Source organism: Lynx canadensis, chromosome A3, assembly GCF_007474595.2.
Source record: "Lynx canadensis isolate LIC74 chromosome A3, mLynCan4.pri.v2, whole genome shotgun sequence".
In the NCBI taxonomy this organism is placed as follows: domain Eukaryota; kingdom Metazoa; phylum Chordata; class Mammalia; order Carnivora; family Felidae; genus Lynx; species Lynx canadensis.
In genome coordinates, this window is record NC_044305.1 from 99685532 (window position 1) to 99756660 (window position 71129).

General features: G+C 48.0%; 1 protein-coding gene, 1 non-coding gene and 1 pseudogene across 2 annotated transcripts; 2 read left to right on the forward strand and 1 right to left on the reverse strand.

Moving 5' to 3' along the window:
- The first annotated feature begins 17631 nt into the window (after positions 1 to 17631).
- LOC115511264 lies at positions 17632 to 19852 on the forward strand. Its single transcript, XR_004343478.1, has 5 exons — positions 17632 to 17692; positions 18610 to 18632; positions 19078 to 19138; positions 19508 to 19586; positions 19765 to 19852. It is a non-coding gene; the product is annotated as an uncharacterized LOC115511264 (transcript).
- A 153-nt stretch (positions 19853 to 20005) lies between these two features.
- Positions 20006 to 22003, forward strand: SH2D6 (SH2 domain containing 6). Its single transcript, XM_032592780.1, has 5 exons — positions 20006 to 20020; positions 20165 to 20401; positions 20678 to 20761; positions 20931 to 21089; positions 21712 to 22003. Exons 1-5 carry the CDS (start codon positions 20006 to 20008, stop codon positions 21826 to 21828), a joined length of 612 nt encoding a protein of 203 aa, XP_032448671.1. The 3' UTR covers positions 21829 to 22003.
- A 17804-nt stretch (positions 22004 to 39807) lies between these two features.
- Positions 39808 to 40182, reverse strand: LOC115511265 (annotated as a pseudogene).
- Between the last annotated feature and the right edge of the window lie 30947 nt (positions 40183 to 71129).

The window sequence follows — 71129 nt, forward strand, 5'->3', positions numbered from 1 at the left end:
GCAGAAAATTCTGCCAGGGGATTGCAGTGTCCAGATCCTTGGTCTCAATCAAGCTCTAACTACTGTTATCTGTCCCTGCTGCTGTCTGACCCATGAGTGCCTGCTATGTACTCAGTGCTTTATTGTTATTATTATTAGTTTTTAGAAAGAGAGAGGGAATCCCTAGCAGGCTCCATGCTCAGCGCAGAGCCGGCTGCAGGGCTCAATCCAATGACCCCGGGATCGTGACCTGAGCCGAAATCAAGAGTTCCACACTCAACCTACTGAGCCACCCAGGCCCCCTGTACTCAGTGCTACTACCACTACTATAGGAGGTGGTTCTGTCCTCAGGCCTACTACCGTCATAATTATGCATAATTATGCTTAATGGACAGAGAAGTGTCCGGGAGGCTCAGAGGAGGTGACTTGTCCAGGGTCACACTGCCAGTTCAGTAGCAGAAGCAGGATTCTAGCCCAGGCTGGTCTAGCTTCAAAGCTGATGTTAGACCTACAATACCTCACCCTTCTCTTTTTCTTTTTTCTTTTTTTTTTTAATTTTAGTTTTAATTTTTGAGAGAGAGAGAGAGAGAGACAGAGTGTGAGCGGGGGAGGGGCAGAGAGAGGGAGTCACAGAATCTGAAGCAGGCTGCAGGCTCTGAGCTGTCAGCACAGAGTTGGATCATCTCCTGGTCCTGAGTTCAAGCCCCACATTGGGAGTAGAGTTTACTTTTAAAAAATAAATAGGGGCATCTGGGTGGCTCAGTCGGTTAAGTGTCAGACTCTTGATTTAGGTTCAGGTCATGATCTCGAGGTTCCTGGGTTCGAGCCCCACATCGGACTCTGTGCTGAAATTGCAGAGCCTGCTTGGGATTCTCTCTCTCCCTCTCTCTCTCTCTCTGCCCCTCCCCAGCTTGCTCTCTATCGATAAATAAATAAATAAACATTAAAAAACTTTTAAAAATTAATTAATTAAATTTATTAAAAAAAAAATCCAACCAGCTTGAATTTCACTGAAGCCCACTGATGGGGTTAGAGAAGCAGTTGAAAGCTTGGTTCTACCCCTTTCCATCTAGGCCATGCTGGGCAACCACACTTCACTGAGCAGTGCTTAGAAACCTCCACTTGTCCACCGTCCTCGGACAACTGCTCACCCTGCAGACTCAGCTGAAATATCTGTCCCCTGAAATGTGCAGCGATCCCTGCCTCCCTCCTCTGTGGTCCCCAGTACTCTGAGCGTCAAGGCCTCTGGACTATCTGGGTCCACAGCTTCCACGGGAAAACTTTTCAACCATACCCCACTAGCAAAGGTGGAATTGTATCCACGGGTGATCGAGTTGCCCCTGGCCTGCTTCCCAACAACTGTGCCCTGCCAAAGCCCAACTAGGCATAGTCTTCCCAGAGCATTCCCATTTTCTACATTTTTTTAGGTAAAATTGACAGTGAAATGCACAAATCATAATCATATAGCTCAATGAGTTTTGGCATATGCAAACACCCAAGTAAACCAACATCCTACCAAAATATAAAGCACTTCCACCCCCGCAGAGAGTTCCCTTGCCACCACTTTTTATCATCTACTCCATGTGTGCCTCTCCCAACACACCGTTGGCTCTTCCAGCCCAGGAGCTATGTCAGGTTATCCTTGTGAACTAAAGTGTCCAAGGGCAAGCCATCTTAAGATGGGCCACTTTGGCACAAAGATTATATTGAGTTAAAAAGCAAGAGGAACCTGGACGGGTCACTCGGTTAAGCATCTGGCTCTTGATTCTGGCTCAGGTTAGGATCTCATGGTTTGGGAGTTTAAGCCTTGCATTGGGCTCTACACTGACAATGCAATACCTGCTTGGGGCTCTCTCTCTCTCTCTCTCTCTCTGCCCCTCCCCTCCTCTAAATAATCATTTTTAAAAAAGCAATCAAAACCTAGCAGATTCAGGAAAACCTCTTTACTCCCTTTCCCTGCCAGATGCCTAAAAAGAATTTAGATAGAGGGCCTGCTCCAGAAAAACAGCTATCACTATGAATAACTACATTATACTATGAACCAGATATAGTAGATAGGAAGGAACCTAACAAGGCCCGTTTGAGCAAAGTCCTGTATATCCCATTGTTTCTGAGTGGCCTAGAAAACATTTACCAAACGTTTACTCTTTTTCATCATCCTGTGAGTTGCATTCTTTCCCTTTGAAGCCCCAGAGCCCTATCACCTTCTCCTTAATTCAGAATGACATATATATATATATATATATATATATATATATATATATATATATCATTTTGCTTGTCTCTGGAATTTCCATGTCTGTGTGGGTTCCCCATATGTACACTACGAAATTTGATTTTCTCTTGTTAATCTGTCTCATGCCAATTTGATTTTTAGTCCCACTAGAAGGATCTTGAAGGGGACAAGAAATACTTGCTCCCCCACAGACCCTGGCACCCTGTAACACATCTAGCAGGTAACAGACACTCAAAAAAAATTATTATTATTATTTTTACTAAATGTATTAACAGATTAGAGAGCAAAATTCCCACATTCTTGAATGGCCCCAAGGTACTGTCACCTTGGGAAAGTCACTTAAGCCTTCTGAGCCAAGGTTCCTTGACTGTAAAGGGAAGACAATAACCCAGCCATCCTACCTTAGGGGATTGTGGGTATCCAGTAAGATGACTCATGGGAGGTTCTTTGAAAAGAATAAAAGCCTAGACACATGCAAGCTGCTGTTACCATTATTATTAATAAACTCCTACTTCTAGGACAAACATCTGGCTGAAGGAAACCAGGAGAGAGTCATCCAACACTGACTTCCGGGTTTGGCTACTTGGGCTCCGGCCAATGTCTGGAGCCACCCAAGCTGCCCAGCTCTCTGCTTCTGTGTTCATGGACCCAGGCTTATGGATTGATTTCCAGGGCTAAGAATTTCCTGAAATTGCAAAGGATTCTCCCTAATTGAGTTCCCAACCTGGCTTCTAACTACCCTGCCATATGGTCCTCTCCTAGTCTGTTTCCCATCTGTAAAATGCAGGCACCAGACAAGGAGTCCCTTCTGGGTCCTCTGACTCCAATCCAGAGGCACAGCTCAGGCTGAGATGTTGCATTTCCTCAGCCTGGGAAGCTGGCAGAGATCTGTTGCAACACTTAAAATTCCAACAATCAAAATTCCCCCAAAAATTCCATTGAAGGCATTGACTCAGGATGGGTCTAGCCTTTAAATTTGATCTGTAATAAATTTTTCTAGATCATTTCAACCAGCTCTGAGGAACGGCCAGGGGTCTGGGCTACCATATTTTCTTTTTCTTTTTTTTCTTTAAGTTTTCTTATTTACTTTGAGAGAGACAGAGCGTATACCTGTGCACACAAGCAGGAGGAGGGGCAGAGAGAGAGGTGAGAGTGCAAGCAAGCTCTGTAGTCAGCACAGAGCCCGATGTGGGGCTCAGTCCCACGAGTAGTAAGATCATGACCTGAACTGAAATCAAGAGTCGAATGCTTAACTGACTTGGCCACCCAGGTGTCCCATGAACTGCCATATTTTCTTTTAAAAGTTATTTTTTAATTTTTTAATATTTATTTATTTTTGAGAGAGAGACAGAGCGTGAGTGGGGAAGAGGCAGAGGGAGACACAGAATCTGAAGCAGGCTCCAGGCTCCGAGCTGTCAGCACAGAGCCCCACGTGGGGCTCGAACTCACAAACCACGAGATCATGACCTGAGCCAATGTCAGATTGCTTAACCAACTGAGCCACCCAGGGGCCCCATGCCATATTTTCTGAATAAAGCTGTTGAGTGCTCAGAGACATTCTGGGCAGTGACATGCTGGAATTCCTTGGTGACCTCTTGGAAAGTGGGACTGTCCAGTACAGCATGAATGAATGTGTCAGGAGGAGATCCGGTGGAGCACTGTGGTGGCAAGGAGGGCACCAGGCAACTGGGGCAGGAAGGGAAGGGAGAAAGAAAGAAAGAAAGAAAGAAAGAAAGAAAGAAAGAAAGAAAGAAAGAAAGAGATTTATTTCAAAATAATAATAGACTCACAAGAACTTGCAAAAAACACTATGGAGTTCTGATACATGCTACAACCTGGATAAACTTTAAAAAATTTAAAACATCATGCTAAGTGAAAGAATCCCATCACAAAAAACCATGTATTATATGATTTCATGAAATGTCCAGAATAAGCAAATCTGTGGAAATAAATAGTAGATTAATGGTTGCCTAGGGCTGGAGGAGATAAGGTGGTTTAGGGGGTACCTGCTAATAGGTACAGGCTACTTTTTGGGGTGATGAAAATGTTCTGAAATTAAATTGTGGTGATAGTTGCACAAGTCTGTGAATATACTAAAAAACATTGAATTCTACACTCAATAAAGCAGTCAACAAACACCCAAAGGGCTTTGTAACCTTTGAGCGGTAAGGCCATCCTTGACCCGTTTGCACCCCACTTTAAAAATATAGTATAGACAGGAGTGCCTGGGTGGCTCAGTCGGTTAAGCGCTGACTTCGGCTCAGGTCATGATCTCGCGGTCTGTGAGTTTGGGCCCGTGTCAGGCTCTGTGCTGACTGCTCAGAGCCTGGAGCCTGCTTCAGATTCTGTGTCTCCCTCTCTCTCTGCCCCTCCCCCACTCATACTTGTCTCTCTCTCTCTGTCAAAAATAAATAAACATTTAAAAAAAAAATATATATATATATAGTATAGACAGGTCCCATGTGTCTACCACCCAGCTTCTCCTGATGGAGACATCTTACATAATTATAGTAAGTGTACCACCTTCCCCTTTAAAATGAAACTCCTGAAGGCCCCAAGCCTTTTCTCCAGTGTCTCAGGTTCAAATTCTCATGATAGTAACTCCTCACCCATGCCCTGAACTTTATACTTTGCAAAACACTCCCACCCCCAGATGGTAACTATACTTAGTGATAGCTATATACTTATGGTAATAAACATTTCCTAATATATATAATTGTCAGCTGTACACCTGAGACTAATATAATGGTCTAATACAATTGACTAATAATTGTATGTCACTATACTTCAATTCAAAAAAAAAAAAAAAAAAAACCTCCAAAAAACCGACCTCCAAACCCCATTTATGTGAACTGCAAACTGTGAAACACGGTTAGCCAATTTCTTGGTTTTCTTCTTCACAAGAAACCTCGTCCCTCCCTGAGTTCCTTCCCTCTGTAAGGCTGCCAAATTTGGCAAATAAGAATTTTACCTGTCAACCCTATGAGGCAGTCAACTCTAACATATGCTCAGCCAGTGCCGGGAGGATCTGTTCATTTTGAGAGAGTTCGCAGACTCTTTCAAGAACTGAAAGGGTCCTTGGACCTCCCCTTGCCCAACGTGGTCCACAGGCCTGGGCTGGGTCTCCCAGACCGAGTCCTCACTCTGGCTTTTCCTTTCCCAAGTTTACATTCGGCCTGGCTCTGCCTGACACCAGGGCCGACTGCAGCCAGAAGCCTCAGCTCTTGGTGCCTCAGTTTGCCTATCTAGAGGCTGGTCTTGCAGGGGCCGCTGAGGCCATGGAAAGGGCCACAGGGATCCCGGTCGGAGCTGCGAGTCCCGCGCCAGGACTACTGTCCAGATCCAGGACAATGAAAAATTAGGATGGCAACACGCCAGACTCGGCTGGGATGGGACACGCCACCCCCGGCCCCATCCAGGCCGGAACCCCAGTCCGAACTACAAGTTCCGGTAGGAGTGGGCCACGGGGCGGGGCCTCGGGAGCTGTGGTCTACGACTTCAGTGCCAATCCCTAGGCGAGTGAGCCCTCAGGCATGAGTCACGAGGACCGGGACAGCACATTAGACCTCTGGACCCACAGACTCAAGCACTCGCAGGCCGTGCCGGCCCGCCCCCGCGAACTACAAATCCCAGCAGGCAGTGGGCTGCGGGGCGGGGCCTCGGAGACCAGGACGCTCAGGACCGGAAGAGAGTGACCGGCGTGATGGGATCTTCCATCGTTGGATGGGGGCTACCCCGGTACGGAGGAGAGGATCTTCTCTCCCGCCAGCCCAGCTCCCCGCCGCCCCTGCACACACTGCTCGACCACGGCGTCGCGGGTCCGAGCCCTCCTCCGCTAACCGGAGCCCGGACCCGCCTTCCCCGCGAGCCTGGGCTGCTACGGAAAGGGAATATGTGTTGGCCCCTCGGCGGTAGGGGGATGCAGAGTTCGCCTCCCTGACCTCTCCTCCATCTCCTAGAACGAACTCCCTTTCCCAGGAGGGAAGAGCAGCCCGGACCCTGAGACGGGACTAAGCCTTTTAGGGTCCTTGTACGGGCTGCAAGTCTCTTGGAGAAGCTCCGGGAAGGCCTGGGTTCTCCCGGTCCTGGATGTATGTCCGGATGTTCGGGGCCTGGTTTCGGACCACTGTCAGTGCCTGCGCCCAGGCATTAGCTTTACATGGCAGAGTTTGATAAGGCTGAGGGGCTGCCAGGAAGTTATAAGCAGGGCAGTCTCATTCAGTAGGTTTCTCTCAAAATGGTCTGCTCACGGCTCGGGGTCAAGGGCCAGACTCTTGTCCTAACTTCCTGGTTATCCAAGGATCGTCTGAGGCATTACAGAAGAGACTTACCCAATCCCTTCAGTACAAGTGAGGAACTCAGTCCAGTCTGCTCAGTACGATGAGCTCACTTCATCCACCTTCCAGAGCCAAGGCAGTGTCTCTCCAGAGGCCTCTTCTCAGCTGATTTCTGGCTCCCAAGTGGGGATTCAGGTTACACCTGTATCGGGAGCAGTGACACCACAGTGGCCAGCAACACATTGGACTTTCTGTCTCCAGCCCTATTTTCAGCTTATACACTTTCTGATCTGATCATGTACTGCTGTGTCCCTGATCATCAAGGTTGATAGGAAAATATCTAAGGTATAGCCACAACCCTGTAATGCCAGTGAGATTTTATTCTTCTGTAGTTAGGTTGAACCAGCTGTTTCCTAGAAACGTTTCATTTAATCTTGGAATAGTTAGAAACCACTCCAGAAAGGATATTCAAAGTAGATTGCCCAAGTTCCCTTGGTAACAGGAGTGGGGGTCATATTAATTAGTCAAGTGGTCTCTAAGCATGCCCATTTCTGTCTGGAAAATTCTCAAAGGCTCGGTTTTCCAAGTATTTTTGTTAAGACAACAAGTCGTTTGTTACATAGCCCCTCTGCCCCTAGAGACGAGAGATAGATACCATGGAAACTTGGAGACAACCTTGCCCCAGTCCCTGGACTCTTTAATAAGACTCTCCTGTGATAGCGAACTTCTGCATTCCTGGGCTGAGCACTGGACTCTGGAATCAGTTAGAGCCTGTGTCACTTGCCTGCCATATGCCAAAAGCCATTTTATGCCTATCCCTGTTTCCTGAAGATCCAGCCTACAGGGCGCAGGTAAAGTCACAGGGCAGTGTCAATTAGGTCATCACAGGGACTGTGGCTAAGGGTAAGGTGCAGCAAAAGTTGGATTCTTTCCCCTTCAGAGCCATGGGAGCGACTCAGGAACATACCTATTCTGTACATGAAAGTACCTGCACCTATACTGCTTCTACATCCTGATGCAACTGCAAGATTCCCATTTTGACAGGGTTATTCTTGGCACATGAATGTTTTAAATAAAAGTTTGTTAAAACCGTCATTTAAAGCACAGAGGGGCACCTGGCCGGCTCAGTCAGTACAGCATGTAGCTCTTGGTCTCGGGGTTGTAAGTTCAAGCCCCACGTTGGGTGTGCAGATTACTTAAAATCTTAAAAAATAATAATAAAATCATAAACACAAACTCATTGTCTTTAATAACACCTTCTATCTTGTTTGCACATGTTTTTAAAATCTTCCGTTTGTGTAGAGCGTCACAGATTCCTGCAAGGTCCTGGCATCAACAGCAGGTGGTAATTAACCTGGGTTGGTGGTCCTGCAGGCCACGCCCCTTCCTCTGCCTATCCTCAGGATAAGAACAGGCAGCCACGCTTCTCTTCACCACCAGGGGCCGCCCTTTTCCGTAGAACGTCTGCGGACCTGTAGCGGACCGGGCCGGGGTGAGGGGATCGAGGGCTCTAGTCCCGCGTGTAAGATTGGATGTCCCTGGCCCAAGGCCCAGCATCCACCTCTGCTTGAGTCTCAATTTTTCCGTTGGTAAAGGTGGGGAGGGTGACCTCAGGCCCCTCCACACCCATCAAGGAAGGATGTGGGGATGGAGACACATCCGCTAGCGGCAGTGCCTGGTCTCTCCGAAGGGGGAGTAAAAGGCCAGGCCGGTTTTCCGTAATCTCTGTGTTCACCAGTCCTAGGAGAAAGAAACAAGGAAGCAGCGGGAGTAGCAGATATCTGGCTCACTGGCTCTGAGCTGAAGAGGGAAACCTAGGCAGGGCCATATTACATCTGTCCAGGGAGATAGGGGGTGGAGGAATGAGGGGGTAGAGTGCGGAGAGGGAGGGGAGAGGAGTAGATGCCCTCCCCCCCCCCCCCCCCCCCCCCCCCCCGCACAGGAAGGTAAATAGAGGAAAAGAACCAGTAGGGTAAGGGCACAGTCTGTCACGGATACCCAGAGAAGAGTCCTTGGTAATCCATCTGTATTTAGGGAAGAGAGTTGTTTGCAGGGAAACAGGAAATGGAGGCCTAGTGGTTGGTGTCCAATGGGCAGTAAAGGAGCAAGCTATGGCCTTTCGGAAGAGAGAGACCAAAGATGTTTGCAGAGAGGCAGACTTTTTCTTTTTTTTAAATTCTTACTTACATGTCCCTCTCTCCTTATAAAATGTAGGCTCCAGAGGTCAGGGATTTTTTTTCTGCCATTCTGTGCAGTCTTTCCAGTGCCCAGGCCAATGCCCAGCACATAGTAGGTGCTCACAGAGAGGCAGGCTTTGAGTGAGATTTGAGTATGTAGCTCAAATATTTGTTGAGAGCCTGTTATGTGCCAGGCTGTGGGCTGGGCACTTGGAATTTGGCTGTGAACTGAACAGATACAGTCGCTACCCATTTACACGGCTTCCAGTCGAGTGGGAGTCCCTAGTGTAGCTCTGAAATAAACCTCTAGATCTAATTATGGGGGGAGCCGCAAGAGAGGGTGTATTGTAAGGGAGAGACAGACTGCCCTGGTCTGGGACCCCTGCTGAGGGTCACACAAGCTGTGGCCTGAAGGACAAGGGAGGAAAGGGGACAGAGTGTTCCAGCAAAAGAATGGCAAGTGTGCAGCCTCTAGAAAAGGCTAGAAAGGGATGAAAGAAAGCCATGTAACATTATAAGCATTTGCAGCCACGCTGCCCCCTACCCCCACCTTATCCAGGCTTCCCAAACCCTGGGACACTGCCCGGGCTCTCTATCCAGGTGCTCCTTTGTAGAATCTGGGCAGTGGGCTAATGGATCAAGTTTAAAAATAGCTGAAGAAGTTATGGTGATCTTCATAATCAGGCCCAGGTGGAGGGGAGAGGGCTGGGGTCTGGCGAAGGCGAGTGTGCTTCCACCATCTGTGAAGAGAGCATTGCCAGTTGCAGAGCTGAGCTGAGGAAAGCGGTGCCGGGTGGGGGTGGGGTAAGAGTTTTTGAACTATTACATACACAGAGCAGAGTCGTTTTTTCCTTTTTACTGTCTGTTGCTATACATTAAGCGTGCTTTCCCTCTTTGTTATATTCCCTAAGGACTGAATAAAGATCTGAATTTCTTCCAACTGGAATTTCCTGAAGTCAGCAGGGTGCAGAATGGGCCCTCCCCCCACCTGCATCCTGTATTCACCTCAAAGAGAAGTTGAGTGTGAGTCCATGGGGAAAATGGAGGGGCTAGGGCAGGAGAAGCAGGTAGGGGCCTGATCTTACAAGGTGACAGAGACATTTGGTCTTTATTCAAGGAGCCATGGTGTGTCCCTTATGGGTTTTAGGCAGAGCTGGGACATGACCAAATCTGCTATGAGCAAAGGCTCAGGGACAGGGAAGGGCAGGGTGTGTGGGACGGAGGCAGGTGGAAGGTGGTACTGGCTAGTGCTCTTTACCCTGGAGACCTAGAAAGCTGGCGTCAACTGTCAGGCCCCACCCTAACCCTTGGAAAATCTGAAGGAAAATAGTGTTCCGGCCTCCAGAAAAATACAGAGACATGCTACACACCAATCTTTATCACTTTCAGGGAGATAGAGGGAGGGTCCCTGAGATTAACTTTAACCCAACCACAGAGTTCAATTGGACTCAGGCTCCACCTGCTCAGGTAAAAATATCTTGAGAATTCCTTCTCCCTGACTCCTCACAGGACCTTGTTTATAACTTCCAGGTCTCCCCTCCCCAGCCCTGCAGTTCAGGCTTGTCTCATGCCACTGACTTGGCCCTAGCCTCATGTTCAGAAACTTCTACGATCTATCCCACCCTTTCCACTTGCCTCTATGGATTCCTGTTCCCCTGGGAGAAGAATTCCTGTATTATCAACACCCTCTGGGTTTTTTTTTCCCCACCTTTCCCAGTACTTTCCTGGCTAAGGAAAAGCTGGCTGTCGTAAGGTAGCCCCACACCCTGACGACCTCCCCTGGGCCACCTCCAGGGCCCTGCTTCTCCCTAATGCATCCTTCCCCCCACCCCCCACCCCGGGCTTCCTCACATTTGAAATCCAGGTTATCTCCCTCTCCTTCCCTTGCTTCTTTCTTCTTCTGTTGTTGCCGTTGTTGTTTACATTTGTATTGACTGATTTTTTTAATTGTAAAAATAATTAATATGTGTCATAAACACAGTCTCAAGAGGATAGAAACATAAAGCTATGACACTTCTTTCTACCCAGTCTGACCTTTGTAGGAGACACCCACTATGCCTGGCCTCAGAGTTTGAGCTTCTGTGGTCTCAACTCTGGAGTTCTTAACTGAAAGTAAGACAAACCCACCCAAGCTAGTTGAGGCGGAAAAACAATTTATTAAAGATATTCTGTAGCTCACAGCATCTCCTGGAGGACCAGAAAAACAGCCAGAAACAATGGCTCAAAAGTCAGGGCCAAGTTGGCCTGGTGGAGGCACCTCTGGGCATAGACAAAACTATTGCCAACACCGCTCACCTGGGCCCTGGTGGTCCCAAGGGGGTCTCAACCTCTTCAGCCTCCAGAAGTAGGATACAGAGGTCATCCCCTCCCCAGGGCGGCTTCCTCTTGGTGCCTGCTTCAGACACAAAGTCTAACACGGGGGCATGTGACTGGCCAAATGCCTGCATCCCAGCTGCAAAGGAGGCTGGGAAGACGTCGCTGGGCTCCTGTGGATGGAATCAGGATTTATAAGGTGGAGAATGCCCCACATGCAGGACATTCTCACTGGCCAGAAAGAATGGCTCAGGTCCCCTTCTATTCTCTAGGAGTCCAGCCGCCCCCATCTCCTGCTGGGCATGCTCACCCCTGAGAACTCTGGCCACAGCCTGCTTGCCTTCCCCCGCCCCTCCTTCTCACAGTGCTTCCCACTTTGCTACACCGGGGATCCCGGCTAGACCGCACCACCCACCGTGTCCGATGGTAACATCTATGTGAAGCAGGACACCGCTGTCTCAGGGAAAGCTGATATTTATTTTGTGGGTGCTGTGTGTTTCTTGTGCCATCACCTCATTTGACCCTCAGAAGCTCCCTCACTAAAAGGAACCCCTACTGACATCCCCATTTACACAAGAGGAAACTCAAGCCCAGAGATTGAACATCTTGGGTGTGCCCTCTCCATCACTTGTAGTGGCCCCTTGAGAGCAGGGTCTGTGTCACATTCTTTCCCTGCTGGGGACCCCTGTGTTCCAAACAAGCAAAAGTCCATATGTGATTCTAAAAATGTCCTAGAAGTTACAGGTTCTCAGACTGTTTCCTATATAACAGAGTTTCCCAAACTTGACTGATCATAAGATTGATCTAGGATGTTTATTTGTTAAAAATAATATAGATAACTGGGGCACCTGGGTTGCTGAGTCGGTGATCTCAGTCGGTGATCTTCGGCTCAGGTCGTGATCTCACCATTCGTGGGTTGAGGCCCAAGTCAGGCTCTGTGCTGACAGCTCAGAGCCTGGAGCCAGCTTTGGATTCTGTCTGCCTCTCTCTCTGTCCCTACCCAGCTCATGCTCATGCTCTGTCTCAAAACTATATATATATATAATATATACATATATTATATATATATATTCCCAATTCCCTCCTGGAGTATCCAATCCATAAGATCTCAGGTAAGGGGGGAGGGTGCCTGGGTGGCTCAGTTGCTTAAGTGTCCACCTCTTGGTTTCAGCTCAGGTCATGATCTTACGAATCATGAGTTCTATCCCCTGCTTGGGATTCTCTATCTTCCTCTCTCTCAGCCCTCCCCCACTCATGCTCTCTGTCTCGGTCTCTCTCAAAAATAAATAAATATATTTTAAAAAAAGATCTCATGGAAGGTCTGAGAATCTAAGACTTTTAACAAGTTCTCTAGCGATTCTTGTGATCATGCAAATAAGGGAAACAGTGCTCTGGAGAGCTGTTTTCTTAGGGTGGATTTAGACTATTCTGGACCTACAAATTACAGCCTGTTCCCATTAGAGATCAGTAACCGAGGTCTGGAAAATGTGGAGAATCACTGCGTGCTATGCAAGAGCCTTAGAACAGGCACTGGGTGCTACCAGACAATGGGGCATTGCAACCAAAATGTGACCTTCCAGCAATACCACTTCTAGGAATTCATGCTGAGGGAATAGCTATGGTTATGCACAAAGCAGTCCTGTGCCAGAGGAGAAAGAGGTTGTCCAAATCTGCCTGTGTAATTGGTAAGAAGCACAGTCCTCACCGCCCAGGGCTGGCCAGTGTGAGACAAAGCCACGAGGCAGGCCTCCTTCCACCCCCTTCTTCCTAATCTGTCCAGGCCAATGCCCCCACCCAGATGGCACGATTCCATCCTCTGTGCCTGTGACCCTTTCACTCACCCCGCTCATGGCATTTGCCTATGCAAAGCCCCAAACAGAAGGGGGGGGGTGTGGCTGAGGCAAGGGGAGTACTTACTGGGAAACCCACTCAGTTTGGGTTGGCAGTGGGGCTGGTTGGCAGTGGGGTTGGCAGTGGGGCTGCTGTAGACTTTGATCTGCTGACCTTGTCCCATAGAGAGTCCCCTTCATGAGGGAGGTTGCCCCCTGCAATACGGTCCAAATGTGGAACAAAGGTCAAATGGGGAGTGGAGGTTAGGGAGGAGACCCCTGTCCCTGACCCAGACCTGGATTGTTTCTTTGTTTTTGTTCTCTCAGTTTTTCCCACTGTACCACATGGGCTCCCTGTTAAGCCACCCCAGTGATTTTTCATAGCTTCTTAAAGTGTCTTTGGCCTGTAGGTCCCAGGAGTCATCTGGTCTTCCTCTCTGAAGCTTGTGGCCAGCTCAACCCTGGGGTTCTCTCCCCAGTGTCCCTAGCCCCATGGCCTCCAAAGATGTAAGCACGTGACCTTCACTTCTTTGTGCCAACAGCCAGGACATCACCAAAATAATAAACAGGCAAGTTACAGTGCCCTAGAAAAGTCTTACATTCATGATCCTCATCTGTGTTTCCTCAGTCCCTGGTTTAAACAAAGTCAGACGCCAGGCCCTTCTTTTTGCCCCAACACTTCTCAGATATTAATGTTCTAAAATTCACTCAAGTAACAGAACACCTGAAAGTCATGGGCTCCTTAAGGAAGGCGTGTTTACCGCTGTGTCTAATTCCCTTACAGGAACGGAGGGTAAGGATTCAGGCCTAGATGAGATACAGGATTGCCCGGTGGTTAGTGCACAGGCAAAGCTTGGGTTGAATCTCACCTCCAATACTTACTAATTGTCAACCTTGGGAAAGCCACCCAATTTCTCAAAACCTCTGAGCTATGTGGACTGAACTGTACCCCTTCTTCATTCATCTATTGAAGCCCTGGCCCCCAGTGTGGCTATATTTGAAGACAGGATCTTTAGGGAGGTAATTAAAGTTAAATGAGGTCATAAGGGTAGAGCCCTGATTCAATAAGACTGGTGTCCTTATAAGAAGAGATCAGAGATAGCTCTCTCTATGCACGCAGAGAGCATAGGCCAGAAGTTGTCTGTGTGCAAGGCAGGAAGAGAACTCTCATCAGAAACCAACTCTGGGGGCGCCTGAGTGGCTCAGTTGGTTGAGCGGCTGACTTTGGCTCAGGTCAGGATCTCAGTTTGTAGGTTTGAGCCCTGTGTCAGGCTCTGTGCTGACAGCTCAGACTGGAGCCTGCTTTGGATTCTGTGCCTCGCTCTCTCTCTGCCCCTCCCCCACTTGTGCTCTGTCTCTTTCTCTCTCACTCTCTCAAAAATAAATAAACATTAAAAATTTTAAAAAAAGAAAAAAGAAACCAACTCTGATGGCACACTGATCTTGGGCATTTAGCTTCCAGAACAGTGACAAAATAAATTTCTCTAGTTCAAGCCACCTCATCTGTGGTATTCTGTGATGGCAGCCTGATCTAATACACTCAGTTTCCTCTTCTGAAAAACAGGGATTAAACTAGCATTTGCATCATGAGGCTATTGTAAGAATCCAATAGGAAATACACATGCCTGCTTATTCAGTTTTCCTATAACATCTTTAGCACCTAAATAGTGCCTGGCAGATAATGGATGTTCAATAAATACTTATTCAGTGAATAAATACATCCATCCATAAAGGAAGCTGTCATACTAAATACATATGCATATTTCTGAGTTTTTCATTAACCTCTACTTCTGTGATCATTGATGACCAGTCACCAGGAAAGGACAGCAAGCATAAAGCGTTTAAGAAAAGTGCAAGGCTGGTCTCTCATTCTCAACTGGATCTGCCCATTAATGTCATATCTTCTGTGAGGTGGGAAAGGCCAGTCTGGATGATCCTTTGATGAGCTTCTGGGAGGAGGACGCATTGATCAGGGAGCTGCAGTAGGCCTCTGAGCCCTGGTCTAGCCTTGTGAGCCTGAGGCCCCGGGGCAGAGGAGAGAGCCCTTCCTCCTGTGGAGCAGAAGGGCTGGAGACTGGGGACCACAGCACGGGAAGGCAAAGTGGGGGAGGTTATGGGAGCCTCTGGGGCAACTTGGTCTGGGGTTAGAGGACACAGCAGGCCCACCTTCCAGGTGCTTGTGAGATGCAAATGATGAGAACAATAGGGCCTCTGTCCCCAGGCCATTTGTGGCAGAACCTCTGCTCAAGGGAGGCATTGCTGCTTCTGCTGGGCCATGGTGAGAGTTAGTTCTGGGGCAGCCCGAGGTGCACAGACCTGCCCACCCCTTGGGGCCCAGGAATCTTCCCAGGGAGAGGCATCCCAGCTGCACTGATTACCCCCTTATGCCCCTCTCTCTTTGCAGGACAAGCTCAGGGGGAGCAAGCCCCGGTGAGTACTCAGCTCCGCTCTTTCCTCTGCCTCCTCTCTGATCTCTACCTTGCTGCCCCTTTCCTGGGCACGGCCCTACCTGCCCAGTAAGACCATTCATGTACTTCTACCCCGCTGTGAGCTCTAGGGCTCCCCCACTACCAGCTTCACTGGGGCACCAACTCATCCAGCTGTGTACCCACCGGGCACTGGCTCTGCCCCCGGGACTATTCTTCCTGCTGTCCTGATCCCAGGCCGGTGCCACACAACTCCAGGGGGCGCCATTCACATAGTCATGGATGTGAATGTCCTGGGAATTGTGCAGTGTCTGGCTGACACAAACTCAAGGGCCTCTTGGGCAGAGTTGACTAGAGTCTGATTGCAGGTTGGGGCCACCCCTTCCATCTCCCAGATGTGGAGGTAAGTGACAGTGGGCAAGAGGGGCCCCCTGCAAGGAGAATGGGGTCCCCTTCAAGTACAGTCTCTTCTGAATGGCTCCGGACCTCTCCTGCCCGTTGTAGTCCAGCACTACTAAGTCACCGGGGCCTAGCCTTTCCATCTGTCTTGCTCAGAATTTGGGGTGCATGGGGTAGGGGATTATCATAGCTGGAACTTAGCTGGGAGGCCCCCTTATTTTCAAAACGCCTACCTCACTGGCCCTGCTGCAGTGTTGGAAAGGTTGGTCATGAATGGTTCCTTTGAGTTGAGTGAATCACTGAGGCCCTACTGTAAAAGTGCAGATGGTTTATTATATTGGGGACAGAGAGTAAGTCATTGTGGGGTGGGGGTGGGGGTGCTGGGAGATAAGGCCAGTCTCATCAGTCCCCTGTCCAGATTCCCCAGCTTGGAAAAAAGATGTCCCCAGCCCATGTCCTCTGCCTGCCTCTGGGACCTGGAGACACACAGTAAGTATAGCTGCTGAGACTAGAGGGGAGGGAGGTGGGACGCAGCAGCTACCACTGGTCCTGCTCCTCTTCTAGCCCTTCCAGAAAGCCCAGGAGGAGGAGGAAGAGGAGGAAGATAAATATGAGCTGCCCCCCTGTGAGGCTCTACCCCTCAGTCTTGTCCCTGCCCACCTTCCTGGCACCGAGGAGGACTCTTTGTACTTGGGTAGGGGTTGGGAAGGTGAGGAAGGGAGTTGGGTGGTCAGGCAGGACAGAGGGTCCCCACAAGAAAAGAGGGTGCAGACCTTGCCTCTTCTCCCTTTGTATGTGCTGGGCCACGGAAGGGGGGTTGGGGGTGAGGCCTCAGCTGGCAGTTGCTGAAGCCTCTGGGCTAGGCAGAGAGAGAGGATGGAGGAGAGGAGGAGGCAGGGGGGAGAAAGGCAGGAGGGAGAGTGGGAAGGGGAGAGCCTGGAGGGGCACTGTAACCAAGGCAACGGTGGGAAAGCAGGAGGCCCCACAGGGTCCCTGGGGCCTCCTCTGAGATCCCGCGCACTTCTCGAGCCAGGGTAGGGATGCCAGGAGAGCCGGGGCTGCCGCTGGCATCCCACCCCCAGGACTCCTTGACTCGGTGGGGGTAGGAAAACTGGCTGCCTCCAGTTGCCATGGAGATGGGGCTGTGGGGAAGCCAGTGAGGGGGAGGGGGAGGAGGAAATAAAGGCTAGGTAGGGGGTGGGAGGAAAACAGGAACCTGTGTGGGAGGAACCCACGCACCCACAATGCTTGGGGCCTTTTCCAGATCACCCTGGCCCCCCGGGCCCATGCAAGTCACCGCCACCGCCACCGCGACCCCAGCCCCAGCCCACAACGGTGAATAACACCCCCTCAAGTGCCTCCTTCCCCCACCCCCCCACCTCACCCCAGGCTACCATTCCCAGTGAGTAAATCTAAGAGGCAACTCATCCGCAAGATTCCCCCACATCTGCATTCTAGAAGTCCCTGAAAAATTAGATGTGTCAGAAGCAGAGCCCTGTTACCAGCGGCTGCTCCCTTCCCCTCCCCCTTCCCGGTCATTCCCCCCACCCCCACCAGTCAGCGTCCAGGGACTCACCCTTCCGGTGGAGCTGGGAGGGCTGGAAGGCCAGGCTGCCCCTCCCTGGACCCTGGAGCCTGAGGACCCCTCCCTGCCTAGAGAGTGAAGAAATCCCTCACTTGGCTGCCATCACGGCCAGCTGGAAAGGCCCACTGGGCTTGAGAAAAGCGTATGGGCTTGGAAGTTACCACTTTCATCATATATTTTATTGGAATAAAAAGAAAAAAAAACAGGGAGAGATTCACAACAAAGAGCACAAAGCAGAGGCAAAGAGTTACCTCTGTACATTAGTTCTTGTACTGCAGTGGTTTTAAGGCCGCGCAGATATACTTAACCCCACTGCATCCCACCCCACCATGTTGCCCTTCCCATGCCCCAGTTCCTCTCCCTTCTCCCACCCCTAACCCTGCTCTCCCTCCCGCCCATTGTGCCCACAGCTGAAGGCAATACTGAGCCTGCAGGAGGCCAGGAAGCAGGGACAGCCCTTTGGGAAGCAAGGTAATGAGGACTTCCTCTCTCTTTTAGAGGTCCACCCACTCCCTACCCTGAGATGGGGCGTCCTGGCCCCCTCAGGGCAGACTAGGGTTCGGGTTACTTGGGCTCATGCTTTGCCTGGTCACTGCACTCCTCCAGCTGTTCCTCATTTTTACCTGAGGAAAAATTCCCCATCCCCGCTAAGGCTGGCAGTTCAGGAGGACCCTAAGGTCTGGAGACCAGAAATGCTTTGGCTGAGATCACAAAAAAGCAGAGTCCCCGACTTCCAGGTCCTGTTCTGCACCTGCTGTGCTTTCTGGGTCCGGCAGGGGACACTCCGGGATGAAGAGATCTGAGGGCAGCTTCCCCTGCCTGGGGGACCCTCACTATTGAAACACATCTGAGTGTCATGTCCCTGTCGAAGTGGCTCTTTGGCCACCGGTCTCTGATCCCATCCATGTCATTATTGCTACCACTGTCCACAGACTTTGCCTGTGATAAGTGCCCTGAGGCCTGTGAACCCAGAACCCTGGGATATCAGGACAGTGAGGGACCTCAGTCAGCACATTTTTGTCTGAAGATGGCCCAAGAAGGGCAGTCTCCTGCCTAAGGTCAAACAGCTAACTTGAGGCACGTTCACGTTTACTGTGCTCAGTGGTTGGTAAACCTTCGTGACCTTGAGGGTGGTTTTGACTTGGGGAACAGCCCAAAGTCATTTGGAGCAAGCCTGGCAAATCATTTGGGAGGTCAAGCCCGGCAACACCACCGGGGGGTGTGAAGCAAGGCGATCGGAGCTTAGGGTGGCTTTCTCCTGGAGCTTCAAAGCTGACTCTGAGAATCCCTTCAGATGAGTTCCAAAGATACTCCATCCTTCCAGCCTAAGTTTCACTGAATTCTTTTCTCCCTGTGCTCATGACTGGTGGTTTCTCCTTTACCTCCAGAGTTGGCTACACCGGCCAGAATGGTGAGTGACCTCTCTCTCAGTCCCCACTCATCCTCTAGGGTTCTGGCTAGGAAGTTGGCAAAGTTGGGGTAGGGGGCCTTGGGAGGGCCAGGAAATAGCCCTAAAACCAAGGGAAAAGGTCCAGAGCAGAGTCGCTCCTGTTTGCCACAGGCCCCTGACAAGGTGTAAGCTAGCTGTCGTATGCCGTCCAAGGCTACTGGGGAAGCCTGGCCTCTGGGCTCCTCCTGGACACCCACATTCTATGAGAGCTGGGGCCTATAGTCACCTCTGAAGGGGAAGGTGCTCGTGGGTGCCCCCTCCCAGGCAAAGGAGCAACTTTAATCATTCTAGCTAGCTCTCAGAAAGAGGTCCAGCTTGTGGTGGGGGGGGGGGGGGAGATGTCCATAGCCCCCCCACCCCAAGTGATGGCTTAACCCTCCCTCCCATTTGCTGGTCAAACTCTTAGGTGCCAAGCCCTCCAAAGATATCTGATGAGAACATCTACCTGGAATGTGAGCCCAGTCCAGGTGAACACCTCCCTCTACCCCAGATCCATCTTGCCTGAGGCCCTCAGCTGCTCACAACAGGACACATTCTGGCTCTGTCTTCTTCCCTTGTCTTCCCCACTACCCCACCAATACACATTTGCTTTTGGACACCCACATGGACACCCACGCTTCGGCCTTTGGTCCAGGTTGACCCCTACTGTGCATACTAGAGGGGGAACCCCCTTAAAGCAAGGGTTGCATGGGCTTCCCCACTGGTTGGAAGGACTCCCTGAGAGCCCGGGCTGCTGAGAGACAGCAGGCCTGCAGGCATCTGCACCCCTCCCTGTTCGGTGTGGATTTCCTTGCCTGATACCCAGTCTCCAGCCCAGCCTGCTTTCACTGTTTTAGTCCTGGCCTTGACTCGAACTCTGAGCTCTCAAGTCCTGATGCCCCCAGACCCTCTTCCAAGGACATCAGTGGTGCCCAGGTGAGTGCCCACCAGGGATGTGTGTGTGTACATGAGAGATGGCCAACTCAAGCTTCCCCAGCTCTGACCCTGGGATCTCTGGGTTCACTGGGTTCTTTCCCTTAAGATAAAATCCTGAGCCACTGGGGCTGAGCGCCCCAGCTCAGAGCCACTTTCTTCCCCAACTTGTTCCCCACAGGTCCACCGTAGCCCCCCAGGAAGCTTGGAATGTAAGAGGCTAGTAGCCAGGGGAGAAGTAACCTGGGGCGGGGAGCTCAGGGAGGGACTACAGGCCCAGGGGGTGGGCCTACAGGACCGAGACTTTCTGACCAGCCCTCCTGTGTCCCAGGGAGCAGCGAACGACACTTCTAAAGGTGAGTAGAGGCGTCTTCAGTGTGAACCCCAGGCAGTCCTTCCAGGGCCCATCTTTCCAGCCTCTCATGCCCCACTTGGCTGTGGGAGTCCTCACAGCTCTGACTTCAGCTGGGAGCAGGCCTGAGGGGATCCCACTGTGCATTTGCCAGGGTCTGCACCAAAGCAGGAAGCTCCTAGCCCGTATCTCAAGATCATCCCTCATTTGGAGGTCACTCGTGGCCTAGCTGGTAGGTCCTACCAGAGCCCAAGACCTGCAGAGGAGGGATGAAGCACCGGGTGCTCTGCTTGGGGCTTCAGGCCTATGTGCACCGCCCTCTAACCTCGCCCACCTCTTCAGCTGGGCCCAAAGCCTTCTTTGCCTAATCCCCAACCAGCCTCAGCTCTACAATCTGCTTCTTCCAGCAGGAAGGAGATCCTCTCTTTCCTGCATAGCACCCACCCGGAGCACCTCAGCTGCTGAGGTGAGAAGGGGCAGGGAGAAGGCTCTGGAGGAGGCCTGCAGGGCCTCTTGGGGGCAGGTGGGGTGGGTGCGGCTCACCATTGCGAGGATCATGTTTTGAACATGTGTGTGCAGCACCCTGCTGGGCACCACACACAGACACATCTCTGTTCTGCTTGTGCAGACTCAGTCTAGGGAACTGAGAGGTGAACACGACCGCAGGGCAGGGTTCTCTGTTCCCCAGCCCCTCTCCACTGTTGTGGCACATCTGTGAATGGCTGCTTGTGTGTGTATACAGGACAGCAGCCTTCTGGGTCAGCCTTGGTACTCAGGGAACTGTGACCGCCATGCTGTTGAGAGTGCCCTGCTCCAATTCCAAAAGGTGGGCAACTGCAGCCCCCCTGGGCTTTCTCGGAAACCCTTCTGCTCACCAGCTGTGGCTGGCTGAGCAGGTGGGGATGGGAGGGCGAGGGGGGTGCTGGCCATTTGCGGGCCAGGGCTGCAGGCAGACAGTTGGGAGACGAGGTTGATGGATGGGTTCTCCTCCACAGGATGGGGCCTACACTGTGCGCCCCAGCTCAGAGCCTCATGGCTCACAGCCCCTTACCCTGGCGGTGCTTCTCCACGGCCGGGTCTTCAACATTCCCATCCGGCGGCTGGATGGTGGGAGCCACTATGCCCTGGGCCGGGAGGGCAAGAACCACGAGGAGGTGGGTGCTGGAGGAGGATGGGGGCTACAAAGCAAGGAGGGCACAGCACAGTCACATGCTGGGCCCTGCCAGGAGCATTTGCCCAGGGGAAAACCCACATCTTGCATTTTTTTTCTGGATTGGGTGGAAATGAGAGTGGCCAGCGACTTGAATTCCTTCCCAGAGGTCTGCCTTCCTCTGGGGGAGGCACCCCTCTTGTAGGGCTCCATCTGCCCAAGGCCCGGTGGGGGGCATTGGGCCTGCCATGAACCCGGTTAGGAGGAGGGCAGGGCCCGGGTAGTCCAGGTTCCTGCCCATCCCAAGGATTTAACTTTGTGCCTGGCACTTGCGGAGGCTTACGTGCTGGAGGACCTGGGCAGAGGCATGGCCCCAAAGTTATTTCTACCCAGCCTGGGAAATATGAGCCTGGCTAACAACATGCCCATGGGTGCAGTTGCAAGAAAGTTGTGCAGGGCCTGGAACCGGGCAGCAGAACGGCAGTGGTGCTTCATGGGGCAAACAAGAAGGAAAGTATTTAGAAAAATGTCAACAAACCCCCTCCCCAGATCCCCTCAGTTCCTTCAGGAAGTTTCTCCCAGCATGAGGCTCAGGGGACTCACTGATGCCCCTCATTCCTGTCCAGCTGTTCTCCTCCGTGGCTGCCATGGTCCGGCACTACACACAGCACCCGCTGCCCCTTGTGGACAGACACAGCGGTAGCCGTCAGCTCACCTGCCTGCTCTTCCCCACCAAGCCCTGATGCCATGGCGGACTGTACACAGCCACCTCTGGCCCCGTAGTTTGCTCCTTGCCGGGGCCATCCTGGGCTGTCTCCCTCTTGCCTCTCCCAAGTCCCCACCCTTCCAGACCCTCCCCACCCCCTTGCCCCAGTCCCTGCAGGCCTGGATGAGAGGCTTTGGGAAAGGTTGCCCAGAGGCAGCAAGAGCCCCTGAGACCCCACCCCATGTTCACCTGGAGCCTGGCACTGCCCTGCCCTGCTGCATCTCCAAGGATTGGAAGCAGGCATCACGCAGCGTCCCCATTCCCAGCCCCCAGGCATGGCTGTGTCTGCACCGTTTACTAGAGCCTCCCAAGCTGCTTTGGATGAAAGCCTCCCCAGGGAAGCTGAGCCTCAGGGAAACAGCCCGGGGTACTGCTAGGACACAAAGAGAATCCTTTCACATTCTTTCGCGGACTTAACACAGGGCTGGCATCTTTGCTTACACGGTACATGGTCCGCTTTCAATAAATATTTGTTGAGTGAATTCTTGAATCTGCTGAGTGAAACAGAGGCAGCCTCTGCGAGGCCTCCATGAGGTTTCAAGGTTCTCAAGTGTCCCAGGGCACAGACTGGGCCTGGGAGTGATGGAGCCGTGGTGGCCAGGCCAGGGCAAGAAGGGCCAGCCCCGTTTCTGCCCGATTGGGTCTTTTGCCCTTAGCCGGTCAGTGGAGGCCAGCCCGGGGTGGCTGATTTTTGTTTTATTTTGTTTGTGGAGGTCAGAGTGGAGAAGGGGTAGGAAACGCTTGGCGCTGTCTCTGCCGCCCCATTAAATGATGAGCACGGACTTAGTTAAGTACTTGACCACCACTATTTGCCGTATCGTGTTCCCCCAGGGAGGAATGAGTCTGACTCGGTGTTGTCTAGAGTAGGGGAAACAGGAGTACCCCAGGAAGCAAATGGGTAATTGACATGCCAGTGCTAAGATCAAAAGCTACGGAAAGCCCAAGGGTGGAGTTCAGAGAAGGCAAGAGGCCGAGTGCAAAACCGCCTGCGTGCCGGGCGGGAAGGTCGGCCGCCGCTCAGGGACCCTGGAGGGTCCGAGAATGACGCGCGGCCGGCAGGCGGGCGGGGCGGCGGCAGCGCTGGGCTGGGGGCGCCGCCGGGCCCTGGCGCAGCGCCCGGAACACCCCGTGCCGGAAGCGCCATGTGACCGTGACTGCGCAGAAGCCGTGAGCGCCGCGAAACAAAGGGCGTCTCTAAGGCCGCCTGGCGCTCAGGCTGGCACGGAGGGCCGGACCTCTTACCCCCCGGCCGGGCCCCCGGACCCTGGCGGGCAGGGAGGCCCCGGATCGCGCCCAGACCCTGGCGGGAGCGCGGGGAGATGGCAGAGGAGTGCCCCGGGGCACCGTGAGATGCAAGTGCGATATCGGGGCCAAGGTCGTGGGGCGTTGGCGGTTTTCTCCGTCACTGCCGGCTCTGACAGATTACCCGCTCCTTAATGTCTGTAACAGAGGCGGCGATAATTGTCCCTACGCAATTATCCTAGGGGGAGGAGGCTTAGGTAAGGCGCTCTCTGGAAAGCGGGGAGGACAGTGCAGGCGTCCCCTGGTGGGGAGGGCCATAGCGCCTCTCTCCCAGACGAACACACACGGGAATTCGGGTCAGTGACTGCCACTTTCAAGTCCCAGCAGGGATGTAGTTTCTGGCCAGGCCACCTGGAAGAGGAGCATCATGTGGCAGGTGGCACAGGGCCAGGTGAGGGTGGGCACAGCTGTGTGATGTGGGGAGGGGATTAGCAGCTGGAGACGCCCGCAGAAGCAGGGGGACAGGAGGTCCAAGGACGGCTTCCGTGGCTTTGTTAGTCAGCCCTGGCTCCCTCTGGGCCTTCCCCTACCTGACCAGGTGGGAACTCAGGGGCTGGAGAGGGTGGAGAGCCCAACTTCCGGGTGGGCCTCAAGGTACAATCAGATTCTGGCATCTCCCACCAGATTCTCAGCTTTGACTTTTCTTGAGGAGCTCTCTCCCCTAGGGCCGGCTTTTTCTAGCCCTGAATTCGCCTAGCCCCAAAGCCAGCTGGCCCGTGGGGGTAGCGGAGACTACAGCACAGAGCTCTTGAGTTGGTGACCTGACAGAGACTCTGCTTGGTTCCAGTTGGAAAACTAACTTTCAGGAACTAGCCTCACCCCTTCCCTCCCTGGGGAAAAAGAGAGGCGGTTCAGTCCAGGCAGTGGAAACAGCCTGTGATGAGGGCCATTGAGGGCCAAAAAAGAGCTTGGTCTAGAGAGTGACTCAGTTTAGCTAGTACCTCCTCACCCTGCACGTCACACGTGGATGTCCCCTATTCCAGGAAGCCTTCCCAGATCCCCAAACCTGGGCTCAGGCACTTAGGACACCTCCCAGCAATTGCCTTTTCACTCCCAGGAAAGAACCAAGCTACTACTGCCCATTATTGTGTATTCAGGACCTGGAATACAATAGATGCCAAAATCTGTTGAGAGTCCCTGAATAGGTCAAGTCTACCCTAAATTCCTCTAAAGCTGTTTGTTAATATTCCTTAATCAGATCTTCCTTGGTGAGAGAAAAGTCCAACCTAGTTCTGTCCAGTGATAAAAAAGAATGGTGTGTGGGGGAGAGTGGTGGTCCAGGGGAGCCTGAGAAGCCTCCATAATGAATGTGGGCAAAGGGAAGCCATCGAGGTTCAGAGCAAGGGTGGGTGCAGCAGGGGTAGTATTTCAGGAGGGTCTCTCTAGCTGTGAAGTGCTGAGTGGTTTGGAGAGGCAGCACAGGGGTAGGGAGAATAATCAGGGCCTGCAGATACTTCTGTGATTTAGGTGAGAGATGACATCCTTTGATTTTTTGCCGTGCCAGTGTCCGTCCATACCCCATCCCATTTCTTCTCACCTGACAGGCCAGACTTTAGAAATTTCCAGGCAGAGTCACTAACTGGGGGACCAAGTCTGGGAGAAATACCATTTGGTATCCATTTGGTGAAGAAGCCCATGTATTACCACGAATGGTTTGCCTGTCTCCATCTGCCATGAAGGGCCTGTAGGACAGGGGACAAAGGAAGTATGCAGCCAGGAAATGCATGAAAGTCGTGGCTACCCACCCTGGCAAGACCACACCTGCTGGGGCTGGGAGTGTGCTCTCTGCCACCATTCAGCAAGCTTTCAGCTTTGGTTTCTAAAGCAGCAACCTGACCTTGGGCAAAAAACATGGGCTCTATAGTCTAAAGGACCCAAGTTTGAACATGGCTCAGTTACTCACGGCCTGTGTGACCTTAACTTCTGTCTCTTTTACTTTTAAAATGAGGCTAGGGGTGCCCGTGGTTCAGTTGGTTCAGCGTGTCTGACTCTTGACTTTGCCTCAGGTCATCTCACCGTTGGTGAGCCCTGCATCGGGCTCTGCCCTGACAGCCTGGCATCTCGTAGCGGGCTTGGGATTCTCTCTCCCTCTCTCTCTGCTGCTCCAGTGAGTATGCATGCTCTCTGTGTCTCTCAAAATAAATAAACTTAAAAAAAAAAACTTTAAAATGAAGCTAATAGTATCTACTTCTTAGGGTTACTGTGAGAATGAGAAATAATGTATGTAATATATACTTAGCCTAACGCAGAGCCTGACATATAGTGGAGCCAAATGATTGGTACCTAATAATAATCCTGTGAATAGGCCAAGCCTGGTTCTGGTCCCACTTACATGATCCCTTTTCTTTTTTTTCTTTTTCTTTTTAATTTTTTTTAATGTTTTTATTTTATTTTTGAGAGAGAGAGACAGACAGAGAGAGTGCAAGCAGCGGAGGGGCACATACAGAATCTAAAACAGTCTCCAGGCTCTGAGCCATCAGCACAGGGCCTGACGCTAGCTCGCACCCATGAACCACAAGATCATGACCTGAGCCAAAGTATGACAGCAACCCAGGCGCCCCAGCATGATCCCTTTTCATGGGCTCTTTCTTTCTTTCTTTCTTTCTTTCTTTCTTTCTTTCTTTCTTTCTTTCTTTCTTTTTCTTTCTTTCTCTTTCTTTCTTTCTTTCTCTCTTTCTTTCTTATCAGAGGTTTTTTTGTTTTGTTTTTTAATGTTTATTTTTGAGAGAGAGAGAGAGAAACAAAGCATGAATGGGGGAGGAGCAGAGAGAGAGGGAGACACAGAATCCTAAGCAGGCTCCAGGCTCTGAGCTGTCAGCACAGAGCCTGACACAGGGCTTGAACTCATGAACCGTGAGATCATGACCTAAGCCAAAGTCAGACGCTTAACTGACTGAGCCACCCAGGCACTCTAACAGGCTCTTTCAGACTTGGGCTTCCCCAACACACACACACACACACACACACACACACACACACACACATAAACACACACACATACATGCAACCTTTAGATATTGTAAGTACTATGATTATTGTTTTGTCTGCCCACCTGGCTTTCCCATCCCCCCTCCTCCTGGTAATGCCATCTACTTCCCTCACCATAGGACCAGGCATGTGAGCTAGGTCTGGCTAGGACCAAAGCAGGCCCAATCAAAGCCTTCTCTGAGATAGATATATTGATGTTGAGAGAGAGAGAAGCCCTTTTTCTAAGCCTGAGTTTGGGCTGCAAATGGCTGGCGTCCCCACCACATGGACAGAACCTATCTGCAAAAGTCAGGCAAAGACAAAGAGCAAGTATCTTGGAGACACTGGGTTCTGCCCCAAGGTCACAGCTTTTGCTATTGTGTCCCTCCCAGCTATGTGAGCTAGAAACCCTTTTTGGTTTAAGCTGGTGGGAGTATGGCTTCTGATATTTGTAAAGAAGACTCCTGCCTGCCACAGGCACTTGTGTCCTTGAAGTTTGGGGGCATCAGAGGTTTTTCTGAGCAGTTAGTTGTAAAACCAGAGTTTAGACTTGTCCGACAGGCTCTAGATCTACCATAAATTATGTCACACATCCCACACATCAATCACAAGTATTTACAGAGTGCATATAATATGGCAGGCAACAAACTAGCATCTCGTTCTCCCTCCACAGCTACTAAAGGACTTCTCCCCACTTTCTCTCCCAATCTCTAAGGATCCTTGAGTTAAGAGGACATAAAAAACAGCTCTCTCCACCAGTCTGGGAGAACACATTCACCGTCTTTCCAGAATCAATACTCCCAGAATCCTTCTCATGTGCCAAAGATGTGAGAGGAACCAGCTAGCTACCTACCTATTTACCTACCTACCTACCTACCGTGGTCTGCTCAGCATGGAGTTAAGTCCTATTCCTGGTCCAGAGCCCTGTGACAGAGTTTCTGCCTGCACCCTACTCTGAGCGACAGGTTTCTGCTTCCTTTACAGCTGCAGTGACCATTTATAGGGATACTGAGGTCATTTTAAAAGTGTTTTTTTTTTTTTTTTTAATCTAGATTGACCCCAGATGTCTCCTTTGTTTAGTTTGCAAGTCTTGTTGAAGAGACAGAGGGATGTTGGGAACAGAAGGACTTCAGGACAGTGGTTTCCAAATCTGGTCCTCAGAACACCCATGGACCATGATGATGACATCACCAGTTGGTGACAAAAAAGGAGAAAAACGCAATTCCCAGAATGAGCTCTTCCTGAAGCAAAATTATTCCATTTAAAGGACCATCTTTTAAAGGGAAATCAAGTTCTTCCTCCTTTTTTTGGTATTAAATTATACTTTCTTTTAGGTCACTTGATTTTGCTAGGCCCCATCTTTAAAATGGAATAGGAGAAAGGAACGCCTGGGTGGCTCAGTCAGCTAAGCCTCCGGCTTCAGCCCAGGTCATGATCTCATGGTTTGTGAGTTCAAGTCCTGCATCAGTCTCTCTGCTGTCAGCACAGAGCCCATTTGGATCCTCTGTCCGCCCCCCCCCCCCCGCCCCTTCCCCAGCCACGCGTACGCGCTCTCCTATCTCTCTCAAAAAAATTAAACAATTAATGAAGTAAAATGGAATAGGAAAGGCAGGGAAAAATAAAATGCAATAGGAGGGGCAGGGTGCTTGGCTTAAGTAACCTCCAAGGGCCTTTCCAACCTCGATATCTTCAGGGCCTGGGGCTAATTGCATGCTGCCTGGGACTGTGTGTCTTTCACAGCCTGGCCTACCTCCTTCTATGCTCTCTACTTCTCTACCCCCCCCATCCCCTCCAGTCCTCCCTGCTCAGCCTCACAAGGTTTGCCCTCTCAGCTGAGATCTCTTACGCGCTCCTTGCGGAGAAGCACCCCCTCCACAGAGCGTTTTGGATTAAGTGAAAACCCAGGAGATATAGCTTATAAAAGGCAAATGTAGGTTTGGAATAGTCTAATGTTTGTCCTGAGATAATGAGTGGATCAGCCCAGTCTCCATTAAAGCCTGGAAGTTAGGACAGAGGGTCTGAGACCAGGAGCAAAAACCCAAGAACAAACACCGAGGCAGGGGCTGCATGGAGGGGAGAGCACTGAAAGAGAAAGTTCTAGCAGAAGAATGCTGTCATGGACTCCTACAGCACCTGAGCTGGGGAACCATCTTATCCATCTTGTCCTGTCTCCTCACGTTGCAGATGAGGAAATTAAGGCCCAGGAAGGGGACAGGAGTCTGTGATTGGTTGGGGGTGGGGGTGTGTACATTTTTTCTCTAGCAGCACAAGTCTGGGTAAGGCCTGGACATGGGGACCAGCTGAGGAAGACTTGGAAACTGAGTCCAGGAGAAGCTGGAAGCACTAGGTTAGGGCTGACCCAGGCCTCCCATGAACCCTTGTGTCCCTGCCCCCCCCATCTGCCTTCTCTGCTTTAGCCCTCCAGGGTCTCCTTTCCTTTGCCCATTGCCCTCAACTCAGCTCTCAGGACATCACAGATAGCAGGCCCAGTGCGCTTGGAGCAGGAGGACACTGGCAAGAGAGAGCGCTGGCAGTACAGTGAGGAGGACTGATGGGTGCCTTCCAGAATCCCCAGAAACTCTACATGCCCCTTTGAGAAGCTCCAGGCAGAAGGGAGCTGGTATGGCACTTACACTGAGAACATGCACTGTTGTGCCCCAGGAGGAGTCAGGGACACAGGAGCTGCAGGGCAGTTCTCATGGATTCTATAAATCCCACACACTGGGGAGAATAATAGAAGGGGAATCCCTCTGTGAACCACCTGTCACATTCAACCCTGAGGTGAATCATTAATAAATCAAGGGTGAGATGAAAGGCTACAATGAAAGTCTCCATGATACACATCTGGCCCACATCTGTAGCACCTGCTGCTATTGGTAGAGGGCCATTTTTAGTGGTAAAGTGGTGATATCAGGGGGCACCTGGGTGGCTCAGTCAGTTGAGCATCTGACTTCGGCTCAGGTCATGATCTCTTGGTTCGTGAGTTCGAGCCCTGCATCGGGCTCTGTGCTGACAGCTTGGAGCCTGGAGCCTGCTTTGGATTCTGTGTCTCCCTCTCTTTCTGCTCCTCCCCTGCTCACGCTCTGTCTCTCTCTCAAAAATAAAGATTAAAAAAATTTTTTTAAGTGGTGATATCAGGGGCCAGAGAGGAACCAGCTCCAAAGTCCCCACATTTACCTGGGAGATACCGCCAACTTTAGGAAGGCTTCCAGCAAGGAGACCTTGGGCAGGCTGGGTGACCTCCCAGGGCCCTCAGCTGTGCCTGTCCTTGATCACACAGGCCATATGCTGCCCGGGAAGCTGGGAATTGGGGCAGCTGGCTGACCTGGAAATGGGGAGTCTGCGGAGCCCCGGGCTTGCCAGCTCCTCCTTGCCACCCTCTCCCCAAGAGCAAGAAGCAAGGCTAGGAGGCTCCTGGGAGCCTCCTGCCTAATTCCCAGGGCCTGGCAGCCAGCTCTGCAGCTGATGCAAGGCCAGAGGTGGGTGAGCTCAGCCTGCCTCCAGGACATGGAGCTTCTTGTACCCCTCCGCACTCTAGAAAACATACCCATTGACTCCCTTCTGCCTTGGACTACTAGGTCTGTAGTTCCATTCCTTCTGGAAGCAGAGCAGGGTCACCTGAAGATCTGGGAGCAGTTGCTGCTTGGAGCTGGGGTAGCGCTGAGCATTTCTGAGTTAGTCCAGCTCCCCTGCAAGGGCAGCCTGTGAACAGAGCTGGGCCCTAGAGCCCCGCTCCCAGGGGACCTGTTCAAAGAGGGTCTGGGCACCTGTTGGCCCTCAAGTTCTGTCAAATGCTGGCCCAATTCCCCTCCTCAGGGAGGTCAGACCCTCTTATCCTGTTAGAGGGTAGACTTAACCCCGCTGGCCCTCACCCTCACTTTCGATGCCCAGGCTGAAGGTAGGAATGCCAAGGCCACCCTCCTGAGTCATCATCAGCTCAAGACGAAGATTCATTCAGCATCAGTTTACTAAGAGCTCAGTGATGTAACAGGACGTGTAATAACAACATGGATAATGTGTGCCACATTTTACAAAGTGCTTTCATGATTAATTAGCGCTCCAAGGGATGGTGCCATGATGCAGGGAAGCCCCAGACGAAGCAGCTAAGGCCCAGAGAGTTCTGGCAGAACCAGGAGTCACGTCCACAGGGTCTTCCCGTGTCCTCACGCTGCCTTCATTCTGACCCCCAGGCACACATCTGAGCAACAGGCAGCCTTCCGCAAGCAGACTGGGTCACTGGGACCCCGCCGAGGCCGACGAACTTTTCTCAGGGGCGCCGGGGATCCGGTGGAGGAGGCTGGGAGGACAAGTTGTGGATTTGGGGGCGGGGTATGCCGGGAGCCATGCCTGTCTGAGAAGGCCTGGAGACATTCTGGGAGCACAGAGATGGGAGGAGGGTGCTTGGAGCATTCACGTGGCAGCCCCTGTGTGTCAGCTGCTCCCACAGACCAAGGCTCACGGGCCACACCAACCTCAGGCTGCCACCAGCTGGGTTGGGGTCGCTGCCTGGGGGTTGAAGCAGGCTTCAGGACCGGCCCCTACATTCTGGCTCAGGACCCGTGAGAGTGGCCACTGCTGGCCTCCCTGTCCATGCCAGGGTCAAACGAGACCTTCCTTGTCATCTGCCACCATGCTATTTGGGCCTGACCTTTGCCCTCAGCCGTGCCTCAGCCATACGCACATCCTCATGACCCTTGCCCACCTTACTAGCACTGCTTGTCGCTGACGAAACTTGTGAGGCTGCTGAGCTCAGGCCCCCCGGGCTTGCAGGCCAGTGAGCACACGGTGCCCTGCGCCAGAGGGGACGGCCTGTGCCGACTGCGCCCCCCCCAACCCCGACTCCACCAGGCTCCCAGGCCTGGTGGAAAGCTCTGTGCCAGAGCTGGAGGCAGAGAGAGGCAGGTGTGCCCTTCTCATTGGAAGGACGCAGACATGAGACACCCGGGTCCAGCCGCCACACCAGGCTCGGCCTGCAGGGCACTCCAAGCCCTTCGGTCTGCTCTCATCTCCCTTCACTGGCCCCTCATGCTCAGAAAAAGGGTATCTGAGGGAGGAAACCCAATGCAAAGCCAGCTCCTGGCTCTGTCCCAACCTCGAACCGATTCCTAGAACCACTTTTCAGTTGGAATTATATTTACTGTTAGATATTATAATCACAGGTCATTCAATTAAAAAGCCATAAAAGAGTATTTAGTACAGAGAAAGATGGTGTCCCTCCCGTACCTTTTGCTCAGCTGCTCTGTTCTCCTCCCCAGAGAAAAGCAGTGTTACTGGTTTCTTGTGTATCTTTCCAGAGATAAGCTAGATTAACCATGGGATTTTTATTATCAGAGCTTGCATAGCAAGGTCACATCTTGCTCAACTTTTCTGCCTGAGATGAGGAAGGATAAACTCCCCTGCTTCGAACATTCCCTGAGAATGGACAGGAAGTGACCAGAGATTAACCTCCCCGACAGGCCCACGGTCCGGGTTCTCTCCCCTTCACTACCCTCCACCTGTTACTTTGCCAGATGCCCAAGGCGAGAGTGAAGGACAGATGGCACTGGCCTCGTTTCTTAGGGAAGCTGAGGAGCCAAGATGTTAAGGAGCCTTGAGGTCTCACGCTTCAGGCTGGAGCACCCTGGTTTTCCCATGACATTCCCTTCACCTTCTAAATGACCCTGAGTTCTTAAATATCTTTTTACCCCAGCCAGACTACGGACATTTGAAGGGCAGGGTCAAGGACCCTTCTGCCACCCTCTCTGAGCTGGACTCTGAGCTGGGCCCTGTGGGGCACCCCAGCAGTGGTAAACAACGTTGGCTGGATCAAATGAGAGAAGCAGGGGACATGCTCTCCTTCCAGGGGCATCCCGCGACCCTGAAGTTTGCTACCTGGACGCACGCACATGCCTGACCACCAAACTCCCTGAGCCACAGGCCTGTGCCTTATTAGTTCTTTTCTTGTGTAGTTGGCTCAGTTAATGGCCCTGCTCAGAAGGCCAAGGCCGTGGGTTGGCTCCTCAGGGGTGGAATCATCCTGTGGCGAAACATTCTGTTCCTTGCCCGTGAACTATATAGAGTGTTGCAAATTACAACTGGATGACAAAAAGAGATTGTCCCTCCATGAAATGCAAAGTATACAGTTGTCTAGCTGAAGGGGGTGACCTCCTTTGTGATCCCCACCTCCTCCCCCCCCCACCCCCACTATGATCCCTGGGGTTACTCTGGGGTGAGCCCTGGTGCATCCTCCTGTTCTGTCTTATATGTAAAGTCTCACTTCAGTAAAGCAGGTCTCTCTGAAGGTTGTAATGTGCCCAGAATGATTAGGCTCTGAGAAAACAGAGTAATAAGAAGGGACAGTGGCTTCAAAAAGTATGAGCTGTACCTGTTTAGTGATGCGGGAACAAGAGGGAGACTTTATCGATTTCAGGGAACAGAAAGCATCGGCGGTAGCTGTTGTGTGAATTGAGGCTCAGTTCTACAGTGGGGTGGGGGGCCCTGGGGAGGGAGGGCCGGCAGGGAAGCCCGTGACCATGACCAGAGGAGGTGCTGACTTGAGAGGATCGAAGGCCGTGCTGCTGGAGGGGCAAGAACAGATGACGGTCGGGGGCTACAATCAGAGGGGATACCTGTGTATGGAGAAGGGTGAGGGAATGGCAAATCTAAGGTGCGGCAGGTCAGGGGTCACAGAAAAGGAAGCTGGGGCTCCACCAGATGCCAGAACAGCTATGTACATACACAAGAACGCATCTCTTCCAACAACTGACTCCTCTTTCTGCTTCCTCATTCTGCTTAGGGTGTCACCATGTTGACGGACCAGGACACCCGGTCTGGGCCCAGGACCTCCCCTGACTCTCACAAGGCTCCCCGGAGACCAAACCTCTATTGTGGGATCTCAGGCCCCATCTGTGTTCCTGGAATTCCAAATGTGGCCTCCTTCTGAGCCCTGCCCCCCACCCTCACCCCCACCCCGCCCCCACCATTGCCTTGTTCCCGCTGGATTTCCATCACAGGTGGCTGTGTGAGGTCAGGATAAACCTAATTTGGAGTGCAAGATTACTGTTGCATTCACTTGGATGGAATTCATTTGTTGAACAATTGGCCATTGAAAATGGTGGTGGCCTTTCTTTAATATAGCCATAATACCACTCCTCCAGAGAAACTGTTGACAAAGTAGTCATACATCACCTACGTGTAGGCTGAACCCAGTCTGTCAATAACACTAGCAGCAACAACACCTCACCTGGCCTCTGGGCCTCCACTCTTCCTTGGTTCCCTTCTTTTTCACTGGCCCCTCCTTCACCATTTATCTTTTTGGTTCTTCTTCATCTTCCTGGTGCTTAACATTGGAGCGCCCCAGGACTCAGTCATTCTTTTTTATCTATCCTTGCTCAAACTAGATGACCTCAACCCTGAAAAGAGGTCCATCTCTCTAGGCTGACTGCAACTATGTTTTTGCTTTTAAATGTTTACTCATGTGGAGAGAGAGAGAGAGAGGGAGAGGAAGAGAGAGCACAAGAGGAGGATGGGCAGAGAGAGAGGGAGAGAGAGAGAGAATCCCAAGCAGGCTCTGCCCTATCAGCGCAGAGCCTGATGCAGGGCTCAAACCCATGAACTGTGAGATCATGACCTGAGCTGAAACCAAGAGTTGGACGCTTAAACGACCGAGCCCCCCAGGTGCCCCCTGACAGCAACTATGTTTATATCTCCAGCCCTGGCCTGTCCCCTGAACTCTAGGCTTTAATACTCAACTGTCTACTCAATGCCTTGACCTGCACATCTAATAGACATGGCCAACACACTATCCAAAATCAAACCCTATTATTGTGCCCCTAAACCTGCTCCTTCCACAGTCTTCTTGTAGTGGAAACTCTGGCAGATGATCTTCCTTTTTGTAATGCAAGTTGTAATGCAACTTAAGCTTTGATTGCCAAGGTATCACTTCCAAGAGGCATCTACTTCCCCTAGCAAGCGACAGGACTGGACAAAGAACTGGGCCGCTCCCTGGACTGAGGCTCCTTTATTTCAGAGATTTTGGTTGATTTTGATAACTGATCATTTTGGGCCACTTGCCTTTTCTCTTCCCGTGCTTTAAATTCCCACTTTTGTGTTTTAAAGTCACCAAGACAGGGGCGCCTGGGTGGCTCAGTTGGTTAAGCGTCCAACTTCAGCTCAGGTCACGATCTCATGGTCCGTGGGATCGAGCCCCGCATCGGGCTCTGGGCTGATGATGGCTCAGAGCCTGGAGCCTGCTTCTGATTCTGTGTCTCCCTCTCTCTCTGACCCTCCCCTGTTCATGCTCTGTCTCTCTCTGTCTTAAAAATAAATAAACTTAAAAAAAAAAAAATAAAGTCACCAAGACAGAGGGAGTCCATGAAACCCTAGGCCTCCACCCTCGACCCCAGGCCTGCATGTACATCCTCTCTCTCTCTCTCTCTCTCTCTCTCTCTCTCTCCCCCTGTGACCTCACTGTGTGGCCCCAAGTATGCTATGTAACTTCCAGGTCCTGTAAGTAATAAACCTTTATTTATTTTTTTAAATTTCCTGATGATTATTGCTGAAGAGTGTCTTGCAATCATTGTAAGAACTACAAGGGCCGGTCCCACCACAGCATTGGTTATTGAGAGGCTGAAATAGGCACACAGCACTTCCCTAGCTCAGTAAATAGCTATGTGGCACCTTCATTTGATCTGATGCTCAGATCAAAATTGGTTCCAGGACTCTTCCTTGACGTGTTTCTTTGTGGTCAATATATCAGCAATGTATCTTCATGGTCAGTATATCAGCATATCCCATTGGCTCCGCCTTCAAAATATATCCACCATCGCCCCTCTTGCCAGTATTCTTAGGCTTTGACCATGGCCTACCAGGCTCTCATCATCTGGTCTGCCTCCACGTCCCTGGCTTCATCTCCTGCCGCTCCCCCTACTTGGCTCCTGCCACACAGGCCTTCTGGCCACTCCTCAGACCCGCAGCCCACTCCTGCCCGGAGGCCTTGGCACTGCTGTCCTCTTGGCTTGGAATTCACTCCCCGGGCACCCGCAGGGCTGGCTCTCTCATTCCTTTTGGTCTCTGTTTAAATGTCACCTCCTCAGTGAGACCTCCCTGAACCACCCTATTTAAGATTGCAAACTTTCCCACATTCCAGTCTCTAGGCTCCTCTTTACTCTCTTCATAGCACTTAACCACCACATGGGATATCATATATGTGTTTGTGTGTGCACATATCAGCACTGAAGATATTACATCTTTCTGGGGCACCTGGATGGCTCAGTCGGTTGAGCATCTGACTCCTGGTTTCAACTCAGGTCATGATCTCACAGTTGGGGAGTTCGAGCCCCTCATTGGGCTCTGAGCTGACAGAGCCTGCTTGGGATTCTCTTTCTCCCTCTCTCTCTGCCCCTCCCGCCACTCTCTCACTCTCTCAAAATAAATAAACTTAAGAAAAAGCATTTAAGAAAAGATATTACATCTTTCTTGGTTGTTTACTATCTGCCTCTCCCCTGTAGAGACTCCGCGAGGGTGGAGAATTTGTCTGAATTGTGTACAGCTAGACTCCAGCATCCAGAACCATTCCTGGCACATAGTTCCATAGTTATTAAAGTTGTTAAATGAATCATCAGGCTTAGAGAGGCTAAATTCGTTCCCCAAGGCCACACCACTAGCATATGTAGAAACTCAGAGGGTTAACTAACTTGCCCAGGGTCAGAGAGTGAGGTGCAAAGTTGAGATTCAAGCCCAGGTCTGAATTAACTACCGTGCTTTCTACCTCTCCGCCCTCCCAAGGCCAACTACCTGGATTCACCCAACTGCCGCCTTCCTGAACAGCAGCCTTTCTCTGGCTGCAATTCATGCTTTAGAAAGCATAATAGTTTATGTACTTTGTTTAATTATAGTGTACTACATGGTTGCCCTAGAAAAAAGGAAAATATTTTTTAAAAATTAGAAAGAAAAAAAATTACCAATTGCCCAGAATCCAGAGACCACCATGGTTACTACATTGCTGTTTAATTCCAGTCTTTTCTATGACAATTGTGCATAACAGAGATCATCATTATAATCCTGGCCACAAATCCTTGGTTCTAATCCCAACAAAAAAGAAGCAAAAGCATATAATGGGCATAGAAAGACAAGCAGGCTTTGGATAGAGGACATATGGACATGAAGTCTCCCCGGGTAGGGTCGGACAAGCAGGAATGGACACGAGGGATCTGAGGGAGGGGAGGGCAGGAACCATGGGGATGGCTGTCTCAATAGGAGCACTGAGGAAAGTGAGAGACATGGCCAAGTGGGAGGAAGGTGTGGAGAGCTGAGAACCGCAGCTCAGGCTGCGGAATTTGGACCCAACGAAAGAAGCCTCCAACAATTCCTGAGTGTGGGGTGGAGATACTAGAAGGAGGGAGACATTGTGAGATAAAATGTGTTCTCATCAGAGATAATTCAGACAGAAGCAGTTGGACTAAATGTCAAGGTCACAAGAAGGGGAGGAGTCAGAAATCACTCCCAAGGTGAGTGGCGGAGTGACCGGGTGAAGAGCGGTGGCTTTATCAAGAGTCAGAAAGCAGGGAAGGGGCCTAAGGGACTCAGTTCTGGTTGTTGAGAATTGGCAGGGAGCAGTTCTACAAGCTAAAATGTCTTAAGGGGGTTGTAAGCACAGGTGTTTCCCTGAGAAGAGGAGACTGGTGAGGGAAACTAAGGCTGGAGAAGTAGGCACCAGGACATTCTCTAGCCCAGGCTCTCTGAAGGCACTGCCTGCCAGACCGAACCTGCACTCACTTGCCTGGTCTGCAGGGCCCAGCACACCCCGGCCCAGTGGCATCCTCCCGCCTTCCTTCTCCTGCCCCCAGGAGGGCCCTCCACTGCCGCTGGACCAGCACCTTCTCCAGCACTCAGCTTGCTTCCAGGTGCTGGGTCGCAGTCCTCCCGCATTGGCTCCTGTGTCTTGCTCCCCAAACACACCCTCAGCTCCCCGGCCTCTTTGCTATGTATGCCTGGAGCCATAGCAGCAGGCACCCAGCAGAAGCTTCACAAATGCCCCTTGACTTGACTTCTCTTTCTCTTCTCTCTCCATCCAATCCCTGGCTCTGTCAGCTTCACTCCCCACCGATGGCCAGCGGTCAGTGTTGACTCTAAGAGCTGCAGGTAACCTTGGGGTATTTGTGTCCACCATCGCTGACCGCAGCTGACTTAACCCTGTAAGTCTGCTTTCTAGTACAGACTCCTAGAACAACTACTCAGGCCAACTTTAACATGCCAGTGATCCTCCCCGAGGTTCGGATTCAGATGCAGATTCTGGTTCAGTGGCCTGGGGTGAGCCCGAGATCCTGCTGTTGTTTCTAACAACTTCCAGCAGATACTGCTGGGCGACACCTGGAGTCATAGGGACCTGGGTGACTTCTGGAAGTCACTTTAATCCCTCTGGCCCCAGTGTTCTCATCTGCTGAATAGGGCTCTGACCACTTCACTGTGTTACCCAGTGGTCAAATGAGTTAGTGCTTGTGAAAATAAAATAGAAACCAAAGTCACCGAACAAATGTCAGATGTCACCATCTATCTCTAGTGTTGCTGTCGGGATGAATGTGATAAAATACACAAAAGGCCTTAGCAGGTGTGCAATAGATATTAGTAGCTCCCCTCCAGAGGCTGCAGGGTTGCAGATAGAGATGCTTTCTCAAAGTCAAGGCAAATAAGGAGTCACTCTGGGCTGGAGTGAGGCAGGGGGGTGGAGAAGAGGAAACGTGTTAAGGATACACAGCTCCATGACACCTGGCCACGGCACAGCTAAGAAAGCACAGGCCTGGGCCTCTCCAAGGGTCCCTACTCACTGCCCCCTCCACCCCCCGCAAAGCAAAACTCTGTCCCTAGAATCCAGTCACAGTGCCCATGCTCTGTCCTACATGCCCAAACCAGCTCAGTTCCCAGGTCTGCTCTGGCTCTTGACTTTAATTCTTATACTTGCCCTGCTTGTCTGACCCCTCTTAGCCTGGGGAATCTGGCGCTGACCTTGACCACATCTCTTCATCTTACCCCATTGCCCATGACTCCTGTTACAGCTTCTGCCGTTAGTGACAGATTGCCATACTGATGCCAGCCTGTTCCAGGCGGGGTCCCGTTCTGCCTGATCTGTATGATAGGTTGGACACCCACGGCAATCTCACAGCCATTTACAATGGGATGAGTGTGAAAGCCGTTACCAGCAGTGGGTGACTATGCGTGGTGACTAATGGGTTACCTGTGCCAAGGGAGTGGTAGGAGTTGAAAATAATTCTAGGTTTCAGGTCCAGGAGGTGGAATGATGAGCTCAACTAGGAGCGTTGAGCTTGGGGGCCAGCCCGGGTGAGGCAGCAAAGCGGACCTTTCTCTCCGGAAGTTGGAAGTGTGGGACTGGAGATACCAGAGAGGTCAGGCGGAAGTGGGGGCTTAGAGACACCCATACAGATGTAATTGTTGGATCTGTGTAGAGATAAAAGAGACTGAGGATCAGACATTGGGGAACATTGCTGTCCACCCATAGAGCCAAAATTAATTCTCAGGACAGGGTCATGCTGACCAGGTCTCTCAAACAGACTGTGTTCTCTCTCAGGCCCCAGATGGCTCCCCTCCAGGTCCTTTCATGGAGGTGGGTATTGGGCGGCTGGCAGGAAGGCAGTCAGGCTCCAGTCTCACTTTTACAACAGGTCTCAAATTTAGACTTTTGATGTTTTTTCCAAATAGGATTATAGATACAGTCCACAGAGTAGCCCTGCAAGAAATGAAAGAAAGACGCTGATGAATCAGATTTAAATGTGTGGCTTAGTGACTGGCCTTGCTGCCTGTAACACACAATGGATTCATATTTCTTTAAAATCCTGTGAAAAGTACAATTATACCTTATTGTACCTTTTATGTTAAAGCATTAATTACAGGTGAGCATTTACATTTTTTTAAATGTTTGTATTAATTTATTTTTGAGACAGAGACAGAGCATGAGCAGGGGAGGGACAGAGAGAGCGGGAGACACAGAATCCAAAGCAGGCTCCAGGCTCTGAGCTGTCAGCACAGAGCCCGACGCGGGGCTCGAACTCACGACCCATGAGATCGTGACCTGGGCCGAAGTCGGACGCTCAACCGACTGAGCCACCCAGGTGCCCCATACAGGTGAACGTTTAAAGTATACCACGTGTTCTAATCCTAACCTGGTACTCTTCATCGTTTCAGAAAGCAGCCCCCCAAATCGGAAGTGGGCAGGACTGTCTGCTTCTGCTTCGAACCCAGACAGCCCAGAAGTCCAGCTCCTGTGGTCTTCAGGGATTTCACCGTCCAGCCTGAGTTACCAGCTCATGTCCGCAGCTACTTGGGAAGTCCTCTGTCCTGGAGTCTGGATTCACCTGGACTCGAATTATGATCATTTTTTTAATTTTAGAAAGAGAGAGCACAGGCAAACAGGGAGGGTAAAGAGAGAGAGAGAGAGAGAGAGAGAGAGAGAGAGAGAGAGAGAGACTCTTAAGCAGGATCCATGCTCAGTGTGGAACCCACGACCCTGGGATCATGACCTGAGCTGAAATTAAGACTGGGATGCTCAACTGACTGAGCCACCCAGGCGCCCCTCAAAATATTTTTTTAATTTCACTTCCCACCTCAAGCTTAAATTAACCTTTACAAAAAAATTTTCTATTACTCAAAAAAGCTTCATTTTTATTTATCTTATTTTTTTTTATTTACATCCAAGTTAGCATATAGTGAAAAAAGCTTCGTTTTTAAATTTAGTTTTCTGACTCTGTGCTTGTATTCTGTCCTTCAAAACTTTCAAAGATTTTCTGCTCCTCAGTGAGGAAGCACACTCAGTCCCCTCACGGACACAGCAGGCACGGAACCACCAAAGGCCCTGCTGACATATTTGTTCATTTGAGACAACCTCATAGGAAGGTGAGGTCTCACAGCACCAACTCCTCGATGCCGGCCTGGGCACCCCCACACGCAACTTTTGGTGCTTTCCTAACCTTCTTGGTATAAAGGTCAACAATTCTACTACCAGGGACAGCCTGGTTTCCTTAGAGGCTGTGTTGTAGACCCATCTGAGATGGTATTTCAGACACTGGACCATTCTAAATGTCTCCAGACACTGTCCCCAGAAAATTAAAAAAAAAAAATTTAGTTGTGGTAAAATACATGTAACATAAAATTTACCATCTTAGCCACTTTTAAGTATAGGGTTGAGTAATGTTAAGCACGTTCACGTTGTTGTGCAACCAAATTCTAGAATTGTTTTCATCTTACAAAACTGAAATTCTGCATCTGTGAAATAACAACGCCCCCTTCCCCCCACGCCAGCCCCAGGTGGGGCTGCATACATTGCATGCATCTATCTCCCTTATTATGTTTATCCATTTATCTATTGATGGACACTTGGGATGCTTCCACCTTTTGGCTATTGTAAATGATGCTGCTGTGAACGTGGGGGTAGAAATACCTCTTCAAGACGCTGCTTTCAATTCTTTGGGATGTATAGCCAGAGATGGAATTGCCAGATCATATAATAATTCTAGTTTTAATATTTTGAGGGACCACGACACTGCTTTCCATAGTGGCTGCACCGTTTCACATTCTCACCAATAATGTCTGAGTCTCCTATTTCCCCAAAGCCTCACCAACACTTATTCTCTGTTTGTTTGTTTGTTTGTTTTTATAGTTGCCACCCTAATGGGTATGAATTGGTATCTTGTGATTTTGATTCACATTTCCCTAATGATTAGTGATATTGAGTTATTGAACATCTTTTCATGTGCTTATAGGCCATTTGTATATCTTCTTTGGAGAAATGTCTACTCAAGTCTTCCACCTATTTTTTTTTTTAAGTTTATTTATTTTTGAGAGAAAGAGAAAGCAAGCGCAGGGGTGGGGGCGGGGGGGGGGGGAGATACAGAGGATCCGAAGCGGGCTCTGTGCTGACAGCAAAGAGGCCGACGTGGGGCTTGAACCCACAAACAGCAAGATCATGATCTGGACCGAAGTCAGACACTTACCTGACTGAGCCACCCAGGTGCCCCTTTACTCATTTTTTAATGGAGTCATTTGTTTTCTATTTTGTTGTCCAGTGTAGTTCTTTATATACTGGATCTTAATCCCTTGTCTGATGTAAGATTTGCCCATATTTTTTCCCATTTCATAGTTTGCCTTTTCACACTGTGATGTCTTCTGATGCACAGAAGTTTTTCATTTTGAGGGAGTCTAATTTATATATTTTTACTTCTGTTGTTTATACATTCAGTGTCACGTGTAAGAAACTGTTACAAATCTAATGTCATGAAGCTTTTCCCCTGTGTTTACTTTTAAGAGTTTTATAATAATCTTTAAAAGAAATTTTTTTTAATGTTTATTTATTTTTGAGAGAGATAGAGAGTGAGTAGGGGAGGGGCAGAAAGAGAGGGAGACACAGAATGCAGAGTAGGCTCCAGGCTCTGGCCTGTCAGCACAGAGCCCAACGTGGGGCTTGAACCCACGAGCCGTGAGATCATGACCTGAGCCAAAGTTGGATGCTTAACTGACTGAGCCACCCAGGTGCCCCAGTATAATAATCTTTTATTTATTTATTTATTTAGAGCACGGTGTGGGGGGAGGGGCATTTAATTTTCTGGAGACAATGTGGGGGGGGAAGGAGGGGGAGGGAGAAAGAGAAAGAGAATCCCAATGTTTAATGTTTGTTTATTTTTTAGGGAGAGAGAGAGAGATGGAGTGCGAGCAGGAGAGGGGCAGAGAGAGAGGGAGACACAGAATCCAAAGCAGGCTCCAGGCTCCTGGAGCCTGACGTGTGGCTTGAACTCACGGACTGCAAGATCATGACCTAAGCTGAAGTTGGATGCTTAAGTGACTGAGCACCCATGCATCCTACCCAGGTACCCCTTAAGAGTTTTATAGTTTCAGCTCTTATGTTTACATCTTTCACCCGTTTTGAGTTAATTTTGTATATGATATAAGGTGAGGCCTCTTTTGTTCTTAAAACATTTTTTTTTCTGACTATAAAATTAACCCACGTTCATTGTAGAAAACTTGGAAAAGTACAGCCAAATAAAAACCATCCCTAATCAGTCGTGTGCTGACAAAACCACTTGATTTATAGTATTTATTGACTTCTGTGACATAAATACTCCCACTGTTGTCAATTTTAACCAACTTCAAACCAGCAATGTGACATCACTAAATGCAGGAAGGAAAGAGGTGTGTGCAGCTGGCTCTCACACCACTGCCACCGACTCACCACTTGCCCACAGCGACAGTTTGTGTATGTGGCAGTCACATACACTATGGCCGCTATCCAATGGCCATTTCCTTCCCCGTCTCTTTTAGCCACTTCCATGACGGCATGGGATGTCGTGTGATCTACTGATTTAGTGCCGGCCAATGAGATTGAGAATAAGGCTTTTTAGGGGAATTGGAGAAAGAATTTTCCTCTCTGATGAATTTAAAGAAGCATGCTAAAAAGGTCCTTCTCTGCCCCTCTGCTGTTCTCTTGTTTCCTGCCTTTGGATGGGATTTTGTGAGTACTAGTGCTTCAAGCCGATGCAGCCATCTTGTGACTATGAGGCAAGACTGGGAGAATTTTAGATATGTCACCTTAGCACCTAGACTTTGTGGAACCGCTGAACTAAACCTTGGAAATGCCTTATTTTCAGATTTCTTAAGGAAATAACAGATTTGTTATGGTTTAAGCCAGGGATCAGCGCTTCTTTTCTGTAAAGAACAAGACAGTAAATATTTTAGACTTTGCGGAACACACAATGTCTATCTCAACTACTTAACTCTGCTGGTGGAGCATGCAAACAGCCATGCACGATGCATAATGGAAAGAGCATGGCTGTGCTCCAGTAAAACTTCCTTATGGACACTGAGCTTTGAATTTCATAGAATCTTAACATGTCACAAAATCTCATCCTTCTTTTGATTTCTGTTCAATCATTAAAAAATTTTAAAACCATTCTTGGCTCATGTGCTCTACAAAAACAGGTGACAGTCCGGATTTGGCTTGTGGGCCAGTTTGCTCACTCCAGGCACAAGCCCCCACTAGTTGGGTATTCTGTTACCACAGAAAGCAATGGTAGTCCTGCTTTATAAAGGACTGTCCTTAAACACACATGTGCGGAGTCTCACCCACTTTTAATCCCAGGAGTCAGAGGGGCAGAGCTTATGTGCCTCTTCGGTGAATTTCCCCAACGTTAATCAATGTGTGCCGGAAAACGTATCGAACATGTTGAGACTAGGATAACATAATTTGGGGCATAAATTGAAGCCTGGATATGCAAGACTGTGTCTGGCAGCTGATTTGCCTGAATGACTGAGCAGACTTCTCGGAAAGCTCTCAACCCAAAGGCATGACCAGCTTGGCCCGGAAAAGAGTTGTTGGAGGAGAGTCATGGCTGTTGGAGGAGAGAGGCCCAGTGTGTCAGGTTGGAAATACAAAAAGCGAAAACCCTTTTTATTCTTCAAATTGGTGTGGCCGCAGGTGGCTTTAGGGCCCCTCCAACAAGTGTAACACAAAAGAGATGAACCAAGTCTTTTCCCACTTTGCAACAGAACAACATGCCATGTTGGCATCACAACATGCCAGTATCTCCCAGAACCTGGTGGTGCCCAGAAGATACCCAGTGGGAGATTTGAGGCAGCCCTAATGCCAGAGAGGAGCCCATGTATTCCCAAGTCCTTGTGAACCGCCCCTGAAAGATTCCCAAATTCTTGAGGAGCACTTTGCTGGGCAACCTTCTTAAGTACATCAGTGTTTCTCCCACGGCCTTCGCATGCAGTGCCCTCCTGGAGACTTGCCCACTGTCCCTCTGCCTGCTCCAGCTTTTGCGTGTACACTATCTTCTCCCTCACCTAATCCAATAGCATCATAGACTCAGAAGTTTCCTGTGGACACCAGCTCCTACCCCAGGAGCTGTGATGACTACTTTTTCATCCTGTCCCCTCCCTCTCATTTCTGCCCTTATGATGACCAACAAGATGGGGAGAATAAAAAGAACCCCAGATTTCAATCTCCTCTTTCCTAGCTGTGGTAGATCCTAAGGGACTATCCATCTCCTTTCCTAGGGACTGCCCTTCCCCATCTCTATGACCACGGGAGCTGCCATGTTAGTAAAACGTCACTCCACCCCCACCACACTGTTGGACCCTCTCATGCCAGCCATGGCCTCTACTCTCTTTGCCAAAGTTAATTGGTTTAGGAGGGACACTTGACTCAAACTGGACTAATGCTCACTTCGTAGCATTAAAAGCTGAATCCTAGACCGGCTGTGCAAAACAACAACAACAACAACAAAAAAAACAAAAAAACACACAAGATACTCCCCTGTTTACACCGTGGAGCCCCCAGGAACTTGAGGTAGGCGGCAGCAGGTACTACTCACTTGGAGTAAGGTTAAAACTGGGCATAAAAACAGGAGGACTAATTAAATGTGGATTTAAGAAGCCATTAGACTCCCTAACTCCTCCCCGACTGCCCTTAGTGAGTGGCGGTCCCTCCTCTACCCCAGCAGGAGACACTAGAGACTTCCATTAAGAAAGGATAAAATCAGTTTTCTGGACTGAGAGACATCGGTCACAGTTGGGGGCCCAGGTGGCATATTGGAAACAGGAGGTTTAAGCACGGACATCCTACATACGAAATGAGGAGACCACCGCCTCTCTTCCCCCATTCCACAGTCAGAACACTGGCAGGCTTCTTCCCTCTGAGCATGAGACTGGCAGAAACTTTTCTGGCAAATTTGACCAAGCCCGAGAAAAAAGACCTAGAGATACTGACATCAGAGGTTTCCCAATGAACTAGCCCAGCCAGATCACTCTGCAATCAAGTCCCCGTTGGCAAGCCCCACATATGTACGTGGGGCTTCTAATTCACTTTTCTGTGCCCCACTCTTAAATATGTGTGCAGACAAGACATCCCCAGGATGCTGGTCAGGTGAGACGCCATGACCACCCCACATATCAGTCCTGAAGAGCAGTCCACACAAGACAGGACCAGGTCCGGGAGCCTGGATGGCTCAGTCGGTTAAACGTCCGACTTCAGGTCAGGTCATGATCTCACGGTTCGTGGGTTCAAGCCCCACATACAGCTCTGTGCTGACAGCTCAGAGCCTGGAACCTGCTTCAGATTCTGTGTCTCTTTCTCTCTCTTTGCCCCTCCCCTGCACACACTCTGTCTCTCTTTCTCTCTCTCTCAAAAATAAATAAACATTAAAAAAAAAAAAAAAGACAGGACCAGGTCAAAGGCACTGGGAGAGATTTCTTCAAGATGATGAAATTGATGGAGATCCATTGCATCTGAACATGTTGAGAACTCCTGTCATTCTGGGGGCAGGGAGGAGCTTGGGATTGAATTAACAAGAAGTGCATAGAAAACCAGGCAACTGAAAAAACAAGACGCTTAGTGACTCTGCGGAAAATAGAATTGCGAAGGAACGGGAACATAAGCCACCGGGATGATGAAGAGGTGTGTGTGAGGGGGTGACGGGGTGTGGTCTGTGGGAAGTCAGTCCTCACCCTCCATAATGAGAAGTCAATTTATAGCACCTGAAACTCTTCCATGGCTGCCAGGGGCAACACCACTAGCTTTCTAATCAATTCTCCCTTTTCGCTTAAACTTGTCAGAGTTGTCTTTTCCTGCTGAAAACAGAAAGAATCACAGCTAAAATGTTACCCAAATGATATTTGCCAGTCACTTCCTATTCCTGGGCTGGGGGCTCCCCACCCATATAATAAGATCCTATTCTTTGATTCTGCGCACCTTTTAATCGTCAACCTTCCTCATCTCCTCTCCTCCTACTCAGCCTTTCTACCAGCCATCTGCCACACCCACTTACCAAAACTGAACTTCCTTTGAGGGGGTGTGCCCTGGCCCACATTGTGTCACAGTGAAAGATGTTGACAAACCCTGCATGGAGGACAGCCTGCTGAGGCAATCCCTGGGGGAAGGGCTGGGGGGAAGAACAGAGTTTCCAGTATGTGGGTGTGGTTCTACTGCTCCCCAATCCTGGGCTTTCAGTTTTGATTGCCTACACTTTAAGTTGTGAGTGGATTTATTTATAATTTTTATCTCATCTGCATTTTAGGCACATTTGAATCGACTTTACAAAACTAATAAAATATAGGCAAAGACAATTACAAAATACAGATCTAGGGGCTCCCGGGTGGCTCAGTCGGTTGAGCATCCAACTTCGGCTCAGGTCATGATCTCACAGCTCGTGGGTTCAAGCCCCACGTCAGGCTCTATGCTGACACCTCAGAGCCTGGAGCCTGCTTTGGATTGTGTCTCCTTCCCTCTCTGCCCCTCCCCTGCTCATGCTGTCTCTCAAAAATAAATAAATGTTAAAAAAAATTTTTTTTAAATACAGACCTAAAGTCCAATAAAAAGTGCAGACAAATGAATGTCTCAAGAAAACTGTGATGATGCACTGATATAATGAAGTGCTAAATCTTTTCCAAGTCCACTGGTAGGTAAGACGCAATAAAAGTTACATAATTTTGGAGTCACTCCGCTTTCAAAACACATTTATTGACTACTAAATCAGTCTGGTTTATGTTCGGCTACACACAACAGAAAAGAAGCTAACAACTGTTTCTTTTGAGGGTGAAAGAAGTCTGGAAGTAGAGAAAACAGGGTTAGTACGATGCCTTTCTGGTCATTGGGAAGCCAAGATCCCTTATTATTCAACATGGCTCTTCAAGTCACAGCTATCACAATTGCATTTCAGGTACAAGTAAAGATGAAGAGTGAGGAAGGTATCTCCCTTCTGTTTTAAGGATGCTTCCAGAAAGTCCCACAAAATACTTCCGCTAACATTTAGTGTACTGAATGTAATCACACAGACAAACCTGGCTACAAAGGAATCTAGAAAATGTCTTTTGGGTGGGCGCCCAAATGAAATCACTAATGAATACTGACGTAGGCAACAAGCAGTTTCTGCTACTAACACAATGTGGCAGGTGCTTCTGGGCCCAAGAAATACAAAGATGGGGTTGTCTGGGTGGCTCGGTAGGTTAAATGTCTGACTGTTGATTTTGGCTCAGGTCATGATCTCACAGTTCGTGAATTCCAGCCCTGCATTGGGCTCTGCACTAATGGTGCAGAGCCTGCTTGGGATTCTCCGTTTCCCTCGCTCTCTGTCCCTCATCTGCTCATAAGTAAATAAATAAACATAAAAAAAAAAAAAGGGTGAAGACAACACAGTCCTCACCCTTAAGGAATTCACAAATTTTAGGAAATCACTAATCATCAACTGAATATTATTACCATTAGAAACAACGTTTTGTAAAGATGTGAACAAAGAATTGTGGGAGGAGAAATGAGGTAGCGACGAGTTGTCCAGAGAGACAGGGAAAAATTCATAGTGACAGTGACACCAGAACTGGGCCTTCAACAGAAGAGCAATTCAGAGAGGAGAAAGCATTCTGGATGCAGGAAAGAGTGTGCACAAAGGAAAGAGTTAAGACAGGTGGGTTCTTCCGGGGCCGGGATTAGGATTCATTTGGTATGTCTTTAAAATAGAGTCATCAGAGTCCTGGTGGAAGATAAGGCCAAAAGAAGGTGGTAAAGGGCCAAAGCCTTCCATTGAAAGGATTCTGGAGGGAACGGGAAGCCCTGAAGGTTTATAAGCAGAGATTTCATGGGGTCAGGTCCTTATGTTCAAAAGAGAACCACGGAATAGAGAAATCATGAACTAAGAAGGACAGGGGAAGCAGGGCGACCAGCTAAAGGGTAAGCTAATTGTTTAAGTGATACGCATTAAAGACCTGAACCAGTGAGGGCAGCACACGGGTTTGGAGAGGGAATGGTTCTGAGAAACAAAAGTTGGCTTATCCCAGGCTATAGGGAGAGCGAGGAAGAGGCAGAGACTAGAGGACTCTGCGGTGTCTAGTTAACCCGTCAGGTGCTGCCACGTGTCTGGCACTGCTCTGGGCACTGGAAATTCAATGGTGGCTGAGGCAGATGTGCTTCCTGCCCTCAGGGAACTCATGTCTGGGAGGGAGGGGTACCAACGAACTGAGCAATTTAAACACAACACACAATTTAAACACGCTTGTCAAGTACAAGCGTGCCCAGTGCAGTTGGGGCGGGGTGGGAATCAGAGATGAAGGACAAGCAAAGCCTGGGAATTAGGGCTAGATCTGTCCATTCGGATGTAGCCACCTTGGACTCTGGCTTGCACTGAGGCTTCTTTAGATGCCCGATGCCCTGCCCCCACCGGCCAGTCCCTAGGGGCATGCACGATCGTTTAAGTCTTCCGGTAGTGAGGGCGTTTCCCCAGGCACCTGAGAAGAAAGTTCAGAGTCCCTCTGGCCTAGAATAACACACCATGACAGTGAGGGCATGGGAAGGGATGAACTCTCTTTCCTGAAGCGCAGGTGGGAATGTGTAACTAGCTGGAGCTTTCTGGAAGGCAACTTGGCAATCAATTTAAAATACCTTGGGAATATACATTCCCTTGACCCAGTGATTCTTCTAGGAATCTATCTCAGAGAAATCATTGAGGAGGAGGTATGCAAGTAGTTTATATTAGCAAAAAACTGGAAATGACCTTATTGTCTAACGATTGAGAATTTGCCAAGTAAATTAATCTGATTGAATCCTAGGTAGCCATTAACATCCACCGCAGTCATTTTTGTTTTTTGGTTTTTTTTTTTTAAGATTTTATTTTGGTCATCTCCACGCCCAACGTGGGCCTCGAACTCATGACCTCTAAATCAAGAGTCACCTGCCTTACTGCCTGAGCCAGTCAGGTACCCCGAGTGTAGTCATTTTAATATATATTTTGAGTGGGTGTGTGAATAAGTGAATTTTCTTTTTATTATGGAGTAAACTGTTTTGGTTCAGTTTTGAACAACACAAGTATTTACGTTAAATTCTTGTATATACTGCGAAAACTCTGGACAGGAAATTTCAGTTTAAGTTACAAATACAGTTGGTTTCTAAATTATTTATAAATACACTTCTTCAAAGATAGAGGCTGTGCTGCATACAAATTTCCTGCAAGGAATTATTTCACTTCAAATCATTTCCATTCAGGTAGTACATCTACTGTAATATATTTGAAAGTTTATTTATTTATTTGGGGGGACAGGGCAAAGAGAGAGGGAGAGAATCCCAAGCAGGCTTCATGCTCGGCACACCGAGCCCGACTCAGGGTTCATACCATAACTGTGAGCCAAAATCAAGAGTCAGTCACTTAACCAACTGAGTCACCTAGGCACCCCTGTAGTATATCTAATTATATCTGCATTATATATTGTATTTTCAGGGATTGAATTACTAGTGTGCTTTAACTATAGTTGATTATATTTCTTAATTTTATTTCTTTATTTTTTTATTTTGAAGAGATGGAGAAAGCACAAACAAGGGAGAGGCGCAGAGGGAGAGAGAGAGAATCCTAAGCAGGCTCCACACTAAGCATGGAGCCTGACGCTTGGAATCTTGGGATCATGACCTGAGCTGAAAGCAAGATCTGGTCTCAACTGACTGAGCTACCCTGCCCCATGGTGGATTATATTCCTAATATAATTAATCTAGAATGTATTATTTTAGTATATGGGTTACTTAAATCATTATATTTTTAAGGTGGAAAACAGATTAATGAAGTACATTACAAATACATTTATGAAAGTGTGATACCTTAGAATAGCAATAGACAAATACCTAGGAAATCTAACAGTCCAGAATTTCTAATTATCTGGCGTGTTCCAAGTCTGATCTATACTTGGTTATTGAACTTCTGGTGGATTACAAAAATTTGAAGCATGCCAAAAATTGTCAAGAATAAAAGTAAAAAACAAAAATACATTTGCTCCCAATTTCACCATTCAGAGACAATTAACTATTGACTGGGGACCATTATTCCAGATGTTTCTATCTGCAAATACAGAGATAAGAATGAGAATAAAAGAAAGTGTGTGTTTGTGTCTCTGTAGGTGAAAACAAGAAATAGTTTTAAAGAGGAAGGAAATACCCACAATAGCATTACCAAAAAAATGGGATCATATTTTTCTTTTAAACAAAAGCATGACATTTATCAGGAGGAAAAACTTGAAGGAATTCATGAACTCTAGAAAATAATTCTTGACACCAGCTTCCTAAAAATAATCCTTTAAATTAAAAAAAAAATGATAACATTAAGAGCTTTGAGTTATTTTTAAAAGCATGTTTCACCTTTAGGCATTATCAATTGACTTCCAGCCAACAAACATGGGGAAATTAACACACTTCTACTTTCTCTCATTTCCTCTTCCGCTGCCCCCTCCTAATTTTTTGGTTGTGTCATTTTCACATAAGAAAGGTTAATAATATTTGCATTCCATTCTTTTACCACAATTCCCACAGTTGTCGGTTTGTCTCTGTGTATAAATGGCACTGGTGTTCATTATTGTTCTTTTTCCATGACTTCTCCATTCCTATGTTTGGAGTCATCCCTTCACTGGTGGGATTTTGTCACCAAGTAGTCTTTTTTTTATATAGGTCTTGTGGATTCTTGCATGCTTTAAAGGGTCTGTGTCATTATACTTAAAGGGCAAATTGAACAAAAATTCTTGGGTTATTCTTTCCCTCAGATCTTTTTAGATATTGCTCCTTTGTCTTCTTACAATGAATGTTGCTTTGGGGAAAGCCAAAGGCTAACTGACATTTTTTTTAAAATTTTTTTAATTAAAAAAAAATTTTTTTTTGAGAGAGAGACAGAAAGCGAGCAAGTAGGGCAGGGGCTGAAAGAGAAGGAGAGACAGAGAATCCCAAGCATGAACTCACGAACTGTGAGATCATGACCTGAGCTGAAACCAAGAGGTGGACACTTAACTGACTGAGCCACCCGGGCACCCCTGACATTTATTACTTGTATATGACTTGCTTCTTCTCCTTGGAGATATATATATATATATATATATATATATATATATATATATATGGGACATATATATATATATATATATATATACTGGAGAGGGGCAGAGAGAGGCAGAGAGAATCCCAAGCAAGCTCCACACTGTCAACACAGAGCCCAACTTGGGGCTTGACCCTGTGAACTGTGAGATCATGACCTGAGTGGAAACCAAGAGTCAGCCGCTTAACGGACTGAGCCACCCAGGTGCTCCTCCTGGTATATATTTAAAATTCTTTCTTTGGCTCTAAAATTCAGCAACTTCACCAATATATACTTTAATCAGTGTGTTGTTTAGGATAGAAATTCATACAGAAACCCAAAATAATAGTGGCTTTAAGAAAGAGAAATGGGGGCACCTGGGTGGCTCGGTCTGTTAAGCATCTGACTCTTGATTTCAGCTCAGGTCATGATCTCACAGTTGGTGACATCGAGCCCCCTGTCTGTCTCTGTGCTGTCAACATGGAGCCTGCTTGGGATTCTCTCTCTCTCTCACTCTCTGCCCTTCCCCCACCTCTTTCTCAAAATACATAAATAAACATTAAAAAAATAAAATGTTTCCTTTAAAAAATAAATAAGAGAAATGTATTAGTTTCTCATTTAATGATATAAACTGATATAGTAGCAATTCTCTATCAAAATCCTGAGGTTCAGTGTCTTTCTATTTTTTTGCTTTACCATCCCTAGGGAGCTGTCCTTGTCCATATACCAAGATGCATACTCTAGCCAATAGGAAGGGGGAAAGAGAAAAAGATCAATCACATTCTTTCCCTTTAAGGATGCACCCAGAAGTTGCACACAGTAATCTTTTGCTCACATCCCACTGGACAGAACTTGGTCATATGACCCTCCCTAACCAGGAGAAATCCTGGAAATACAGTCTTTATTCTGGGTGACTATATACCCAGCTACAAATATTCCACTATAATGGAAGAAGGGAGAATGAACACTGGAGAAAAACTAGCAAATTTTGCTGTGATCAATCTGTATCAGTTTTTTCCTAGGGTATGTTCTGTCTTTTCAATCTGTAGATTCAAATATTTATCTTCTGGAAGGTTTCTAGAACATTCATGAGTATTTTTTTCTATTCCATTTATTGTGCTTTTTACTTCAGGAATGCCAAGAATACATCTTTTGTACTTCTGTGTATCTTTTTTATTTTAACCTTTGTATCTGTATTTGTACCCTTTATACATGTCTTTCACAGTCATCATCTTTTTCCTAAATATTTACAATGCTTTCTTTTTGTTTCATTTTCATTTGTGTTCTCAATTGTATTCATTCAGAAATCTTTTTCCATTGTATTTATTCCAGTTTTTATTGCTTCTAATTGTGTACTTATCTCTGTGATATTACTATTTTTTCTTCCTTCTTCCAGCCTACTTTTCACCTCCTTCTGTGGCCTTAGAATCTCTTCTTCTTCGCACTCTTGCATCTTTTCTTTGAGCTGTCTTGTCAAAGAGAGACTCTCTCATCTCACATTCTTTAAGATCGTGGAGAATTATTTGTTGGACTCTGTTTCCTGACATAACCCTTCTTCTGATATAAGTTTTTCATCTGCTTTTTACTTATGTGTCTCTCCTTTTTTGGGAGATGAAGACATTTTATGACCCAGGAGCAGAGCGAGAGAAAGGAGCTGCAGGTGTACCATTCAGGACACAGACTTACTCTCCCCCCACCCCCACACCCCACCCACCAAGGTTAACCTTTTGTTATTTATACTTCCAGACAGAAATGCATAATTTTCCCTTACAAAACAAGATGACAATATACATTCTATTTTACAATCTGTTTTCTTCATGTCATATGTGTCATATATGTTTTATGTCATTAAATCTATTTCTCCCATATTATGTAAGTAGTGGCATTGCACTCCAGGGGCATGATGTATCATATTTTTTTTAACCCAATCTCTTGGCAGACATTTCCACTGTTTCCAGTAATTTACTTTTTTTTTTAAGCTTATTTATTTATTTTGAGAGACACAGAATGCAAGTGGGAGAGGGGCAGAGAGAAAGGAGGACAGAGGATCCAAAGTGAGTTCAGTGCTGACAGCAGAGCCTGATGCAGGGCTCGAACTCACAAACCATGGGATCGTGACCTGAGCCAAAGTCAGCCTCTTAACCGACTGAGCCACCCAGGCACCCCAGTACTTTACTATTGTAATCAATCTGATGCATAATTTAAAATCACTTATTTTGACTCTCTGGACTGAAAGCTAAAGTTGTGGAGGATCTCATAGATTCTCACTTTTTCTTTCTCCTCTTTTATTGAGATATAATTCACATACCATCAAATCTACACTTTTAAAGTATACTGTTTACTGGTTTTTAGTATATTCAAAGAGATTTGTAACCATCACTATTGTCTACTTCCAGAACATTTTCATCACCCCTCCCCCCAAAAAAACATACCGATTAGCAGTCACCCCCATTTCCTCTCCTAGCTCCTGGCAACCTCTAATCTACTTTCTGTCTCTGGATTTGCTTATTCTGGACATTTCATACAAATGTAATCATATAATGAGTGGTCTTTTGCGACTGGCTACTTTCACTTAGCATAATGATTTTAAGGTTGGCTCATGTTGTAGCATATATCAGTACTTTACTACTTTTTACGGTCAAAAATATTTCATTATATGAATACAGCACATTTTGTTTATCCATTCATCAGTTGATGGACATTTGGGTGGTTTCCACCTTTAGGCTAAGATAAAAAAAAAAGCTGCTATGAACATTTGTGTGCAAGTTTCTGTGAACCTATATTTTTAATTCTCGAAGGTGTATACCCACTAGTGGAATTGCTGGGTCAGATGATAGGGTAGAATTATTCTTAATCCCTGTGTTTCTAATTCCACATGGTATCACCAGCCCCTCTGCGATGTGTGTCCCCAAGAAAAGAGCTTTTCAGATGTAGTTTCTACAGAGACTGAATCTATAGTTTCCTGCTTGGGCTGGTGGTCACCTTGGTTTAAGGGGTGGAGGAAGAGGCCTAGGATTTAATATTTAACAATAGCTGATTTCATCCTATGCCTTGACCCCACTTTACACAGTATCTGGTGCCTTCCTGGGCTCTGCAGATACTTTAAGTCATATGTTCCTCCACTTTGCTAACTTAGTTGCCTTTCACTGCCTTAGGAGTTAGACCCTTTTATATTTCTTCACTGTCATTTTAGGGTTTTGGGGAGGAGAGGCTACAAATACCAGCTTGTTTACTGAAAATTGCACTAATTATGCATAAGTCTTTCTGACTATTGCTCATCTTTGAAAAAAGAGCAGCTCTTTGTTAAAAATTAGTTTAGAGAAAGATGAGGCAAGTGATCTGGACAGACTACAGTCATGTTTTTTTTAATGTTTATTCATTTATTTTTGAGAGGGGGGGTGCATGCATGAGAGAGAAGAGGGGAGGGGCAGAGAGAGGGAGAGAGAGAACCCCAAGCAGGCTCCAAGCTGCCAGAGCAGAGCTCAATGCAGAGCTCGATCCCATGAATTGTGAGATCATGACCTGAGCTAAAATCAGGAGTCAGATGCTCAACTGACTGAGCCACCCAGGTGCCTCTCGACAGACCACAGTTTTAAATTATTTATTTTCTTTGAGCATTGTCCCCAAATCTGTTTTTGCTTTGTCTGGGGCCACATTCCCCCAGTTTCCAGGATGTAGGAAGTCAGTGTGGTAATACTCCCTAAGATAGACTTTGTCTTAGTCTATTTGGGCTGTTATAAGAAAACACCACTGACTGGGGGGCTTGAACAACAAACATTGATTTCTCAACAGTTCTGGAGGCTGGGAAGTCCGAGATCAAGGCGCCGGCAGATTAGGTGTCTGATGAGATCCCACTTCTTGGTTCATAGATGGGCATCTTCTCTCTGTGTCTATATGAGGTAGAAAGGGTGAGAGAGTTCTCTGGGGGGGGGGGGTCTCTTTTAAAAGGGCACTAATCTCATTCATGAGGCTTTCACCCTCATTACCTAATCACCTCCCAAAAGCCACACCTCCAAATACCATCACTTCAGGGATTAGGTCTCAACATAGGAATTTTGAGGGAACACAAACATTCAGTGCATACCAGGCTTTCTGTTACTGTTGATAATTACTGTTCCCTCTTCCCGCCTCTTTTATCCCCCCTCACCTCTAGCAGATTCCCTCAGGTAGGAGGCTTGGACATAGATAATGAACATGGCACTTATACCTGACTTCTTTATTTCCTCCTCCTTACTGACTACATCCTGAAGTCTGGAGTTACTTCTCTGGAGTCATTCCAAATGTTGCCTTATGGTTCTGAACAATGAACCATTAAGATGGGCTTTTCCAGAACAATGCCCTTACCTTTACTTGGCAGTCAACAGCTTCTTCATGTCATAGAAGCTGGAGACAGGTACAAGGATGTTCAATACCAGCTGTAATAACAAAAAGCAGGAAACGTACAAATGATAGCTACAAGGAGTGTGAGTAAATACAGGGTCACATATTGAAACAATGGAATGCAATTCATCAATAAAAATGAGTGAACTAGGGGCACCTGGGTGGCTCAGTCGGTTAAGCAGCTGACTTTGGCTCAGGTCATGACCTCACAGTTTGTGAGTTCGAGCCCCGTGTCAGGCTCTGTGCTGACAGCTCAGAGCCTGGAGCCTGCTTCAGATTCTGTGTCTCCCTCTCTCTCTACCCCTCCCCCGCTCACACTATGTTTCTGTCTCTCTCTCAAAAATAATCATTAAAAAAAATAAAACATAAATGAGTGAACTCTGTAGCTGCACACAGCAGCATTGATGGGTCTTAAAAACACACAGTAAAAAAAAAAAAAAGTCATGGAAGAACATACATTCTGTGATTTCCGTAAGTGCAAAAATTCCCTCAACTTACAATATATGTGTAGGAAAACATACATGAACAAATCTCTAAAGAAAAAGAAGGGAATGATTAAATCAGAATTCAGGATAGTAGGTACTGCTTGGAGGGAGAGGAAGGGATATGATTGGACAAGCCTACACAGGACTTTTTTTTTTTTTTTAACGTTTATTTATTTTTGAGACAGAGAGAGACAGAGCATGAACGGGGGAGAGTCAGAGAGAGGGAGACACAGAATCCGAAACAGGCTCCGAGCGGTCAGCACAGAGCCCAACGCGGGGCTCAAGCTCACGGACCGCGAGATCATGACCTGAGCCGAAGTCGGCCGCTCAACCGACTGAGCCACCCCAGACGCCCCATACACAGGACCTTTCTAAGGCACTACTTGAGTCAGATTTTTTTTAAAGCAGGTTGGTAGGTACATGTGTTCATTTAACTTCTATTAGTTAAATTGTTCATATATGTTAAGTACATTCTTTTGTTAGCATGAAATTTCACAATAAAAAAATGGAGTGATTACTCTCTTTTTTCTCCTCTTTTAAAAGATGGATTTGGGGGCGCCTGGGTGGCTCAGTCTGTTGAGCGTCCGCCTTCAGCTCAGGTCACGATCTCGTGGTTCACGAGTTCAAGCCGAGTCAGGCTCCGTCCGTGCTAACAGCTCAGAGCCTGGAGCCTGCTTCAGATTCTGTCTCTCTCTCTCTCGCTGCCCTCCCCCGCTCCCGCTTTTCTCTCTCTCCCAAAAATAAGTAAACATTAAAAAAAAAAAAAAAAGATGGAGTTGTTTCTCTTTTTCATTCTTTGGAGGGTTTTAGGGTGGGGAGAAGAGTAAAAAATGTCTCTCCTCATCTTTATCAATGACTCTTGCCCCAGGGATTTGAATAATTCTCATGCATAGCCATGTAAAGGCATGGCCATTATGGACTTGGGTTTCCGTATAACATTGAAGAGAGTCCATGGAAAACTGACATAAAGAAGTTTTGTGACTTCCAAGATTGCTTCTTTTTGAAACCCTTGAAGGGAAAATGGCTTTACTTCAGAAAATGGCGCACGCACTTGTTTGGAAAGACAGCAAGGCAGGGTTGCTGCAACAGCGCAGAGGAAGAAGTTAGGGGGACTTCACCTCTGCCTGGGCCTCGATGACTCCCAGAGAGAGAAGTGGAGAGAGAGAGTGCACAGGAGTCTAGGGGAGAGGCAGTCTAGGCGAGCACTCACTGGCCCAAGGTGAGACCTGCCTGAGCCGGTGCCCGAGTGGACCCATGCCCATCTCAAAGGGCATGATGCCTGCCGGAAGGGTGGATATTTTTTTACCACTCAGGAGCACTGGATCTGTTCATGCCAGAACAAATATTGAGTTGAGCAGTGAGTGCTCCGAGCCATGGCCTGAAAGAGCCTTCGTGTTAGGACTTGGTGGATAGACAGGGGTAGGAGGGAGGAGTGAACATGCCAAGAGAGGTCAGCAGAATTGGGCAGTGCCTGGGTTGGAATTTGGACTTTACCCTGAGCAATGAAGAGCCGTTAAAGGGTTTAAGCCAGAAAGAGGCAGGATAAGAATTGACTGGCAAAGTATGTAATTAAAAAAGGCTGGGAAGACTTCAACAATTTATTTCAAGGAATCTATACAGCATTAATCACATCAGCACCTACACAGATTATAGTCATGTCCATATGTGGTAAAACAACACACTTTCACTCTGCGGACAATACTTGATGCGCATCCATATTCAGAGAACCTTTGCAAAACTCTGTGCCCACACCTTCCACTCGCCTGAGGCTCTGGGGCTCATAAGGTAAACACTGCCAGTCCAGTTAATGTTAATGCTAAAGTGTTCTTCTTGACAACAATTAGCAACAAGTTCAGCTTTTTGCCTTAGGTTAAGCCCCTAGCCCCCACACGGGAGGAATGCTTGTCTTCTTATCTGTAAAGGACACACATCCAAATCACGGGCCTGCTGTTGCTTCTAACCATGTAAATATACGCAAACACTAAAGGAGGAACTAATGCACAACACGTGTCTATACCACTTAGGACTGTTAGCAAAACTAATAAATAGCATTGCGACGCCAGTTTTGAATTTGCTTGCCTCTTTTATGCTCACATCTGCGGAGGTGGCTGCTGTGACCGCAAAGGGAATTAACGACCTAATTAGGTAATCTTTGTTTAGTGTCCACGTCCTGCAAGAAGTTCAATGAGAGCAGGGGTCATGTCTGTCTTGTTTTTACCCTGGTATGCCTGGTGCCTAGAAGAGTGGCCAGCATGTGTTAAACGTGCCAGTTGTATTTATTGAATACATTGTGAGTATGCTTTTACAAGTGAGGACACCAAGGCTTAAAGATGTTAAATAGCTTACCAACTATTAGGTCACCAGCTAATCCAAACTCACATCTGTTGGACTTCATCTTCTTACTGGCTCCCAAACTGTCTAAGGTTTTATAAGGATCACATAGCTTGGTCAAGTTTCCAGCTATTAAATAGAAAGCTATTGAAAGATTAACACCTTGAAAGGTCTTAGCCATTTTCAGGACATAAGATCGAATTCAGAGGTGGGCAGTAGTAGAATGGTTATGTTTAAACTTGCTCTGTTTCATGAAGGTTCGACATTGAGAAATTCATACCTGGCATTTACGAACGAAAGCTGCCTTAGAACTCGGGGAAGTATTGTTAGGAATTTGCCCAACTCAATCGTCCTAAGCTTGTTATCAATAAAGAAGGTGTTTTCATTAAAATAGAGATCAGTGTGGTTTTATGGCTCTTTTTCCTCAACTGCAACCTTTATTGAGGGAGAGCTCCAGTTTTCATGGGCCACTTGGCACTCATCATTTTTTTAATGTTTCTTTATTTATTTTTGAGAGAAAGAGAGAGCAGGGGAGGGGCAGAGAGAGAGGAGGACAGAGGATCTGAAGTGGGCTCTGAACTGACAGCAGTGAGCCGATGCGGAGCTCAGACTCAAGAACCGTGAGATCATGACTTGAGCCTAACTGACCTAGCACCCAGGTGCCCCATTTATTTACTTATTTATTTAAAGACTTGGGGAGGGGCAGAGAGGGGAAAACAGAGGATCTGAAGCAGGCTCCATGCTGACCCAGAGAGCCTGGGGTTCGAGCTCACTGAACCGAGATCATGACCCGAGCCAAAGTCAGACGCTTGCACCCCTGAGCCACCCAGGCGCCCCCGGCACTCAATATTCTTAACTTGCCTGAAAATCATTGCCCAGAGAGGCCTGGGTCCTGATCCCAGTCCCTTCCTCACATTCAGCCTGGCCTGGGCACACACTCCCTGTTAAATATACAATACCCCAAGGCCTGCAGAAGAAGCATAGGAAAGTAAGAGTATCATTGCCCATAGGAAGGATATTGAAGTAATTGTGCAAGCCACCTATGGTGAGAGAGGGAAGTTAAGTGTCTGGGAAAGGCTCCATTGGGAGCAAGTAACAAGTCCTGGCCTATTCTCATCTCATCCCATTTCTAGGCAGGAGCTAGCTAAGCTGCCAGGTAGGCCCTCGGCCAAACAACACAAGAACAAGTGATGTGTGAACGTGCAGGTATTACCCCGATGGCCAGACAAGCCCACATCTCATCTTCTCTCTGGGTTCGGTCATCCAGAGTGTGGCTGCAAGGGAAACTGCAAACACCAGCCCAAGACTTCATACTTTCTCTCCTCACTGCAGCCAGGGTAGAGGTCAAGGCGCAAAGGTCTCAGGAACTTGAATTTCATGTGTTTTAGAAACAAACACTGGCAAAGATTTTGATGGTCTCTGAGTCATCTCTGATGTGCAAAATGTTTTCACATATACCTTCCTGCTGACGTAAATAGAACTGTATTATTATTCCCAGGTTGGAGGCAAACAAAGGGATTACGTTACCGTGTAAAGCCCTGTCATTGCCCCCAAAACCCACCTCTTGGTGGACTATTGATCCGTCATGGTGTTCAGTTTTTCTGCCTCTTCAAGCTGATCATTTACCACTTTTATGTTTGGTGTATCAGCACTTGGAGAATTGACGAGCACTTTGGAGTCCCAGTCCAGAAAAAAAGCACATTTATTCACTGACATACACACAGACACGTGCGCACACACAGAGTTGTATACTAGCACGTGCTAGAATTATTGAGGCTCCCAAAGAGTTTTGCTTATGTGGTTATGTCTATCAGTATTTACTGTATTCAGTATTAAAGTGGGAAATTGTAGAAATGTTAATTCACTCATTAAAAAGAACCTCCCAAAATAAAATACAATAAAATACAATAAAAAGAAACCCATTACATGTTAACATCAGAGTGGTGATACCATCCCATGCCACATAGCCTCTGGAAAGCTCCACTGCACACTCAGCATGAGGACAGAGAAAGCAAATAATATTTTAACATTGTTGTTAAAATAGTTTTAAATGCACAGTCCCCCTGGAAGGGTCTTGAAGACCCTTGGAGGGGGGTCCTTGAACCACACTTTGGGAACTGCTATCTAGATCATTCTCCTCAAGCACCGGCTTCCCAATCCTTCAGAATCAAGTTTCAGTCCCTTGCCCTTTTTGCTGCTTCCTCCTCACCTCTCCACTCACCCCCTAGCAGCTGCCTGCCTGCCTGCCCGAGCCCTCCAGCCCAGAGTTTGTCTCTAATACACTTGAAAGCTTTGTTCTCTTCCCTCAAAGTCCCCTTGCCTGGAAGGTCCTTGTCCTCTTCCACCCACCTCGTGGCTCAGTGTTCATTCCCACCACCAGACTCCTGAGATGCTCTTCCCACACTGTCCTCACTCAGCAACCTTGGGTTGTGGCTCTGCTCTACAGGTGATCCCAGAGATGAGCCTGGGATCAGGGGGCAGCTTGGATTCGAACCCTGAGTCTGTCTCTCTAGCTTTGCTTACATTTTTTCATTGGAATAAAAAATTACACAGTGGCATATGCTCCTTGAAGGAAAAAGAATAGGGACATGTATAAGGCAAACAGAGTTGTTTCCTCCTTTGTTCTCTTCACCTCCCACTCCCTGGAGGGTAACCACTGTGGAGAGCTTGTCAGGTGTCCTTCCAGACCTTTTCATCCACATACACATGAGTAAGCTTATTTTTATTTTTCTATTTTTTATAAAGGAGAGACCATATCATACCTATGTCTGAGGACTTGCTTTTTTCTTCCTTCCTCCCTCTCTCCCTTCCTTCCTTCCTTCCTTCCTTCCTTCCTTCCTTCCTTTTTTTCTTTCATCTTTCTTTTTTCCCTTCTTTCTTGAAAAGTCATCATAGATACTCTTTGAATAGATCTACTACATTCTTTTACTTTTCAGTTTTTTTTCCAACAAAAACAAGTTTCATTTATTTGAACGGTCTCATTAAATAAGTCCACAAGAGTAACAAACCTCAGGACAAAGCACATTTGGACAAAAAGCCTAGTGTTCTGGGGGGAGCTTGGCTGGCTCAGTCAGTAGGACACATGACCTGATGTCAGGGTTGTAAGTTTGGGCCCATGTTGGGTATAGAGATTACTTAAAAATAAAACCTTAAAATAATTTTCAAAAAATTAAAAAAATATATATAACCTTAAAAAAAAGTCTAGTGTTCTGAGTTGGGACAAATGTCCAATCAGCAATTGGACCAGAACCCCATAATATTTAAACTTACTTTACTTTTTACTCTATATATTTAAATAACTTAAAGAAAAACTCTAATTCAGAAATGTGGGAAAAAGGTACACTAGAAAGAAAATAATTTGAATAGTTTAGAGACCCAGTTTATACCATAGGAGGAAAATAACTAAAGCCATTTTGTGCTAAAGTTTTCTGTAAGAGAAAAAGCCTCACCAACAAATTAAGAACTAAATGCTCTGGGGCACGTAGGTGGTTCAGTCAGTTGAGCATCCAACTTTGGGTCAGGTCATGATCTCGAGGTTCATGAGTTCAAGCCCCACATCGGGCTCTGTGCTGACAGTTCAGAGCCTGCTTCAGATCCTCTGTCCCTCTCTCTGCCCCTCTCCTGCTTGCACTCCCTTAACAAAAAAAAAAAAAAAGAATTAAGTGCTCTGTCAGGCTGTCCTGCCCTGGGTGATGTCTCCTTCTCCCCTGTATTGCTTTAGATGCCCACTCCTCAGTTATTCAGAACGCTTTCTTGTCCCTCACCCAAACCCTCTCCCATGTATTTATGAGTAAATACATATGCCAAGTAGATAATTTTCTTTAAAAAGGGTGTTCCTGCCCCACTTTCCAAATACTATTGGCTTGACCTTATCTTATTTTTGCAGCTTAAAGACTCAACAAAACCAGCCATGAGGGAGTAGGCGGGATCTCCCCACTTCTGTGAGGGGGCTCCTTGTGTCCTGGGCTGGGTGAAGTGCTGGAAAAGTATAATTGCCCCCATTCCAGAGACAAGAAGGGCACCCGAGAAATCAAGTCCCAGCCTCCTCTCTGTTTTCAGAGCTCTGCGGAGATCGCAGACAAAGCCAGTTAGGGAAGAATGTATTTTGAACTTTTAAGTTCCTTTTTATACCAAAATTTAAATTTTTAATTATTATATAAATCGTAAACCCATCAGTTTTCTCCTTTTACCGTTTTTGTATTTTCTCGGTCTTGCTTGGAAAGAGCTTTCATAATCTTAAGATTTAAAAAAAAGTTCACTTCTACTTATTTCCAGTACTTTCTCTTTCTTTAATGTTTATTTATTTATTTTGAGAGAGAAAGAGAGTGCAGGCATGAGCGCATGTGCATGGGAGCGTGCAAATGAGGGCAGGGCAGAGAGAAAGGGAAAGAGAGTATCCAGGCAGGTTCCATGCTCAGCGCTGGTCTCACGACCAAGAGATCACGACCTGAGCTGAAATCAAGAGTCAGACGCTTAACCGTTTAACCGACCAAGCCACCCAGGTGCCCCTATTTCTAGTACTTTCATGTGGTTTTGCTCTTCAATCCATTTGGAATCATTTGGGGATCTTTTCCCAAATTTATGGGTCAATTAATCCCTCTAGTAGCATTTCTCCATTTATTGAAATGCCCCCTTTAACAAGTAAAATATTCTTTAAGTCCCAGCTGTTTCTAGATTGTATCCTGTTCTGTTGATATGTTCCACTGATTCTGTGTCTGCACTGCATTATTTTTATTACTATAGCTTCAAGGTATATTTTGATATCTAAAAGGATGTCTTCTTGGGGCACCTGTGTGGCCCAGTCGGTTGAGCTTCTGACTCTTGATTTAGGTTCACGTCATGATCTCACAGGTTGTGAGATCGAGCTCAGCATCGGGCTCTGTGCTGACACCTCAGAGCCAGGAGCCTGTTTCAGATTCTGTGTTCTCCCTCTCTCTCTGCCTCTCCCCTGCTCATGCTTATCTCTCTCTCTCTCTCTCAAAAATAAGATAAACATTAGGAAAAAAAAACAAAAAGAGGAGGAGGACACTTGTTGGGATGAGGGCTGGGGGTTATATATAAGTGATGAATCACTAAATTCTATGCCTGAAATGATTATTACACTATATGTTAACTAACTTGGATTTAAATTTTTAAAAATTAGATTAAAAAAAAAAAGAGGAGATTTAATGCAGGGAATTGGTGACTGGAAATGGAAGGACTAAGAAGCCTAATGCAAGAACAGGAAGTTACTCTACCAGGGGTGCAATAAGAGGAGGAAGTGATATTGCTAACGCCCAGAGATGGAGTCATGTGGTGGGATCTAGAAATACATGGAGGCTGCCTGATGGAAACTGGGACCACGGAATGACAGCCTGTAGAGCAGATGTGGGTGGGAGATATAGTTGTTGCCAGAGACACCACAGGAAGCAAAGAGAGAGGAATGGGGGGAAAATACTCTGCTTTCTCTCCTCATCTCTCTCTCCAAGCTTCCACTACTGCTTCCCTTTGGGCTGAATCAACCTGGAAGCCAGAGAGCAAGGGAGCCTGGGAAATGTAGTCCTCTGTGATCCAGCATAGACAATAGGAAAGACAAGGAATTAATCCGAGCCACAGCCACAAACCAGTTGTGTGACCTTGGGAAAGTTGCTTAACTTTCCTCAGTTTCCTCCTCCAAAAAGTGGGGATAAATAATAGCAGTACTTACCTCAAGGATTAGACTATCACCTGAAAGCATTTAACAGTATTATTTATTATTATTATTCTGTAAAATGAAGTAACAATACTTATCTTGCAGAGTTATGGTCAACAATAAAGTGAGGTAATGACTATCACATGTTTGCATGGTGTCGTGTAAATGGTTCTGGGTACTTCACAAATGTTAGTCTCCTTGTGGCTCCAGTGTCTCATCCTTAGTACATACTTAATAATGTGTAGAGCTGACAATAATAATGGCCCTCACGGGGGGAGGAGACGGCCTCCTGAGAGTCGGGAGGGACATTCTTGTCCTGCTGGAGAGCTAGGGGGACTCTGGGGGCCAGGGCTTTAGGTCTGGGCAACACATAGCCCTGCATCAACCAGTACACCCACACATGGAGATGCATTTGGAATGACATCCTTTGGGGTGCCTGGGTGGCTCAGTCGGTTAAGCGGCCGACTTCGGCTCAGGTCATGATCTCGCAGTCCGTGAGTTCGAGCATCGTGTCAGGCTCTGTGCTGACAGCTCAGAGCCTGGAGCCTGTTTCAGATTCTGTGTCTCCCTCTCTCTGACCCTCCCCCGTTCATGCTCTGTCTCTCTCTGTCTCAAAAATCAATAAACGTTAAAAAAAAAAACAACAGGAATGACATCCTGCATCCTTTTCGGAGGTTTCTTCTCCTGCTGCCATTGGTACCCCCCACAAAAAAAGTGTATTTTATTTTTGAGAGAGAAAGAGAACGAGAGAGACAGAAAGAGAGTGCACGTGCATGTGCACAAGTAGGGAAGGAACAGATAGAAAGGCAGAGAGGGAATCCCAAGCAGGCTCTGAGCTCTCAGCACAGAGCCCGATGCTCATGAACCGTGAGATCATAACCTGAGCCAAAATCAAGAGTCGGACGCTTAACTGACTGAGCCACCCCGGTGCTTCTGGTGCCCCCCTTTTTTAAAAAGTTTAGCCTGTTCCTATTGACTTATGATGATACCTGTGCATTTCTGTGTTCCCATGTATGGTGTGAACATTCACGAGTGTAAAATCTTTGTGTGTGTTGAGTACTTTACCACTTATGGACATGGTCCCATCCAGTCCTCCCGACAAGCTAAGCAGACAGGGCAAGCTTCATCATCCCTGTTGAATGGCAGTGGAAGCCAAGACTTCAAGAACACAAGTGGCAAAAGCCCAAAAGCCCACTGGGACGTGGGACAAAACCATTCCACTCTAACTCGGGACTCTTCCTACTAATATCCCAGGCTGCCTCCCACTAGCACATGTGAGTTAGCACCTGTGCATGCATGCACCCCAAACGTGCAATAGATTCAATATCTCTGCTGGAAAGTTCCATGCCTTATGAATTTTAGTATTCCCCGCCATAGATAAAGTGCCTGGCAGCTAGGAATTAATAAGTGATTGTGAAATTGACATGATCTTGACTCCTGAACTGGATCATCGTGGGGGAGAGAGAGAAGGTGCATCAGTGAAGATCTCGGCCAGAGCCAGAGTTCAAAACCAGCTTGACTGAACTCTAACACTGGTCTGGCCCTTGATTCTGGTTCTGCGCATACCCTTTTGGGTCACCCACAGAGCAGAGGGGCCTGGTCACTAGGAAAGGCTGAGATGCCCAGGGAAATGGATCTGCCCGCCTGGCTCTGCCCCAGGACGTGTAACAGTTCCTTCTGGGGAGTGGAGGCCCTGGCAGGCAAGAGCTTGCTATAAAATAACAGTGCTAATCAACCAACTGCTTTAGCTGCCCTGCCAGGACCTGGCATCCACACTGGTCCCTGGGAAACCAGTCGGAGCAGACGCCTTATTCGTGTGGGCATGGAGTGCTGGCAGGGAGCATGGAACACTAGAAATTAGAATAAAATGGATCACCATTAGGGCATCACTATTTGCCAGGCACTTCTACAAAAATATATTTGGTTCTACTCTTCACTCAGCCAAGGCATGGCCCTGCCGGACTCTGACTCAGCTCATTGCACTTGCTTCAGCTATGAACTTGCTCCCCTGTGACATTTTGCAGATCTTACATACTCAATGATTTGGCTTGGCTTTGCTTCTCTGTGTTCTTTCTCTTTATCCTGAAATAGGAGGCCACAGTGTCCTGTCAGCCTAAAAGACTTCTGAAGCAGGGGCATGGGGGTGGGCCCAGCATAGGTGGCCCAGGCAGCTGTCCACACCACTCTTATATGCTTTCAAGAATCCTGATGGCTGCCTCATTCTCCCCTCTTCCCACAGAAGTCTCAGCACCCTTGAGAATCAACAGGAAAAGGCAGGATCATGAATTACACTATGAGCAGTGGGTGAGAAGAATAAAAGTTAAAGGCCTCTCAATGGACTTTAGACTCTACACAGCCTGCCCCCAGTATCTCTCAGGCCTCATTTCCTCTTACTCTCCTCTCACATCACTCACCACTGTTCCTGGAACATGCCAGGCCCACTCCTGCCCCAGGGCCTTTGCACCACTCTTCAGCCAGACAGTCCCATGCTCCCTCCTGCTTTCTGTTCCAATATCACTTTCTCCCCAAGACCTTCCTTGACCACCCTCTCTACAACTGCAAACCCCCCATCGCACCCCATTCTCCCCCCTCCCCTGCTTTTTCGTTGGCACCTCTTGCCATCCACCTTACTGATCTCCGTGATTTCTCTCCCTGCCTCAGCAGCTTTGTCTGTATCCCCAGCACTAGAAACACTGCCTGGCCATTGCACGTGTTCAGTACTATTTGTTAAATTCCTACGTGAATGAGGCTAGACCGTGAGCTGACATCAGGCGTGTATGGTTCGGGTCAGCCCCCCTCCCTCCTGGGCCTGACTCTGTTCATCTGTCTAATGATGAGAGGACATGTGCTTCTGTGCAAGCTGCCTTCCTGTGGTAATAATTGATGAGTCCAGACAATATCCTCTTACCACCCCAGAGAGGCCCAAACAGAAGGCAGTGAGGCAACGGAGGCAGGAAGCAGCTCCCGGGTGACTAACTGGGATCACAAGTGCTGATCCTTCCAGGCCTCAGTGAGGCTCACGATTGTTAGCTATTGAGATTCACGTGGCTTCCTGGCCTGACCTGGCCCTAGATGGCTATGAGGCACACTTGAAAAAATAATGCTATCTTAGGGAGTTGCCACTGAGGCCTGGAAAAGGACTAGAGATTTGCTGAACTCTGTCCAGAAATTTCGCAAAGGTAGACTTGGTTCAATCCTTATAAGGACCCCCTCTGTGTCAGGCGCTGTTCTAGAAGCATGGAGCGGCGATCCCTAGGCCTTGCCCTGTTTGTTTGCTTGGGAGTCCTGGGATGCCATCCATTCCCAAGGCCTGGGGCCTGCTTTCCTTCCCCCTCCTGCTCTCCTGTCTCTCAAATCTCCCCTGATCTGCCAGCTATATCTAGACGGTTAGATCCCCTTCACCTCGAAAACAGAACAACGGTACGACAACCTGCCCCCCACCCCTGCCAGGCCAGTGGGACCATAGCACTGGTTTCCCCATGTCCCCCTCCTCATCCTAGCCACATCAACCCTGTATTGCCGTCCAGCTTTCGAGGAAACTCCAAATCCCTCCCTCATGACCACCTGCCTGTGTTCAGTCCCATCATTTCTTAACAAATCTGCCTTCTATACCTGTTGGGGTACGTGCCTCAGTGGCCCCCAATGAATTGTAGGCCTCCGTGTTCAGCACATTCATGCCTTGGCCCTGTCTGAACCGTCTCTCCCTTCCCTTCCCTCTGCCTCTGCGGCTCATTGTGGATAAATTGACTCTCGTCTTCAAGGGGAGGCAGGCTTCTCAGTTCCCCAGCCCTTGAGAAACTCTCCACTGCCTAGAACGCCTGCTCCACGAGTGCATCGCCATTGGTACCACACATATCTTTGCACGTAACTGTTGGCTGTCTGAGGTTGTCTGATGTATATGTATACAATCTCTGCAAGAGAATGTAAACTCCTTGCGGGCAGAGACAACTTTTATCTTTCTGCAGCCAACTTGGCACAGCACCCAACTCACTGGGCAATCAATCTATGACAGATTCGACCCAGATTTATGGAATTGTGACATTTGAAAAGAATACATTTGGAAAAATGGGTATTGGTTTATAGATCTTAAGAGGAAAATGTAGGGGCGCCTGGGTGGCTCGGTCGGTTAGGCGTCCGACTTCAACTCAGGTCATGATCTCGCGGTTAGTGCATTCGAGCCCCACGTCGGGCTCTGTGCTGACAGCTCAGAGCCTGGAGCCTGCTTCGGATTCTGTGTCTTCCTCTCTCTCTGCCCCTCCCCTACTTGCACTCTGTCTCTCTCTGTCTCTTGAAAATAAATAAATGTTTAAAAAAATATTTTAAGAGGAATATGTAGAATCCAAGGTTGTATTACAATCTGAATACTACAATTTAAATTTTTTTATTTTTATTTTTTTTTTCAACGTTTATTTATTTTTGGGACAGAGAGAGACAGAGCATGAACGGGGGAGGGGCAGAGAGAGAGGGAGACACAGAATCAGAAACAGGCTCCGAGCCATCAGCCCAGAGCCTGACGCGGGGCTCGAACTCACGGACTGCGAGATCGTGACCTGGCTGAAGTCGGACGCTTAACCGACTGCGTCACCCAGGCGCCCCTAAATTTTTTTTTTTTTAACGTTCATTTATTTTTGAGACAGAGAGAGATAGAGCATGAACGGGGGAGGGTCAGAGGGAGAGGGAGACACAGAATCTTAAACAGGCTCCAGGCTCTGAGCTGTCAGCACAGAGCCCAACGTGGGGCTCGAACCCACAGACTGGGAGATCGTGACCTGAGCCGAAGTCGGACGCTTGACTGACTGAGCCACCCAGGAGCTCCTGAATACTACAATTTAAACTCTGTATTCATATGTGTAAAACTGAAAGGCCATTGGTAAAAATAAAAAAAAAAAAAAGAATTGTGTGTTAGGGTTGTTAGGTTATGAGTGATGTGTTCAAATAGTCTGTGAATACTGTTCGTGCATTGTTTATGCATTTGAAAAGATTTTTAAAAATTCATGGAGGGCTTTAAGTGTCACTGAAACATTTCACTCTTGGGTACAAACTCATTACGTTTTTCTTAGGAAATAAGAGGGAAGGGGAATGGCGTAGGCAGGATTGGCTGTCCTTTAGAGACTTTGCTCAAGTCATATTTATACATAAATAGCTGAGCAAAGGCAAGTCCAATTTTGCCTGCAAATGTTAATTCCCTGGGGATGGGGCAGAAAAATAAACAGTTTAAAATAACCAAATGAAATCATGTGAGCTATAAAGATTTTTTTTCTTTTTTCTTTTTCAACAAGAATGGGAAGTGCATGCCCCTGGAGTTTCCTGGTGTTTTGTGCCCTGAAGCTCCAGCAGCGGGGAGTGTGGCTGGGAGAGGCCCAGTGCACAGTCCAGCCAGGCAAAGGCTGCTCTGGGTACCAGCTTCCTCTGAGTCTTTAACCTTTTTGACATGCTTATTTTATCCATATCAGACTATGGGCTCTCAGAGATGAGACTGTATTCTTCCCGCCAAAGGCGTGGCCCTACAGCACACCTAAATATCTAAGAGGACTTGAGAGGTCATGGATCCAACCCCATCATCAGACACAGGAGGACCAGGCTCAGAGAACGAGGCATGTGCCGAGGCCACACAGCCCCCGGTTCTCCAGGGTGCTGTGTATGTTTGTTTTTTGTTCATTTATTTGTTTATTTTAAAAATTGTTTTAACGTCGACTTATTTTTGAGAAAGAGAGAGGGAGAGACAGATCGTGAGCAGGGGAAGGGCAGAGAGAGAGGGAGACACAGAATCTGGAGCAGGCCCCGGCTCCGAGCTCCTGGCTGTCAGCACAGAGCCCGATGCGGGGCTCGAACCCACGAACTGTGAGATCATGACCTGAGCGGAAGTTGGATTCTCACCCAGCTGAGCAACCTCTGGGGGGCTGTGTTTAGAGAGCCGGGAAGTGCTCAAGCCCTGCCCCCACAGTGTTGCTACTCAGCGCCGGTATTTAGAACTTTCCTCTGATAAATGGGTGTTGAGCATATATCCTCTAGACCAGAAAGATGGCAAAAGGCCAACAATAAACAAACCATGCTCCCTAACATTAAGGAGCTCTGGATTCAGCAGGAGAGAGGCTGCAAGTTTACAGACAACCAGAATACAAAGGGGAAAGGAGGAAGAGCCGACAGAGGAACACACAAAGGAAAAGGAGCCCTCTGAGGAGGGGGGCCAAGGGAGGCTCTGTTGGCATTAAGCTGGCTTGAAGGGGTTCAGCTTGCAGATGAAGTCAGAGGCACCCCATCCTGTTGCATTCATTTAACAAATACTTACTGATCGCCCACTACCACGTGTCTGGGCACTTGAGAAGCAAATCTCTCCCCTCGTGGAGCTTACATTCAAGTAAGAGTAGGGACAGACACCACATGAGATACAGAAGTAGAAGTAGGTTAGACGGGCTGGTGAGAATGTAAAATTGTGTATCCACTGTGGAAAACAGTATGGTGGTTCCTCAAAAAAGTAAACATAGAATTATCATTTCATCCAGCAGTTCCACTTCTGGATATCTACTCACCCCATGCCAAAATCTGGGGTAAGAGTGGTCCAAACAGAGGGATCAGCAAGTACAAAAGATGTGAGGCAGAAACAGCAAGGAGACTCCTGTGCCAGAGCCATTGCCATGAGAATCCACTGGTTTATCTCTGTGCCTCTTCGCGCGATTCCAATGGTACCAGGGAAACTGCTTAATAGCAGAGCTGGGAAAACCCTTCCTCGGCCCAGGGCAGGAAACGCACAGTGCATGAGGGTTTACCTGGCAGAGGGATTGGGGGAATGATCTGGCTGTATTAAACTTGTAGCAAAGTCACCATAGACTCTAGCTATTAACTTTCTTTGGGGAACATGATTGCTCAGAGCATAAGACTTGCATGTGACCATAGCTTCATTTCTTTGGAAACGATTCTGCTAGGACAGGAACTGAGAATTCTTTCTCCGTGACCTCTGGGTGAGTTTGTGTTCTGATGAGAACACTGGTTTGCATTTCTCATTAAGCTGCTCTCATAGCTCCTGGGTTTGGAAGAGGCTATTGTCATTAAACTCTTTTATGACTTTCACCCCCAACAAACTAAGGGTAAAGGTGAATAAAGAACTCGCTCAAGTTAGAACACTCCAATGCCCCAAGATGATTCCTTTTCATAAAACCTGAAGTTTCATGCCAGGGCATTACATAAAAATAAAGCCCCAATAGCCAAGTGCAAATTACATCATTATAGACAATGCTGTGAGATGAAGTCTTTCTTTCAAGATACTTTAATTGCCAGATGCAAAAGATAGTTC

Excerpts from the sequence above, each read along its gene's own strand:
- SH2D6 (XM_032592780.1), top strand. Across the intron at positions 20,402-20,677 it reads GGAGCACCTCAGCTGCTGAG|GACAGCAGCCTTCTGGGTCA; the intron begins GTGAGAAGGGGC and ends GTGTGTATACAG. Across the intron at positions 20,762-20,930 it reads CCCTGCTCCAATTCCAAAAG|GATGGGGCCTACACTGTGCG; the intron begins GTGGGCAACTGC and ends TCTCCTCCACAG.